Genomic DNA, 67,426 nt, shown 5'->3' with positions numbered 1-67,426 from the left:
TGGGGATAAGTGGGGCCTCATCCAGCTCTACCACTGGGTACATTCTTAGCCCAGAGATCTTGATAAGGTTAGAGACTACGAGCAACCTTTCATGGCTTGGTATACCAGTTGGCTACTCCTCCTTCACTATGTGGGGTCTTGAAAGCATGAAAGAAAGATGTCTGCTTGTAAACTGCCTGAACTTTCAATGTGTTCTTGAAACTTAGCAAAGGATATATTTACTGGTTTTGTTCAATTATATGCTTACCTATATAAGTTATCACCTTGGGCACTTTTGTCAAAGCAACAGAAAGATGACTGGCAGCAATCAATACACAAATCTTTGACTGGCCCGAGATTATAGATTTAGCGGGCAAAAACCAGTTATGAATGTGTTGGCCTGTCAAAACTAGAGTACCCAATAACAGCAATATACATATTTTTCTAAAGGACACATGGGACATTCTTGAGGATAGATCATTCTAGGCAGTAAAATAAATCCCAATTACTTTTAAAAATTAAACCTGTTGTTTTGAAATGACTATATATTCACATGCAACTAAAAAAAAAAAACAATACAGAGAGGTCCCCTGTTTCCTCATGAATGTTGGCTCAGTACTAATATCTTGAAAAGCTGTAGGGCAATATTATAGCTACAATGCTATCCTTGATGTGGTGGTGGCAGAACGGTCCACCCCAGGAGGCTCCTTGTGTTGTTCATTCCTTATTCCCATTCTCACCCCTTCCATCATACCCTAGACTTTGGGCAACTAGAAATCTGTTCTCCATTCCTGTCATTTTCTCATTTTGAGACTGTTTTAAGTGGAATAATAAAGGATGTGACATTTTAGAACTTTTTTTAGGCAGGATCTCAAGTACCCAAGGTGGCCTTGAACTTACTATGTAGCCATGCATGATCTTTCATTTCTCATTTTCCAATTGCTAGGATTACCACACCCAGTTTATGCAGGGCTAGAGAGTAAACCCAGGGATTTGTGCATGCTAGGTAAGTACTCTACCAACTGGGTGATGTCCCCAGCCCCAAGGTTGGCTTTTATAACAAAAATTGACATAATGCTATGACATTCTTCCAGGTGTTATTGATGTCAATGGTTCCTTCCTTTTCAAGGCTGAGTAATATTCCACAGCATGGGTATATTACAAGATGTTTAAACACTTACCAGTTGAAAGACAGACATGTTCCAGTTTGAGGTTATGATGAACAAAGCTGCTGCAAACATCCACATACAGATTTTTGTGTGAACACCATTTCTCTGGGTTAAATAAACAGAATTACAATAGATGAACTGTATGTGTGAAGTTGGAACTTTTTCTAAGGCCTTGGCTGGGCTTGCAAATTACTTCCCCCCACCAAATGACTCAGCTTTATAGGGTGCTCACCAGAAAACAAAGACCCAGAGAATCTGAATCTTTCCTCTGCAACTCAGATCTATTGTGGAGCTCCTGGAACAAAGTTCTCATTATGTTTAATATGTTTCAACTCCAGAATTTCTTTCAGTTCTTATCTAGAATATCTACTCCTTAAGCTATTGTTTTTAATCATCTTTTAGCTTTTTATATATTTCTTCTGTGTGTATATGGTATATGCATGTATGTGGGCGTGTGGAGTCAAAGGTTGACTTGGCTGTCATCCTCAATCCTTCTCCACCTTGTTTTTGAGAGAGGGTCTTTCACTGAGCCTGGGGCTCACCGATTTGTCTAGACTGGCCATGAGCTCCAGGGAGCTGCTGCCCTAGACCTCTTGTGCCTCCCGGTTCTCATGCTTACACAGTGCCGTGCTGTGTAATATTTGAGCACATTTATAACAGCTGGCTTTGTCTCGATGTCTGGGCTTCCTCAGGACAGTTTTTTTCAGAGGTTTTTTTTTTTTTTTTTTTTTTTTTTTTTTTTTTTGCCAGTTTTCTTTCTTTCTTTCTTTTTTTTAGATTTATTTATTTATTATGTATACAGAAGAGGGCGCCAGATCTCATTACAGATGGTTGTGAGCCACCATGTGGTTGCTGGGAATTGAACTCAGGACCTCTGGAAGAGCAGTCGGTGCTCTTAACCTCTGAGCCATCTCTCCAGCCCCCTTTTCAGAGGTTTTGTTTTGGACATGTGCCAGATTTTGTTCCTTCTTGCACGGAACCTCACCTCTGCCCCAGAATTGTAGCTAATATATCCTGGTGAATCTGGAAGCAAACTCCCTGTCTCCCCAGTGTGGGCTGCTGTGGGTTTTTGTTGTTTGTTAGTGACTTTCTTGACCTAATTCTGTAGAGCTGTGTGTAGAGACTGGAACCTTGGTGTATCAGCTGGTAAGTGTCTTGAATGGGAAACTCCCTGGCTTCCCCAGGCTCTCTCTGTGCGGCATGGCGGCGACGGCACACCTTCGTTCTTGGGCAGGAAGTTTGCCCCTCTCCATTGTCCCCAACCTCCTGCTTGCACACACCTGCAAAGTCAGCTAGAGGTGGGGTGATTGCTTAGGACCTCCCCGTCTTTCCTGCCCAGTCCTGGGCTTGTGTGGAGTGCTGGGCAGCCTCCCCAGATCCCAGGCCTGTGTTGGAGCACATCAGAGTCCCCTATGGTCAGCTAGTTTCCATCTTTTCTCTTTCAAGATCTTTGGTCTGATCTCTGTTGACTCCAACTTTGGGTAGCTGTTGTGCTTTCGAATTTTACTGCCCCGGGACTACAGTACAAAGCGGAAGAGCAGTGATGATAATGCACATTTTTTCCTTGCTTTCAACCGTCCTGGCACCCAAGAGTGTAAACAGAAATGCATCACAGTGCCACAGTCACTGGACTAGCTCAGGCCTGCAGCAATGCCAGGCTTACAGTAAAGGAAAGAGGCTTGAGTCCCAGGTATACCATCTCGAGGCTCGCACAGCTTACAGACTGCAGTCATTCCCGCAGGCACCTTCCTGACCACTCCTGAGGGAGGAGAGAATGCCAAGAGGACACTGCAGACTGGGCTGCACCCCTTTGTCCTAGTAAAGCAGGAGGTAGGAACTTAGCCTCATCCAGCAGCGCTTTAAGTCGGAGGGATCCTTGGGGCTCCATTGTTGATAACTTTAAATTGGAGATCCACTCCACTAGCCTAAATAAGCACTTCCAGCTGCAGATGTCTCTGAAAATGTGAATGCCGTAGGAAGAAGGAAAACAAAGTCACAGGCCATGGAGTGTGCAAGTGTCACATGTTGCTGTGATGTCAGCAACCCCCACCCCACCTCAACATGTGCCCATAGACCGGCATGTCCACCCAGCCTTGGTGATCAGGGGAGCTCACTCCACAGACACCCACGAAGAGATAAAGACGTGTACCCTTTGGGGATGCGCCTGGGCTTTGGGCCTAGGTGGCCTGAATTCACTGACTGCTCCTCAGCTGGGGACCTCTTAACCTCTGCCTAACACAACACCTCACAGGCTATAAAACAGAGACAGGAGGATGGCCTAGCTACTTGGCGTATGGTAAGCACGATGTGCTGTTACACTCTTGAAATCCTAACCTCCTAAGCCTCGGCTGGTTCAGACCCGCTTCCCAAAGCCTAAGAGTCTGTCTAGACTAGACACCCCTTCTACAGGTCCACACAGCGGCCAGCCAACTCAGCACTCTGGTGGTTCAGGGTCAACTTGACTGGGTCTTGGAGTGCCTAGAAATTTGACCAAATACTCTGGGTACTTCAGGGTGAGATTTGAGTCAGTAGGCTAAGTAAAATAGCTACCCTTCCTCAGTGTAGGTGGGTCTTATCCACTCAGTTGAAGGCATGGGTAAGACAAAAGGGCTGAATAAGAGGGCATCCTCTTGAAAGACTGCCTTTGGGCAGCCAGTTGCCAGTGGTGAGGAAGCCCAGGACAGGTGGCAGGATTGTGGGGGGGGGGGGGGGGTTGGGGGGGGTGGGAGGGGGGGGGTGTTCAGCCCTGGGGAGTCTGACCTGCCCCTGGGTGCTGAGAGCAGCTCTCCCCTCCAAACTCCATCCAAACTGCAGATGCATGAGCAATTTGTCATTATTTTGAGCCTTAAATCATGGGTTGGTTTGTTACACAGTAGTTGGTACCTGAACACAGCAAATGTGTCATGGTAGAAGTCACCTAGCTAGGACATTCTGAGGGTTCTGCCACCACCAGAAACATCTTTGCCTGTTTCCTCTGTCCTAATCTCTAAGAGCGAAGTTCCAGGACACGGCTATCTGGGGCAGGGTGCTCAGTCCAGTGCATGCTGGGAGAATACTACAGAAGGCTTAGGGTTTCTCAGCCTGGGGAAGAGGAAGAGGCTGTTGAGATGGGAGCTGGGAGTCACTCTGGGAAAAATGTCCTTGCTATCCAGAGAGCCCTGCTATCCTTTTGATAGGTGTCCCATGGGCCTGTGTGCTCCTTGCCATGGCATCATCAGTGGGTACTGGAGCTTTTATTATTATTATTATTAAGAAAAATTTTTCATTCATTTTACACATTAGTCAAAGAGCTCCCTCTTCCCTCCTCCCGCCCTCCTAGCCTGCCCCTTCCAACCCTTTTCACTTCTTGGTCACCATGGATAAGAAATTTTGCTTCACCATGGGCTTCCTCCCATGATGCACTGCCTCAATATGAGCCCAAGAGCATTGAGGCTAAAAAAAAAAATCACAAAGTGAAATCTCCAAAACCACGAGCCAAAGCGAGCATTTCCTTTCCTTAAATTTTTATTTATTTTGTTTTATGTGTGTGGGTGTCTTGATTCTATGTATGCCTGTGTACCATGTGTGTGCCTGGTGCCTGTGGGGGCCAGAAGAAGGCACTGAGCCTCTGGAACTGGAGTTACAGATATTTGTGAGCCATTGTGTGGGTGCTGGGAATTGAAACTAGCCAGTGCTTAACCACTGAGCTATCTGTCCAGCCCCCGCATATTTCCATATATATATAGAAATATAGAACACACACATATACATACATACATACATACACACACACACACACACACACACATATATGATATTTTGTTACAGTAACAGAAATCTAAGGCAATCCTCTGACTGGAACAGGGTTTCCTAAATACTTGTACAGCTGGCTCTTCACATGAAACAAACTTCAGATACCATGTAACACTTAGGTGTATTATGAGTCTGGGGTCACTCAGAGGTTCATCAGTCTGACAATTAATAAATTTTTAACAAATAAGAGTCTTTATTAAATACTGACCAAGACTATGTATACTGGCCAGGTTCATACCTGAGACTCATGCTCAGAATATGGCGCCAAATGACATTAGTCAGGGGCTTATAAAGGCAAAACTCAACAAGGCCACGCATTCCTGACTTTGTGTGATCAGAGACAAGCACACATCCTGACGTACTTCCTACCTATGTATGATCAAGCACACATCGTGCCTTTGGGGCAACCAAACTTGTTTACAGATGGGAAAAAACTGGCTTGTTATCTTACATGAACAACGGCCCCCAGCGTCCCAGGAAGTTACCTGTTCTGGGGCTAGCGGAGCTGACAGGTCAGGGGCGTTTTTGTTTTATGATCTCTGAAGCACAGGCATTTAAACTTAAAACGTAATGGTAGCCACCACAGGTGCTGTGCAATCGTGAGCAAGTGACTTAACCTTTTTGCACCCCGCTTTTCTTTCTCATTTGCAAAGAGGGGTCAATAAAGAGCCTTCATACAGAGTGGCTGTGAAGGAAAGATGACCGTTTGTAAGGATCCTGAAGTAGCTCCCAGCTTGCACACTAGTTTAAGCATGATTTGTATTGTGATTAAACCCCCCTTTTTTTTCTCTGGCTTTTCTCTCTAAAAATGGGGCTGTCACTTTTGTTTTCTCTTTGGCACTCAACACTAAATTCAATTAGCTGATTTATTCAGTAATTCATTTCTGTGTTTACTTTTATTTCTCACTCTGTGTGTCACACTGTAAAAAAAGATCCCACTTGAACACCTGTCCTCACTGGCTAGAGAGTGTGTGAGGGACACATGGCACAGTCTTGTCCTTGGACTTAGAGCATTCAGCATTCAGGATGGGGACCCGACACAGCCCTGACCCCCTTCAGTGCCACTGATTGCTCACTGGTAGGGAGCAGTGCCAGTAGATGTTGTCCATTTAGGGACATGGCAGCTGTAGAGACCCCTCCTGATCAGCATCATGTTCCTAGGCAAATCAGTGATGGCTTCCATCAGAGAAACAGCCCCGCCAGTCATCCCGGACGCGCTGACAGGCCATTCCAGCTCTGGAGCGGCCTGAGGTGAGGAGGGGGGGGGCACACTGCCCTAGGCTGTCACAGGGCCTCCGACATGGCTCAACTCCTCCCTCTGCTCACCCCAGCTCTCCCAGCCCTGGCCATGGGTATGGAACCCCAGGTTACTCCTTATCAATATCTTGTACTCTAAACTCCACCTGTGAGTGGCCTCCTGGGAAGCTCAGCCCTGAGCTTGATGATGATCTGTTGGAGGATCCAGGAGCCCCTTCCCACTGCTCCTCAATGACTCCTGCTGTGGAGGGGAGTGTCCCTTTCACTAGGAGTTGCAGATGACCTTCTGTCCAGGGCTGGTACTGCCTCAGTTTCTCTCTCTTTGGGGAGCCCTGTGACAGAAGAGACAGGCCTGGCCAGATGTGAGCTGGTTGTTTTGTCAACTTGATACAAATCTTGACATACCCGGGAAGAGAGAATCTTTTTTGTTTTTGTTTTTCAGGACAGGCTTTCTCTGTGTAGCCCTGGCTGTCCTGGAACTTGCTCTGTAGACCAGGCTGGCCTCAAACTGAGAGATCCACCTGCCTCTGCCTCCCCAGTGCTGGGATTAAAGGCGTGCGCCACCATGGCCTAGAAGAGAGAATCTCTAGGAGTTGCCTCAATCAGATTGTTCTGTGAGAAGTCTGTGGGGCATTTTCATGATTAACGATTGATGTGGAAGGGCCCCGTGTGGACAGTGTCACTCCTGAGCCAGTGGTCTTGGGCTGAGCAAGCCATGGAGAGCAAGAAAGCACACCCCTCCATGTTCTCTGCTCTATTTCCTGCCTCCAGGTTCTTGTTCTCCCTCAGTTCCAGCCTTGACTTCCCTCAGTGATGGACTGTGATGTGGAGGTGTAAGCTGAAATAAATCCCTTTGTCCCCATGTTGCTTTGTCACAGCGATAGAAATCCCGACTGTGACACTCTGTGAGGACTACACTGTGGATATGGCTTCTCTCAGTGAGGACTGGGGAGGACAGGGTGGGGGCACATCACACTTCTTCAGTATTTCTGCCCCATGTCCTCGTAGAGAAAGGAAGTCATGCTTAGAGACCTGGTCCAGGAAGACAGTCATTTTCACTGAGTGACTGGGACAGCAGGTATGGGTCCCATTTTAGAAGTACAGATTTGGAGAGAACAGCTAAAGCCAAGGCCCAGAGCCAGAGCTATCTGAGGCTAGGGGTCAGTCTAGGATCAGTATTCAATCAAGAGGTTAGCATCAGATCCTGGGTTGGGTGGGAACTATCGTCTGGCTTCAGAGTTGCTGTGGAGAGTTGGTCCAGGGGCAGTGTTAATATGGATTCAGTTTGGTGCTAGCCAGGTGTTGGTTAAAGGACAAGGGTTAGGATTTGGTTTAATGTCAGGGTTATGATCCAGCCCAGGCTTGAATCACAACTCAATCTAGAATCATTGTCCCAAGCTGGGCATTTATTGTAGTTTCACTCTGGGAATCCTCAAAACTTGCCTTAGCCCTGGATGGAGCTGGATCCTAGCGTTTGAGTTAGCTTGCTGTTCTGTGGAAGGGTTGGGCAACTCTAACCCAGGCTAGGCTTGGCCGGCAGCCTGTTTTAATAACGTTTCTCATGACGCATGTTTGATTGTGCAGCATCTATGCTGACTTCAGTGCTGTAGATTCAAAGTTGAGCAATTACCGCAGAGGCCTCCTGGTTTGCGAAGCCTAAATAACTTATGCTGGGCCTTCACGTTGGCTTCCCAACCCTGCGCTAAAGGCTTGGGGAGGGAGGGGATTTGAGTGTGTAGAAGATCAGATCCCTCACCTGTCTCACTGTTGAAAGCTTTCATGAAAGCAGATAGTCCTTAAGGGCTGGAGTGACTTAAGTAGACAGCCCGAGTCTCATGAAAAGCCTTAGTGCTACCAGTCAGGGCTAGAACATTTCGTGAGGCCGGTTTGGTCCCATTGAAGTCCTATCTCAATCAGCTGGGAAGCACCAGGGGAAAGGGGTGTATGGGAAACAGCTACCTGGCAGGCTGTCCTCGTCCCCCAGACACACGGTCCCGGGAAGTTCAGTTGCAGAGCTGTGCACGCCCCCCACAGGGCTGCCACGGGCCTTCAGCAGGGCTAGGCTGCTTGCTCTGTTCACTCCTGCTCCCTTGACCTCTACCAGTGTTGATCCCAGGTGACTTGTCGGTCAACAGACTGTGGCTCAGGCTGGCCCGAACTCACTATGTAGTCCAGGCTGGCCCGAACTCATGGCAGTCCTCCTGCTTCAAGCCTCTTGGCACATCTACTCATCTGGCCTCTACGTCTCATCTCACATTTTGTAGAATTGTCAGAGAAGTACTTGTATGGAGTGAAACATCTAGCAAACATTTGCTTGACTCCCAACATAAATGGTTCTCATCTGTGTTAAAAAAGATTTATTTTATTTCAATTGCCTGTGTTTGGGAGGAGGGTGTGTGTGCACCTAAGTACAGGTGCCCACAGAGGCCAGAAGTGTGGGCCCCTGCAGTTGGAGTGACAGGAGGTTCTGACATGGGGCTGGGAACCAAACTCAGGCCCTCTCGGAGAGCAGAAAGTGCTCTTAACTGCCGAGCCGTGTCTCCAACTCCCTCATCTTCATTTGTGTCCAAGAGGCACCACATTGCAAATGTGCCTGTTGTGTTGTTCAAAGTCCTTAAACTGCAGCTTAGTTTTAGTTTCTTGGGCTGTCCATACATTTCAGTGCTAAATTCCATATCCTGTGTCATATTCTTCATGGCCCGGTGGTGACTACCCTGTCCTTATCCCAGGCATCAGTGTCCTGCTTTGACTCAAGTGTAGGATCTGCACAGTGCCAGCCATCCTGGTTCCAAGAAAGAGTGGCTGACTGACCCAGGGTGGTTCTGTGGACTCCAGGATGGCCAGAGCCGGAGCACATCCATGCTGCCGAGTTTAGGGGAGGACTCCTCTGTCTTCTTCAGCTGCCTCCAGACAGCTTTAGCCCCTCAAATCCAGAATCAGTGTCTCCACTGAGCGGCAAACCTGTTGCTTAAAATCCAGTGCTTTTTTAAGAACATGAGTTTGGGGTAACAATCGGGGTACTGACATGGATCTCAGTCCTGCTTCTGCTTTGCTTTCTGGCTTCAGGAAGGCTCCTCTGTAATGGTGGTGCTTTGGCCTCTAGAATGTCCCCTTGGGCCCAAGCGTGGCCAGGACATTTGAAGAATCGAGAGAAAAGCAAGGAACAGCGAGCTGCCTGGGCTGAGCAGTCAGATCTAACTCGGCCGGGGCTCTCGGGAGGCTGGGCCACACCATTCCTCCAGCAGAAAGGTGACGAGAGCTGGAGAATCCCTCAGCTCTGACATTACCTCTTGTCCTGAAGAGAAGGATTACCGAGTGCAGCACATCAGTGCCCTGGGAAGGACCTTGCCTAAACTCATGAAGGGGGCCAAAGACAGAAGCAGGGCTAACCCGGACTCCTGGCTCTTATGTGGGAGAAACAAGCAGATGGACAGAGTCCTCCCCAAGTCACTCGAGGCCCCTCACTTGGCTGTGGCCACGTGGATGATCACAAAGCCCTTGATGTCCGGGAACTGTGAGCTGACGAGGTCTACCTGCAGCTGCCTTGGGCCACTCTTGGAGGGGGTGATGTTGAATTGGATCAAGGCCCTCTCCTGAGGCTGCAAGGTGGGCACCCTGGAGGCAAGAGTGTGTGTGGGGGGGGAAAGGCAGACAGTCAGTCCTCTCTCCTTGAGTCTAGCCTGCCTGGCTCTGCCCCAGATCCTCGGGATCACTCACATTTCTCCCTTCGGCCATGTTCTTCCCTCTCTGGTGCTGGCCCTGAGCAAGCCTTGCACTTCTCTCCTTGGCTTTTGGCTCTAGCATTCCTTCTACCTTGCTGCTTTTTCCTTTCCTAACACACCAGGAGCCCAGAACCAGAGTCTCCCCTTAAGGAGACCTTCCCTTTGCATCAGAGACCTGTGCCTGGGAACCCTGTCTTCCTTCTCTATGCCAGAAAAATGCCTCACATTATCATTATCATTTAGGGACCACTCCAAATGCCAGTGGCACCAAAACTTCTCCTTAACCCCCCCACCTTCTCTCAAGGGCTGTCTCTGGTCCCCTAGAATGTGGGGATTCATCCCTCATACTCTTCTCATGGTAACAGCCATCTTTGTGTTCCTAATAACGTCCATGTGGCTCAGAGCACAGATTAGTGTGACCAAGGACTGTATTGAGTAGAGAGTAAATGAATGAATAAATGAAAGAGTGGGTAAGTGAGAGAGCAAAGTAAACAGTGGGTGGCTAATGAATGAACCAGTCAAAACTGAGCTGAGTGAATGAATAACTGATGAGCGAAAATATGAATGGAAGAGTGGATAATGAATGAATAAAAGACAGCAAATGGGGCTGGAGAGTTGGCTCAGAGGCTGAGAGCACTGGCTGCTTTCTAGAAGACCACATGGTGGCTCATAACCAAGTGTAACTCCAGATCCATGGGCTCCCAGTGCCTACTTCAGGACTCAGTGGGGACCAGGCTCACACGGCACACAGGCATGCATGTAGCACAACAATCATACGTAAATAAAAAAATTCAAGACAGAAAGTGAGTGTTAAGCAAGTGGGTAAATGAATGAAAATAAGAGTAATATGTGTGAATGATCGATCTGCTAGGCAAGTGATGTAATGGTTAAATGAATAAAGGCTGATGCTGTGTGCAGTAGGTGTGTCCCCGAAACCCAGAGTCTCTCCTGCTACCTCCTCAGTACCTGTTCTTGGCCCAGCCCTGTCCTTGTCAATCGACAGTCCATCACTTACTCAATACTGAGCTGTCCTTGGAGAAGGCCACTGCCCTCTACCATCAGCTTACAGTCCTTCACGCTCTCCGAGAGGGGGTTGATCACCAACACTTCCACAGCAACGGCCACTCCTACCACTGCTGGGCCCAGCACCTGGAGAGGCAGCATCCGTGAGTCACCCAGCATCCTCTGCATTCCCACTTCCCTGAAGCCCATGGTTCAGGCTGGGCCAGAGAATGTGGCTTTACTCGTAGCCACCTCTGTCTCCACACACCCTGTGAGAACGCCACAGTCTTCTCCACCCTTGAGAGGTGAAGCTGGAGCCCGAGGCTCAGACCCCAGTGTTGGAAAGCCTCCACCAGCCCTGTCAGAAACAGGGTGGCATGTGGACAGGAGTCACCTTGATGGTGATGAAGTCCTCCAGAGTAATGTCCTTCTCCACCAGGAGCTTCTCTCCTTTACTGACAAGGCACATGGCAGCCAACAGAATCTTCTTGTCCTCCGTCAGATCTTCTTTGTACTGAGAGTAAGATATTGTGACTGGGATCTTCTTCTCTGGAAGGCAGAGCACACAGGAAACTGAACCCAAGGCTCAGAGAGGGTGTTTTCTTACCCAAAGTCCCACAGCAAGAATCCACATACAACTGGGTTCAAATCTAGGCCAGGGGGTATCAGGACACCAGGCTGTCGCTCCAAGAGTGCCCAGACAGCTGCATGAACTCTTCATAATTATTCAAGATGGAAATGTCTGATACACCATCTGTCCGTCCCACCTGGAATTTATATTGACTGTTTATATTGGGTGCTCTTTAGATATCAGGTCCAGAGAAGAAAACGATGGCCGTCAACTTTCAAACTCATGGGGGCAACTTCCTTGTAATGTTTCCAAACACTGCTTGGCCATGAAGGGTTGGCGTTAGTCAGCTGTGGCCAGGCTTCACTCATATTCTCTGCCAGTACTCTCAGACTTGAATTCCCATGGTCCAGACACACTTCTGTGTGTGTCTCCCTCTCCCCAGCCACACACACCTTGCCTAGGCATTCTCTTCTTGCGGAGCTCACTACAAGCCATAGCTAACTCTTGGCTCTATTTGGATTTTTTTGACCTCTATTTATCTTACGTGTGTGTGTGTGTGTGTGTGTGTGTGTGTGTGTGTGTGTGTGTGTGTGTGTGTGTGTGTACATGTGCACATATGCAGTGAGTCCTCTTTTGCTTGCCCCGGGCTCTGCAATAATCTATTGTCCTGCCACTTATTTTCCTTTTATTTCTGACCCCCAAAGCATTTGGGTTTTTACTTAGGGAAGATCCTTAAACGTCCCCGTTAGCTCAGAGTTTTACATACAGCCTGCTGCTCCTATGTGCCAGGAGGTTGATCTCCGTGTTAGATGCTGTAAGGCACATTCTATTGGTAAATTGTCGCCTGTTGTTTAGAGTCACTGAGAAGCTGGCTTCAGAAGTGTGGTTGTCCCCTTCCCCATTTCACACACAAACATGTTGGTCTCAAAGTGTCTTCCAAGGTCTGGGGATGGGCTGCTCTACTTCAGTCTGTGACAGGGATGGGGAGGGAACAGCAAAATACCCCAAGAGTGAAACACTGTGTCCTTGAGAAGAGCTGGGAGGCAAACCATTTCCAACAGACATTACCACTGTTTATCACACAATCTGAAGGAGCCTGAAGTGGGAAAGAGACGCCACAAGTTCAGCCAGGGGACACTCAGTCATGGAGAGAAAGCTCAATCGGGAACTCACTTGTCAGCCTCAACCTCCCCGGTTAGTTTCTGTCGGATCTTGTGAGCACCAGCATTGGCCATGGTCTCTTCAGCTTTGTTCTTTCACTTGGACACCTCACCAGAGGGGACACTACTGTCCTGACTCTCTTGATTGGGAATTCCAGCTGGCTGCCTTAAAGGGGCTTTCCCAGTTGATTTCTGGTGAATGTTTCAAACTCTTTTTTTTATTTTAAAGTTTCATTTCATATGTGAGGGGGTTTGGCCTGCGCCACTTGCATGTGTGATGCTGGTGGAGGACAGATGGCATCAGATCCCCTGGGACTGGAGCTGCAGATCATTGTGAGCCACCAGCGGGGCGCTGGAAGTCAAACCCGGGTCCTCTGGAAGAGCAGCCAATGCTCTTAACGGCTGCGTCGTCTCTCCAGCTCCTTTGCTGGGGTTTTTTTGAGTGTTCAATTTGAATCTCTCTCTCTCTCTCTCTCTCTCTCTCTCTCTCTCTCTCTCTCTCTCTCTCTCTCTCTCTCTCGATTACTTAGTAAATTCACTCATTAGAACAGAAAATATGTTATAGTAGATCATTCCCTGAACCACACAAAACAGATTCTTCCTTGTTTGCTGGGCTCCCTTACTTTACTGGGTTATTACTAGAAGAATCCTTGCTACAAAAATAATAATTTTGGAAACAAACTTTTATTAAAGAACTAGGGTGTACTGGGAACCTGGAAGCATTTTCATGGATGAACTAATAAAATCCTTTTAGTTCATGCATAGATATTATAACTATTATCCCCAACTTACAGTAATATAAAAAATAATGAAGATGTGGATAATATATGTTCATTAGATAATTAGGCCAAATACTTTATATTTATCATTTACTTCTTTCCTGGTCATAGACCATGATTCTTCAAGAGTGGTCCTGGGACCAGCATCATCAGAATCAACTGGAAACTCATTAGAATGCCAAGTTCCATCTTGGAGAACCAATGAATGCTGCCAGTGATGCACTTGGGCAGAATGTTGGTCCCAGTTCAGACCCTGGGAAATCTGGCCCCTCATGAAGTACAGATCCCCAGTCATGAACTCCATTCCCAGTTAAGAAACGCTGAGTCTCTTTCCCTCAAGTAGTGATTCTCCACAGCACCTCAGCCAGCCGGAAGTAATAAGCAGTGACTGAATATCCACCCAGCACAGCAGATACCCTTTCTTCTCAAGCTCATATGGAACATTCACCAAGACAGATTATATTCTAAATTCATAAATAACATCTTAATAAGTGTAAAAAATAGAAATAATGCAGCGTGTGCCCTCAGACAACAGGGGATCTAATAGAAAACAATAACAAAGAGAACTGGAAAATCCACAATGCTGGGAATTAGGGGATATGCTACTTTAAATAAAAAAGATGAGCTTTGCTACTTAAGTCAGGCTGGCCTTAAACTCATGCTCTATCTGCGTAAGCCTCCCGACCACTAGATTAGATATTTGTTCCACTGTGCCTAGCTCAATACACTTCTGAAAGAATATGAGCCGAAGAAGAAATGACAAGATAAAAATTTAAATATTTTAAACAAAATGAAAATAAAAATACTTTGTGAGGAATGTCAAAAATGGTGATTAGAAGGAAATTTTTAGTGTGTGTGTGTGTGTATGGCAGATTGAAAATTATTAATCTAGGTATCCACAGGAAAATGGAAAAATTAAAGCCAACATATACCAGAAGAAGAGGAATATAAGAGCTGGGCCTGGTGGCATGGGTCTACAATCATCGCTACTTGGGAGACTGAAGTAGGAGGACCACAATTCAAAGCCTGCTGAGCCTACAGGGTGAGTCAAGGCTAGCCTGGGCAAACTGGTGAGACCCTGTCTCAAAATAAAATGAAAATGTGGAGGGGGGCAAGGGTGTTACTCAGGGTGAAGAGACTTCAAAGCATAGAGCTCCACACTCAATGTGCAGTGGAGCAGCAACCAACCACCAGACAAAGGAAAGAAGAAAGGAATCATACACAAAGAGAGCACAACACAAAAGAAAGAGAAAGAGAATGACACTAATTAGGGGAAATCAATGAAAATTAAAGCCAAAAAAAAAAAAAATCAGTATTGAAAAGCAACCAAACCTAAAGCTGGTCTTTGAAAAAAAATACCTTGATTTTGTTAAAAAAAAAATAAGTTCAGTAAAAGGATACCTATGAAGAGCTTATAAAGTGAGCTATGATATACTAGGAAGAGTGCACAGCGTGGCGACATTTAATTAGAACTGTGCTTTTCACAAGGCAAACAGGCAGGGAGCGTTTAGAAGGGAGACCTGTCAACAGTTTGTAGGTAGGTGGTGAGATGAGAGGCGATTTTTCTCATTTGCTTTTGAGTTCTTTAATGAATATGTATTATTTTGAACATGAAAAAAAAAAAAAACGCTAAAAGCCAGGAGATGTTAATTTATTCCATTACAAAGTGTTATTTTGTGATTTGGATTTTGTGACAAGAAATGACAAAAAGAGCTAGAAAGCGTGTGGTACCTCCTCCGTGGTTTTTAGCCTGTGTAAGCCCACGAGGTGTATTTACAAGGGACTGGCCAGAGGGGTGACAGCGATCAAACCCTGTTCAGCTGTATCCTTAGAACCAGACAGGGTGAGAGAAGTGAGACAGACAGATGATACGCACAGACGTACACAACGCACCCGTGTGTTTAGAGAATCAGGAAAGATACGTAAGGACAGAGACAGAAATGGGAGACATACATACGGAGAGAATGGCGACACACAGCCAGGCAGACAGAAAGAGGGACGACATGTATGAAGAGTGAGGGAGAGACAGAACAAGGAGAGATGAAGTGGGAAAGGACGGAGGAGCAAACAAACCGAACCCATCTGGGAAATCACGCGAAACGCGTGATGTGTTCAGGGCTCATGGAAAGCATCCCTGACTGACGGAAAGAAAAGCAACAGGCCAGTTAAAAACCATTCAAACCTTTTCTAAAGGCCTAGGGCCACGCCATTTCACAGTGAAATGCCAAGTGTGGCTTTTAGGCTAATGCCCCACCAAGGGAGCATCGCCGGCATGGCGTGAGGCATCTCCTGTACAGCCTGGAGACCAAAGGCTGAGGCGCTGGTGCTGGCAGTGTTCCGGGCGTGGAACCCTAGCCCCTCTCTACCCTGGGTCGGGAGTCCCTCCAAGCCTGGCTGCCCGGGTTCGGGTCCTGCTGCCACATGTGCCAGGTGTGAATTTGAACTCTGGGTGTGGGTCCACTTCTCTGAAGGATGGAGCCATTGCTGGTATCTAGGATGGGTGTGGGCTTTGGAAGAGTGACACAGAGCACGTCCTGTATGCTGTGACATGCTCCCAGCATGTGCTTATTTGGTCTTGTAAATAATCACTTCGGCTGTGATGACTAGGTGACAGGTCACCTCACCCCTAAAGCCAGTTTGCCACCGGATGACTGTGGGCTTGTGTCGCCATTACAGTAAAGTGAACCACACGGTCATGATTTCCTCCTCTGACCTTCAATTTTCTTATCTGTAAAGTGGGGGCGAGAGACAGGCACTGACATCAAAGCTTTGGGCTATCCTTCCTGGAGATGAACACCAATCTGGGAATCTCCCTCACTGCTGCCCATCCCCCAGTCAACTTGGAAAAGGAGGTGTATTGGCCAGGTCCCATTAGGCCACCCTGATCTTACCTTCTTGTGGCCCCAGCTTCACTGTGTGGGATTCACGCAGGATCTCTGCCACTGGCTTGCGGGTATAGAGGATGGTAGCACCACTTAGATTGACTTGGACCCGCTGGGCCCTGGAGGTGAGGCTGGTCAAGCACAGAGCTAGCTTCAGGTCCTGGCCAAGCACCGGTGGCTCCAACATTTTGAACTTGCCAGTGATGCTGGGTTTGGTGGCCGGTTCTAGGAGGTCATCACGCCAGACACCGCGCACACCGGCCCTGCGGATCCGCCTCCTCCTCCCCCAGGCTTCGATGCTGAGCAGTTTCTTCACAGCTTTGTTGTACACCTGCCTCTCCTTCCGGGACCCTGCAGGGTATCTTTACATCAGACACAGGCAGCACACTCTCCCTCAACCCAGGTCCAGACTCGGTTGCTCTGGGCAAGCCCACCACTTGTCGCCACTATATATTCCCATGGCTCTTGAGGGCTCACACTGGAAGCCCAAGATCATAGGGAGCTCTTTGCCAAATGCCCATGTCCGCTTCTCTGTTTAAATATACTTTACAACAGTTGCTGAAACATCAGGTCAGGAAATTTCACATAAAAATGCAGGTTTTCAGCATCTCTGACAACTGGGTGAAAAGAAACTCATTATCGCCATCATGAAATGGGATGCTGATTTCTTCTCGGGCCAAAAGCCATCCCAAGACTCCACATTCTGAATTCCAGAAAGTCTCTGCAGATGGCAGATCAGCTCTCCCCACCCACTGCCTACCCCGATGCAACAAGGGGGCAGAAGGGTGGAGATTTCTGGCAGAGATGGGAACTAAGGCAATGCTGGTGCCCGTGAGGTACGGATGCTCGAGAGAGTTGAGGTGAGGTGTGGGGTGTAAACGTGGAGTACCCTACCCGCAGTCTCACCAGTGTTAGGGTGCCTCAGATTGTCTGGGCAATACCTGGAGGGCACGCTGTGGTGGGCACACCAGCCCCGGCAGAGACGACTCACCCTCCTATGACTGCTAGCATCCCTGTTCTGGTTTGTACTCAGAGAGCAGCAGGGACAAACTCTGATTCCAGTTTGAACCAGATCTTAATCACTCGGTAGCATGTCTTAACAAACATAAGTGACTGGCCGTATGGGTCAGATTACCACCCCATCCAGGGACCTGCTGCCCTATGGGAAAAGGAGATCGTCAGAGTACAGTGTTGGAGGTGGCGATGAGGAAAACACCCATCTTGTTTTTGTACCCCAACAAATGCAAGTTCTTCCATAACCAGGGACTAGGGCTGTGGCAGAGGACTGGAAGGTGACAGACTCCAGTGACAGCTACTGTCGTTTTGTGCTGTGCCTAGTCCCTGTTTCCGACCTGTGCCATTGCTACCACCTGCTCCTGTCTCCACGATCACTCGGTACAACTGTTAACCCACGTGCATGCCTGTGCAATCCTTGGCATATGGCAAGCGTTGGAGGAAACAGCACTATTCTTGCTGTATATGAGAAAGCTAGCCCAGAAGAGGTGTGCAGTGGGCAGAGAAGGCAGGTGCCAGCAGCATAGACCGCGCCCAACTGCAGCTACTGCGGCCATCCTCACATTTGGAGGGGATCCTGCTCCAGATTTTCCGTGGGCCTTCTGCAGCCCACAGACCATCATGGGGAGGCTGATAAAGTCTGCTCCATGGCGCTCACCTTCTGGATACTTGTAGAGGCCTGTGATGTCCACACGAGAGTCACTGCCCACTGCCTTGGTACTGATGCACCTGCCGATCTTCTTCGTGTCTGAGTACACGCGCTCCCGCCTCTTGTCCTCATGCCACAGCCAGGTGATGTAGTCTGCGTTGACCTCAGCAAAGACGAAGGGGCCATCGTGGGCTAGGTGCACATCACCCTCACGGATGGCGGTGACTGAGGCAGGGCCGCACTGGAACGTGCCTGGGCAGGAGGAGGAATAGGATGAGCAGCATGCTGCCAGGGGGGTCCGGGCCCACCCAACAATCCCTACCTTCGCTCTCTTCTTGGGGCGTGGCGTCCAAAACCTGCCAGCCATCATAGGAGGGGCCCAGGTCCTGTCGCGCAAACCAGCTTTCATTCCAGACATGGAAATTCCTGCCAGAGACATGCGGGCAAGGTGGCTGTGTGCATACAGAGGCCCAGAGAAGGGAAGTCCCTACTGCAGACCAGTCAGTGCTGCGGCTGCTCCCCATGACCCACTCATTCACATGATTTTTGTGTGCATGACTGCGTGTACACATGTCAACAACCTGCTTTCAAGATGCCAGAAATACAGCTGTAGGGAAGACCAAAGAGCTTGCCCCCACCCAGCTCACCCTGCCTGGCTAATGTAAGTAGATGTGCGTGTTCATGTGTGCATAAGTGTATGTTTACGTGTGTGCATCTTGCATGTTTAAATGTGTGTGTGCTTCTATGCTTGTGTGTCTGCAAGCTTGCATATTTGTGTGTGTTTGTGCCCTTGTGTGCATGAGGGCTTTTATGTTTGTGTGTGCTGTGTGTCCCTGCACCTGCATGCATGCAAGTTTGTGGGTTTTTCTGACCTTGTGTGTATGAGTGCTTGTATGTTGGTGTATATTTGTATGTCTGTGTGTTTGCATATTTTTGTGTTTTTCATGTGTTTATACATCTTCCTACTTGCATGTTGGTGTATGTTTTGTCTCTGTGTGCTTACGTGTACATATGTATGTACATATGTATATGTGTCTGTGTGTATTTATGTGCGTGTGTGTCTCTGTGTACAAGTGTGTGTAAGTATGTGCATATGTGTGTATATCCTTGTGTACACACATGTGTGTTTTTATTTTAATGAAGATGACAGGAAGACAGGGACCCTCAAACACTGTCATAAATACTGTGCAGAAAACGAGGGGCTTGTGCCAGAGAACGGCTGCTGGAGACCTACTCTAGGTAAATGACCTCTAAGATGAGGCCTATCTTCAAAGGAATCAGCCAGAGAAAGGCTGAAGCGAACAGCATTCTGGGTAGGAGGAATAGTGTAGACAAAGGGCAGGGGACAGGAAATTGTGCTCAAGGACTAGGAGATGTGCAAGTATCTTGGGAGTGAGTAACAGGAGGGTGGGTAGGGCGTGGGCTGTGCAGACATTGTGTAGGCCCTGGTGAGGAGGTCTTGACTATTCTCAGCTTCCTGAGCTCACAGTGAGAGTATGAGATTGGAACAATGGTGTTACTTGCACAAGGCTGCATGGCAGACAAGCAGCCGAGGGAAACCAGATCCTGCTTTACTGGGCTGGTGTTAAGGCGGCAGTGGAATCCTCTGGGGAGGCCACTCTCACTGAAAAATGCATCGGTAAACATCTGGGGGCCAGAGGGAGGTGACGACATCAGGAAGAGAGGTTTGTATGAGGAGAGGAGAGAAGAACTGGACTGGGCCGCTCCTGACCCCGATGCTCAGTGGCCCAGGACCTACCACATGCTGTCTTCTGTCAGGTCCTCCAGGGTCCGTCCAAAAGAGTCTACATATTTGTCCACACTCAGGTTGCCATCAGTGTCATGGGCTGAGTTGAAGTTGGACACCACCCTGGTTGCGATCCCCAGGCACCTGAGGACTGTGGAGTAGCGCGTCAGGGGGAGGTGCCCAGTTCCACGCACGCTGCTCCGCCTCTCTTGCCTCAGTCCCTGGTCTCTCCACTGTGGCTCTCCTGTCTCAGAACCACCAAGTCCTCTGGAGTCTCTCAGAGGGCTTTGCTGGAGATGCTGCTGTCACCCTCACGTGGGTAGGCAGGTTCTGGATCTACACAGCAATGCCATGTACCTACCTTTCTGAGGGGATCCGAGGACCACAGGGCTGACCCATGACAACCAATGAGGTCGAGGCAGAGGGAGGATTTAGGCTAAATAAAATACCAAATGCCAAAGAGACAGACTGTTTGTTTTCTCTGTTCTTTAACCTGATTGCTCTCTCCTCTTCATTAACGAAAACCGATGGAGGTACATGCAAATCTATGCAAACACATGCACACCAAGGGCTGTATGTGCTGCTGGGAGGCTTTTCTTCCCCTACCTGTGCACATGACTCCAGCAAAGACCCAGCACTGGCCGTACTTGACTGGTTTGTATCTGCCCTTGAACCACTTCTGCAGGATGGCCACACTGCCACGCCAGTTCAGTGGGCTGGTGCCGCCGCCATATTTGCCCTGCCACTGGCCTTGTACCACACCCCGGTCATTGTTGCTGTTCACCTGGGCAGAGAGGGTGTGAGTCAGTCACTGGGCCGCCATCTCCACCTTCCTTGTCAAATCATCTGCCCTTGGAGTCCCAAGTCAGTGGGGTCGCCAACGGGTTTAAGTTCCCTGAAAGTTAGGGCACTCTGCTTTCTTAAAATACCAGTGTGTGTGTGTGTGTGTGTGTGTGTGTGTGTGTGTGTGTGTGTGTGTGTGTCTGTCTGTCTGTCTGTCTGTCTGTCTGTCTGTCTGTCTAGAATGTACAACACATGATTAGCCTGCAAGAGGCCTGGGATTTGATCTCAAACACCTCCCCGAACACAAAACTAAATAAAGCCCATTTTTACACTAAAAACTTTCAGTTATCTTCAATTTGGATAGTCTGTTGTCAAAAGCCACCTATGATTTGGGAGTATTTCCTGCTTCAAATATCTGTATATTGGTTAATTTTGGGGCTGCCAGTGGTACTGTGATCACAGCAGCAGTCTGGTGCCTGTTGGACGCTGCTCTGTGTCAAGCACGGTCCTAAGGATTTTACGTCAAGAGAGTTAACTTGTTTTAAGTCCAGTGTAAGGTCTTTTATCTTCCTGTATCTGCTGTGTCCCTTTTCCCCAGAGAAGAAAAGTGAAATTCCAAGGGATTAGGGGACCTGCCTAACTGGGTTAGCAAAGGGGTGATCCCTGAGTTCAGGACTTGCTGTGACTTGCAGCCTGGGATCCTTCATTGGTGTTGACTCTGACCTCCATCATCACTCTGAGGTCTTGGGGGACCAAGGGCACCTGAGAAATACAGCTTTACTTTTAGAATCCCATGACCTTGACAACCACATGGGGTCGAGGCTGCTATTAATGATAGACTCTCCCAGAGTACCAGGAAAGCTGCTGTGAGATTGTGTCTCCTAGAAATGTCAGGGAAGCTATACCCATGATACGATGAGACCAGGAGAAACGGTCTACCCCAGGGGGGAGCTCCCTAATTTGTTATACCGTACCAAGTGCTCAAACCTAAAATCATATATACACAAGTAACGTTAAACAGACTAAGAAGATTGTATTTATATATTTAAATAGTATATATTTTAGCATCACACACACACACACACACACACACACACACACACACACACACACACACCAATAACAATGGAATAAAAAGTGGCCATGCTTTTGAGAGGGAAAAGGGGGAGTGGTACATGGAGAGACTGGAGGGCAGAAAGGGATATAATTATATTTTAATTAAAGAAATAAAAATAATAATAAAAACAGTAGGCTCTCTTCTGGCCTTTTGTGGCATGTGGCCTCCAGCTTATGATCAGTTAAAGTAAATACTCCTTCCCTGGAGAAGTGGGGCCTGGGCCCGTACACCTTTGCCTGAAATGTCCTGGGACTGCTTTGACCACAGAAGTGAGATCACTGGCCAGTCCCAGTTTCCAGTCCCCACCAGCCTGGAGGCCTGAGTGAGGGTTGGGAAGTCCAGCAGGCATGGCATAGGCAGGAAACAAGGAGCCCCCAACTACCAGAGCTAAAGGCTTGAGATAGATGACTCTAGCCAACCACCTTGGGGGTGGAGCCACAACCATCCAGGAACCCCCAGCAGAAGCATCCAGGAGCTGGGGTAAGCCAGTCCCATGGTGTCCTGCCAAATTCTTGACCTACAGAATTGACTGTAACACAGGGTGTGTTAGCATAGTCTTTGGGTGTGGCTGGTTATGCAGCAGTATGAAAAGCAAGAGGTGACTTGGTAAAATTCTTAGAGTTCGGTGCCGGGACTAGTTTGGGGTGTCCTTGAAGGAAGGGCATGTAAAGATGGTAGTGGCCTCCTTACCATAGCACTGATGATTCTGGTAACATAGACTGGGTCATGGCGGCGGGACACATCCGTGGCTGGGTCCTCCTGGTGACTAGGACTTCGGTCCAGGATGGAGAGGCAGATGTTCAGGATGTCCTCTTCAAACTGCTCCCAGAAAAGCTGCACTCAGAGGCCAGGGCCTTATCTATATTCTAGGCCCTCCCGCAGCCCCACCTGATCTGTGGCTTGTGTTTGTATCAGTTTGCACCAACTCCCCCTGGGGACATTAAAAATCCTTCTTCAAAGGGTCATCTTGGAACCAGAAGCTCAACCTTCCCAAGATTCCCCATGGTGGTCCTTGAGCCACATACCTACTTTACTGACACACTCCTTTGCTCTACGTGTGTCATGGACATTTGGACCAGCTGATAGCATTTAACAACTAGGATTTTTCATTCAAATTATCTCTGAGAATATGGAAGGTTTAACAGTGCTGGGCTCCCGTGGTAGGAAGAGGTGGTTGCTAAGGGTGGTAACTCTTTAGATGGACCCTCAACTTCCAGTGTATTATCACTGACCAGTCCCTGAGCCTTTAGTGCTTTTGACCCCCAGCCTGTCCTTACCTGGGCAGCCTCATGTGGCATCTGGAGCCTACTCAGGCAGAGTCCTTTAGCAGACTCTATGCTCCCTTGATTTCTACTCTCAGTTGCTTGGGCTGCTCCCCATCCTGCCCACCCCCCTCCTGCCCACCCCTCTCTTGCCCATTTAGGTCTTGCCCAGCTCTGCGGACCCGAACCTACTATCTATTGTCCCATATGTGGTTCCTTTCACCTTCTCCTGAGCTGCTTTTGCTCCATTCCATACACGCCCCTCCCCCCATTTTCTTCACCCACTGGGACTGGTCTTGTAGCTACAGTCAGCCCTATGTCTATAGGTTCTGTATCCTTGTGTCTGAATTGGATAGATATACGTTTTTTTTCCCTTGTCATTCCTTGAACATTGCAGTGTGACTATTTAGCATTTCCACTGTTTTGGCATTAGAAGCGACTTCGAGAGAAACCAAACACACACAGGCATCCAGGCCCCACACAAATCTGTCTCTTAGAGAAGGGACTTGGGCATCTGTGGGTTTTAGGGTCTGCAGTGGGGACTGGAACCAGTTTTCTTCAGACATGGATGGGCTCTCAAAGCAGACTCTCAGACCAACAGTGTCAGCATGACTTGGGAACATGCTTAAAATGCAGATTCCTAGGCCTGGCCCTACAGCCGCTTAAGTCAGACTCTCAGAGGGAGGAACTTGGCCACCTGTGATTTTAGGAGATCCCCTGTGACTCTGATACATGCTCTTGTTTGAGAACCACTGATTGAAGCTACTTATATTTCCACACAGAACTGACTTTTAACTCTAAACGGTATCCAAAGCTCCCCCTTTTCAAGGGTCCAGGATAGGCCTTAGCATGGGGAGGGAGACTTGTGATGGGTGGTATTTGAGTGAATGAGTAAATGAATGAATAAATGAATGATTTTGTCTGCCTTAAGTCAGCCCAGCTTGCCCTTCCTAGGAAGAGGTAGGTAGACAGAAGTCTCCCAGGCTGCCTTTACCACCCCAGCCCTGGGCCACCCGCTCTGGTTGTGCCCCTGAAGACCTGCCCGTAGTCCCAGCCCTGGTCCACCCCCTCTGGTTGTGCCCCTGAAGACCTGCCCGTAGTCCCAGCCCTGGTCCACCCCCTCTGGTTGTGCCCCTGAAGATCTGCCCGTAGTCCCAGCCCTGGTCCACCCTCTCTGGTTGTGCCCCTGAAGACCTGCCCGTAGTCCCAGCCCTGGGCCACCCCCTCTGGTTGTGCCCCTGAAGACCTGCCCGTAGTCCCAGCCCTGGGCCACCCCCTCTGGTTGTGCCCCTGAAGACCTGCCCATAGCCCCAGCCCTGGGCCACCCGCTCTGGTTGTGCCCCTGAAGACCTGCCCGTTGTCCCAGCCCTGGGCCACCCCCTCTGGCTGTGCCCCTGAAGACCTGCCCATCATCCCAGCCCTGGTCCACCCGCTCTGGTTGTGCCCCTGAAGACCTGCCCGTAGCCCCAGCCCTGGTTCACCCGCTCTGGTTGTGCCTCTGAAGACCTGCCTGTAGTCCCAGCCCTGGTCCACCCCCTCTGGTTGTGCCCCTGAAGACCTGCCCGTAGTTCCAGCCCTGGGCTCGGATGTGCTTCTCCACGCCTCGGAAGATGATGCCACTGTCGTTAAGCACGTACTCTTGCCTCTCTTCCTCTGAGTCCAGAAACACATCGTCCTCTGAAAAGCAGTCAGCAGGCCACAGAGGCTGGGGCTTTGTCCCTACTGACCTGGGGAGGGCTTAGCCACATGAGAGAGCCTGAGGGCTGACATGGTCAGGACAGGGAAAGCGGCTTACTGGCTCCATGCCCCTCTCCGCTAAGATATCCTTTCTAGGTGTTTTTTTTCCTTCCAAGCAGGGCCTAACCCTTTCAATCTTGATCCATCTGATGTTCCACCTTGATGCCAACAGCACCTTATATTTTCTAAACATTAATAAGGTCCTGATCCTAGCTACCCCTGCCGAGACCTTGTCATAGGACTATGTTGCTGCACTAGCCAGGTGAATTCCCACCTCATCTGCAAGAGTTAGGCACCATTATTAGTCCCACCTTGCAGGTGTGGAAACGGCCTCCTTCAGGGACACAGCTTAGAGCAGCCTGACCCGCCCCACATGCATGGATGCTTTAGAGCAGCCTGACCCGCCCTACATGCATGGATGCTCTCTGCATCTTAGAACAGCCTGACCCGCCCCACATGCATGGATGCTCTCTGCATCTTAGAGCAGCCTGACCCGCCCCACATGCATGGATGCTCTCCGCATCTTAGAGCAGCCTGACCCGCCCCACATGCATGGATGCTCTAGAGCAGCCTGATCCGCCCCACATGCATGGATGCTCTCTGCATCTTAGAGCAGCCTGACCCACCCCACATGCATGGATGCCCTCTGCATCTTAGAGCAGCCTGACCCGCCCCACATGCATGGATGCTCTCTTACCCACTCTTGAGCTTCTCCTACTTTTCTCAGCCCCCATTTGACCTCCTGGCTTCTCATATCAGAAGCCTCTATCTTCCTGCCCCCTCACACAGGTTCTATCGTCATGCCTGATATTGTGGGACCTACATCTATCTGGTCCTGGCTCTTGTCTTCCTATCCCTTATCTTGCTTCCAAGGCTCCCCCCTGGCTCCCCTCCCCCCCCCCCCCCCCCCCCCGCAGATAGACCTGCCTCTGAGGACATGGACGGACATACCACTTCAACTTTCTTTTACTATTATCTGGAGGTCTGTGAATAGCTAAGAAAGTGCCAAGAAAATTGATTTTTAGAGTTAAAAATAAATTTCAGCAAGTAGGCTAATTCAGATCTTCCAGGGGACCCTCGGTCTCAGTTATGGAAGCTCCTACCTGGGCACCAGGGATTGAACAGGAGAATAAAGTGGCCCAGCCTGCGGTCACTGTGTTTCCGGCGGGAGGAGGCCCTGGCACTCAGCAGGTATCGGCCAATGACTGCATTGGAAGGGCTCGCAAGGCTGACGGTGACGGTGTTCTCTGTCTGTTCCCCTTGTGCAGCTGTCCAGAGGTCACCTATCTCTAGCTCTGCTGTCTGGAATATGGCTTTGGTGTGGAGAGCCTCAGATGCATGGGGCCCTGGCAGGGAGGAGAAGGGATCAAGAGACTCTGCTCTTAAATATGTTGCTTTAGAGAAGCAGAAATGCTATAGGCCCAGAAGCCCAGAGTTTATCCTCCAAATGCTGGAAGGCTGTAAAGAGAAGGACTGGGCAAGCTCAGGGAGCCCAGGGGGAGAGTGGACACCTCTCAGCAGCCTTGGCTCTCCACTATCCCTTGGGCAAAGGAGAAAGTGACAGCTAGCCTCTTCTCTGGCTGGAAAAAGAAAGGATTTTGGCTCCCAAAGTGCGTGAGTATTTTCCATGACCGTCAAGAGCCCTTAACATACATGGATTCCTTTACATACAGAGGGCTCCAGAAAGGTTACCTCCACAGCTGGCTGCTGTGTACTGGTGGCATTTTCCACCTTTCCCTTGGAAATGATCAGAAGCCCACTTCCCAGGGACCCGCTTCCCTCCAAAGTCTGGGCTACTAACTGAAGAATCTCAAATTACTGTTCATAAAATCAGTAGTCTGGGAACCAGCAGGGGTTCTGGCAAAGGCCAGTTACCTGTCTCCACAGTGAAGATGAGGGCCTCCTCGCTGTCCAGGACTCCACTCAGCTCCAGGGTGAGATTGAATAACTGGCCCCTTCGAACCACCAGCTCAGGGCAAGGGTAATCTTGGGTGTGGTGGGCTGTACCATTTTCTGAATGTTGCCAGTCCACCTTGGTGATTCTGACCCCTAAACAGGGAGAGGAGAGAAGTGAGGTCAAGCTTTTGAGGCAACTTCATCTGTCTCCGACTGTCCTCCATCTGCTTCATCCTGGCAGTACTGGTCCGTCTATTTACGACATACCATTGGTTCTCTTAAATTCTGTAAAGTCCTTAGGCCTTGAATCCTAGCTGAGGTAGGTGGATCTCTGTGATTTTTGAGCCAGCCTGGTCTACACAGCAAGCTCCAGGCCAACCAGAGCTATATAGTGAGACCCTGTCTCAAAACAACAAAAACCCCAAGCCCCAAACAAACAAAACAAGCAAAAAACTCACACAAACAAAATGCAAAAGTCTGAAAGTTGAAACTATAATGCAATTTCTTGTTCAGGTTCACCTGAGAACATGGGCATACCACCTTAACTTTCTTTTGCTGTTGTCTGGAGGTCTGTGAATAGCTAAGAAAGTGTCAAGAAAATTGATTTTAGAGTTAAAAATAAATTCAGCAAGTAGGCTAATTCATATCTACAGAATAGACCAATGCCGAAGATTGGTGACATATTCTTTCCATCAGCTTGCTGTCTGGGTGCCGAGATAGATTGGTGGACAAGAGAGACATGGTGCTGTCTTCAGTGATTGTGGTAAAGCTCAGTGCTCATGGGCGGGGCCTCTGAGTCAACTGCAGTGACCAGAGCTTGACTTGACCATCTATTGGACGAACTACTTCCTCCTTGAACTATCTATATTTTACTTTCCTTCTCAGTAGAATGGGGATAATGATGCCATTGGAGAGGTTCTCGGGACAACTTCTTGTCATTTAGATCACTCAAAACATGAGAAATAAATATTCATCGTTATGTTCCAAATAAGCAGGTGCATCACTTGAGTGGTTGAGTCCACATGTGGCTAATTACTGTTTAGACACGTGCTGTCAGGAACATAAGAGCTCAAAGGACAAGGACAGAGGGGCCTAATGAAGTCTAAAGAGTGACAAACAAGATGTCCTTTCGAAGGTGGCATTGAGGCTAAGTCTTCAATTGGTGGGGCCTCTCTTGGGGAGAGAAGAATGATGGATCTGACCTCGATCTCAGAATCCTCATCCTTTGTCTATTTGAGGTCGGTTTGTTTAGCGATTGCGTGTTGTACTGAGTACTGGGGACCGAACAGTCTATGGCACTTCTGACGTTTAGGGAGAAGCTGCTGTGAGGGTAGATTGTTACCAGCAACAGACCACCAAAACTTGGAGGGAGACAAGGAATGGGCTGTGGTACTTGTATATCCATGGGCACTGTTGTACAGGTACATTCCTTCTTGTATTCCCCCCCCTCTGCTTCCTGTCCACCACAGGGGGAACAGTCCTCTTCTGCCACACATTCTTGTCACCAAGATGTTGTGCTCAGGCATGTGTAGGTCCAAACTGAATCCTCTGAAACACGAACTAAAAATAAACCCTCCCTCCTTTATGTCAGGTATTTAGTGACATTGCTTGAATAGAGTTTGGTCTCCACCACATCCCACAGGAGTAAGTCTGCATGGCATGTTACATGTCTCCTGACCAGAATGCCATGTGTTCTGATAAAGTTGTGACAAGCATTCATATACTTAACTATATTGAACTAAAATCGATTTCTTATTTACTTTTTATAGTACAATTGGAATATAATAATTGTGAAATCGTAACTGGAGCCACTAATATACATCAAATTAGTTCCAAGAAATTTAATGACAAGAAAGCTGATGCATTAGCAATCTGCTGCTGTTTAATCAGTTTGCTAACCTCAGAGTTTAGCTGAGGGAAACCAGAATTGCTGTGTCATCCTGGGTGCCAGCTAGGTTTTCGTCAGCTTCACACAAACTATAGTTATCTGGGGAAATAGAACCTCAAAGAATTGCCTTCATCAGCTTGGTCTATGGTGCATTTTCTTGATAGTTAACTGATACAGCAGGGCCCATTCCACTATGGGGAGTACCATCATTAGGCAAATGGGTCTGGGCTGTATAAGAAAGGTAGCTAAGCCAGCCTGGGGAAGCAAGTCAGTAAGCAGCATTCCCCTGAGATCTCTTCCTCAGTTCCTGCCTTCAGGGTCCTGCCTTGAGCTCTTGCTCTGGTTTCCCTTGATGATGGACTATGACCTGGAAGTGTTAGCTAAATAAACCGTTTCTTTCTTAAGTTGGTTTTGGTCAGTGTTTTATCACAGCAACAGGGAGCAAATTAAGACACGTTGTTTTCTGTGAGTCAGGAGCTTGCTCAGTGCTCATCTGGCCACTGCACCTCTGGAGAGCCTCCTGGGCTCAATCGCACACCAGCTGGGCTCTATTTGCCTGAAAGCCTGTTTGGGGCTGGAGGACCCACTTCCAATGCACTTAACACACTTAGTTGGAGAAGTCGATCTAAGTCAGAACTTTAGTTCTTTTCCACATGGGACTCTCCTTGTGCCTAAGTGTCCTATGACTGGGGACACCTGGTTTGCCTCTGGGCAAGTGATCCAAGAGACTGAGGATGAAGCTGTAAACCTTTTGTGTTGTGACCTAAGAAGTCTCACTCTGCTATCACTACCACATTCCATTAGTTACGGCAGTTACAAAGGTCTGCATAGATTCAAGGACAGGAAACATTCCACCTCTTGAAGAAAACATATCACTCATAGTTTTTCAAAGAATATAGAAGGTAAGAAATGTAACGCTATGATGTGAAATTGAACTAATATTGTTATGGGTTAGATATAAAATGTCCCCAGCTAGTGGTGCTCTTTTGGAAGGTCCTGGAAGCTTTAAGAGATGGGTTTTAGGTAGAGGACAGAGGTCACTCACTGAGTGGGATGTGAGTCCTTGGGAGAGTCTTATTCTTCTTGTGACTGTTTCCTGTCTTCATGAGATAAAAAGCTCCTCCACCACATGCTCAGGCACCATGATTTTCTGCCCACGGTCTAAAGGACCATGGCCTAAAACTGCTAAAACTGCCTTTTGAACTGAATCTTTCTTCCTTCAAGTTACTCTCAGGCCTTTTGTCATAGCAACAAGAAATGTACTGATATAAATATCTTTAAAGAGTTATTTCCAGCCGGGCGGTGGTGGCGCACGCCTTTAATCCCAGCACTCGGGAGGCAGAGGCAGGCGGATCTTTGTGAGTTCGAGGCCAGCCTGGGCTACCAAGTGAGTTCCAGGAAAGGCGCAAAGCTACACAGAGAAACCCTGTCTCGAAAAAACCAAAAAAAAAAAAAAAAAAAAAAAAAAAAGAGTTATTTCCTGCCTAAGGGTACCTGGGATCCTGCTTCTATTTTGTTTGGTGTATACAGCAGGCATACACTAATTGTGGGCAGAGACACTGAATAGGTTTTATTTAGTAAGATTTCCTATGAAACAAGTAGTTTTCTAAGTACTTTTTAATTTTATTTTAATATTTTATTATTATTATTTATGTGTATTTGTACTTTGCTATGGGTGTTAGGTCTCCTGAAACTGGAGTTACAGACAGGTGTGAGCTTCCATGTGGGTGTGGGGAATTGAACCTGGGTCCTCTGGAAGAGCAGTCAGTGCTCTTAACCATTGAGCCATCTCTCCAGTCCCCCTAAGTATTTTATAAATGCTATGTTCTTTAATCTTCATTAACCATTTGAGGGATGTTTGTCTCAACTTTACAAATGGAAACAGGAAGAGTCACAGAACTTTGTAAACAGTGGAGCTTAGATTCTGGCACTTGAGTCTGTACGTGCATAGAGCCCCTATACTCTGTTACCTTTGCTTTTGATCCCATAAGCATCACAGACCCAGAAGTTCAAGACTCTAAAATACAAGAGGAGCCTGTATCCTGGACATTGTAACAGCGGTTTGGCAAGGGTCATGATCTGAAGAAGACAGATGTGGTGATTTGAGTGAGGAGTATTCCCTAGAGTCTCAGGCATTTAAACACTTAGTTGCCAGTTGGTGGCACTGCTTAGGGAGCATTAGGTAGTACAGTCTTGCTGGAATAGTATGTCACTGGGGACAGGCTTTGAGATTAAAAGCCTTGTTCCACTTTGAGATCAATCTCTCTGCTTCATGCTTGTATTTGAAGATGTGAGCTCTCAGCTTCCTGTTCTGGCTGTCATACCTACTGCTGGCTGCCACACACTTCTCTGACATGATGGACTTCTCTCCCTCTGGAACCGTAAGTCAAATAAACTCTTTCATCTATAAGTTGCTTTTAGTAATGTTTTTTTTTTTGTTTGTTTTAATCCACAGCCACAGAAAAGTAACTAATACAGAATAACTAATGCAGAAGTTGGTACCGGAGAGTGGGTTGCTGCTGAGAAGAACCTGAGTATGCTGTTATTTGGGAGAATGTGGAAGTCTTTGGAACTTTAGATTTGAAAAGCCACTGAATGTGGTAAGCAGAGCTTTAGCTGTTTGGATAGGAGTCCTGAAGATAGAAGTACTGAGAGTAATGTGGACTGTAGAGGTTTAGCTCAAGAGGTCTCAGAAGAAAGTGAAGATTTTAATAGTAACTGGGCTAGAGGCCATTCATGTGATATTTTTGGCAAAGAATCCAGCTGCCTTCTGTCTGTGTCCTGAGAACTTGCCTGAAGCTAAATTAGAAAGCAAAGGACTAATTTCACTGGTAGAAAAAATTCAAGACTACTTGATGTTGGAACTGTGGTATGATAATTATTGATAATCCTTCTGCAAGTCTACAATGAACAAGAGCAAGTGGGTCAAAATGAAATACAAAATGCACAGTTTAGAGAGAAGAGCACTAGGATGCTTAATGTCACAGTCAAGGCATGTGCTAGAAGAGGCTGTGATTGTTAAGGAGAACAGCACTGTTGAGGAGAGATCTGCTTTGCACTGGAGTAAGGAAAGGGTGCCCTCAGGGAAAGACCCCACCCAGCTAAGTTTCCAACTAGTGAAGGAGCACAAGCAGTTCTCTTTTCCCAGAAAGGAGCTGGACAAAAAATGTTGGTGCTGATATGATTCAAGGGTCTATCCCATACTGGAGCCAGACTTGGCGGTGTTGTCCACATGGTGCTGGCTTTATGGGTATAGAGGATGGGGGAGTAAAGAGGTTGTGGATTATTCCTCTGTAGTTTCAGAGAGCTGCTGAGGCCAGATAGTGTGTGGCAGGGGAGTCCCTGCATGAGAGGGAAAGAGGTCTTCATAGGCCGTTGCATGAAGCTGTGAAAGTGAAGCCTGAATTGCATTGGAGATCAAAGATGTTGGAGATGTCAGAGCCATGATATATCTGTCTGTAAGAGCTACATACAGGAAGTGGAACCAGCTCAGGAGAGAGATGTGTGTTGCAGGCAGAAAAGCTGGAAGGATGGAGCCATCTAAGTCCTTTGATGATGGCCACAAAGCTACAGGACTTCGTGTTTCCCTAACTGGGTTCTGGTCTGGCTTTGGTCCAGTATTTCTTTACTATGTCCCCATTCTTTCCTATTGGAATGATAATGTATATTCTATGCTATTATATGTTGGGAGTATGTAATTTGCTTTTTTATTTTACAGGTGGTTACAATTAAAAGATTGCCTGAGTTTCAGAAGAGATTTGGACCTTTAAACAGTGTCGAGACTGTGAACAAACATGGGGACTTTTAAAGTTAAATCATAAACATTTTGCATTACGATATAGCCACAAACCTGCGTTGACCAAGGAGTAGAGTGTAGTAGTTTGAATGAGAAATGTCCTCGACAGACTCGGGTATTTGAACACATGGTTCCTAGTTGGTGGAACTGTTGAGGAGGCTTAGAAGGTGTGGCCTTGATTTACAGAAGAATGTCACTGGGGATGGGCTTTAATGTTAGAAGCTTCACACCACTTTTAGTTTTCTCTCTTCTTTGTGCTTGGGTGTGAGAATATGAGCTCCTGGATTCCTGCTCTGGGTGTCGTGCCTCCTGCTTGGTGCCATGCTTCCTCACTGTGATGTTCTCTTATCCCTCTGGACCAGTAAGTCAAATAAGCTCTCCTTTGTATAAATTGCTTTTGGTCCTAGTATTTTGTCACAGCAGCAGAGCAGTAACCAATACAGTAGATGAAAATGCCTACCTTTTTAATGATTATAGTATATTTAATTATTTTTTTAGCCCAAAGACAATTTTAATAGAATTTGAAAGAAAAATAACAGGGCAGGCAAGCTGTAAGTCTCAGCAGTGCTGGGAGGACAGAGATGGAGAAGAGGAAGAGGGAAGCCACGCCTCTTCAGTTAGGGTCCTAGAAAGCAGACACATTTGGCAACGGACACTGAAAGCCACTATAAAAAGGGGCAGGGTTCTGCGGAGAAACAATGAGAAGGTCCAAAGGAGACTCCAGTCCCCCAAATTCCAAATATCTAGAATACCCCAAATATTCAGAAATGGGCTCAGCCTGGACTATAGGAGGATTTCTGGTGGTTAGATAAAAGCCTGCATTCCTCAGAACTTGTGAAGCTGGTTCCCGAATACCAGAAGGAGTCATTTCCCTTATCACTGGCAGAGGGGACAAATGGCTACCTGTGGTGCCTACTCAGATACCAAAGTGCATGCTGGCCTCTAGGCTCACAAGCACTTGTTACATATTTCTAAGTTACATTAGGGTCCTTTTCAACTCCCCTACCCTAAACTCCCTCCAGTTCATGGACTTCCCTCCCCGCAGCTACTCATTCTCCTTATAACCCTGCTATTTCTCAATATCTGACCACACCCCTCTCTCTTTGTCCCTCCCTTTTCTCCCTCATTCTACTCTCTCCTGTCTATCTGTGATAAGGATGCAGATGCCTCAGAAGGTGACAGGAGCTGGTGGGATCTATGATAAAGGAATAGGAAACCAGCACAGATTCCCATGACCGAAGGCTTAAGCCCCCTCATCAAGTCCCACCCCCTTTATAACCACCCTGAGCCATGTCAGGACCGAGATAATTACCTCCCAATAACCTTGTTGCCTATTCCTGTGGTATGAGTCAGAACCACGATTATCACTAAGCTTGAATCTCAGAAACCATCTCTCTCATAGCTCCCCAGACCAGGGTCAAGTCTCCTCAGCTGCCCTACCACTTACCTTTCTTCCTTCTTTACCTCTCCTTTTTTCCCTCTCTTTCTGACGGTGTTTAATGCTATCCAGGATTCCCTCAAATTCACTATGTAGGCAAGGATGATCTTGAATTCTTTTTTAAAATTATAGATTTTTTTGAGATTATAATATATACATCATTTTCTCCAATTTCCTCCCTCCACATCCATATACCCCTTGCACTTTCAAATTCATGGCCTCTTTGTCTTTAGTTATTTACACACACACACACACACACACACACACACACACACACACACACACACACACACACCTAAATACATAAATATATAACCTGCTCAGTCTACATAACATTATTTGTAAGTAAGCTTTGAACTCTGTCCTAAGTACCAGCAAAGGCACCTGTCACTAAACCTAGCTCCCTCAGCTGAATTCCTTTAAAAAATATATTATTATGCATATTTATGTGCATGCACAATGTGTGTGGGGGCATACATGTGCATGTATAATGTGTGTGGGGGCACATGGATGCACAGCACACACGTAGGGGTCAGAGGACAATTTTTTGGAGTTGGTTCTCTCCTTGCACCTTCACATGGCTTCTGGGAATTGAACTTAGGTCTCCAGGCTTGCACTGATAGCGCCTTTACTGCCTCTACCCACTGAGCCATCTCACTGGTCTGCCGAATTCCTGCAGCTCTTGAAGAGGTAGCTTACCCACCTAGACATGCCAGCGAGCTCCTCTTGATAAGCTAATTTATTTATTTATTTATTTATTTATTTATTTATTTATTTATTTATTTATTTATTTATTTATTTATTTATTTATGTTTTTCGAGACAGGGTTTCTCTGTGTAGCTTTGCGCCTTTCCTGGAACTCACTCTGTAGTTTTGGTGCCTGTCCCGGATCTTGCTCTGTAGACCAGGCTGGCCTCGAACTCACAGAGCTCCGCCTGGCTCTGCCTCCCGAGTGCTGGGATTAAAGGCGTGCGCCACCACCGCCCGGCAAATATCTTTATTCTTTCAACGTCTCCCCACTTCCCTTCCAACACTGCTCTTCCTGTTCTACCCTGGTAGTTTTGCAGGAAGATTAACCTAGAAATCGTGACCTGCCATCTCATGTCCCAGCTTTATACCTCTTCACAGTCCAGGAGGTCATGGTCCCCATCTCTCTGTGATTTGGCCCCTGGAGATGCCTCTAAGTCATTCAGACCCATCGGCATCACACCCTCCTGACTTGCTATCTATGAAATGGCAGTCAGGACTTGGAGCAGGGAGGCGGGGGGAAAAAGCCACCATTCTGGTGATTACTTCCTATTGTATCCTAACGTGTCTCTCCCTAGTTAAGGGAACAGTGAGACAAAAAGCATGGAAGAAGGAATCTTACGCATGAAGCAGTGTGAAGGAGGAAGTAGATACATTCACAGGTCACAGTCTGTCGAGATAACTCAGTGACACTTCCCCTTCATCCCAGCTCAGATACTGCTCTCTGACATGAAAGCATCTGTCCACAACCCATGTTCAAGGATGCTTTACACTTGTTTGCTTATATGTCTATCTCCTCTGTGCTAAGAGCTCTGTGAAGTTCAGCTCTGGCTCTTAGACTCCCTGGGCCCCTGGGAGTCTGGGTTAGGGCTTGGGACCTAACAGATGCTCAGTGAATTTTAGATAAGTGGTGAACCCCTCTCTCTGCCCCTTGGATGGGGTATGACAAGGAATCTAATGCTTGCCAGCAATCTGGGCCCTCCGTTGGTGGACCAGACCCCACCCACATCATGCTTACCCTATTCTCCCCACTCACACAGTCCTGTGCTCAGCCCTGTCTCTCCCCCAACTTCTTACTTTTGCAATAGTCATGAAGCAAGCCGCAATGTATCTATGTGGCCTCTGAGAAGAGCGGCAGACCTGCTGCTAACTCCTGGGGGGACCTGGGCGAGCTGTTCCCCCTCTTCTGGGCCTCAGTGGTTCCATCTGTGAAATGACCCAGAAGGACCTTACGGTTTGGGGAGTCTCTGGCTTGCTACGGAAACAAGTACCTCTGGTCCCCAAGCGCTCCTCTTGATCTTCTAATCAGTGTGCAGATGTGGAGGTGGTTCCACAGCTCCTTGCCAGGTGTCAGGGAGGGGTTGGGGGCAGGCAATACCTGATCTGGAACTTCTCTGGTTGACAGGTCCTCAGGCCTGAGGACAATGTGGAGAGCATATTACCAGTCCCTAGGCCTTCTCCCTTGGGGATTTGCAGGGTGAGCATTCAATCCCGGGCCCAGAGCCCACAAAGCCTCTGAGTCAAAGGCTGTGCCCACCAGTCAGAGAGGAAGAAGGGCACAATATGAGCACCGCAAGCCCCATAGACACCCCTCTCCCCCAAGGCTTTTCCCATTTCCTTCCCTTTTTTTCTTTCACCATCACCTGTCAGCTTTTCTTTGCATCTTGGTCAGGCACTGTGAACAAAGGCTCAGAGGTACACAACTGAATTCCAGTATAGCTTGCGTTCCTTGAGGGCTGTGTGAACTGAAGCCAGTGAATGGACCTTTCTGAAACTCAGTCTCCTGGTAGGAGCAGTTTGTTGATAATTCTTGCTAGCGAGTATTAGAGGATTAAATGAAATAATCCAGAGTATTCAGAACATGACCTGACACATACTAGGAACTCAGCAAATATGTTGTTCATCATGTTACCACCATCAGTATTTACACAATACCTGCCGGCTGCCACTCCAGTGTTCTGCCAATTAATGCCATTCTGACTCATGTGCTTGCTGCTGCCTCTGTGGCCCTGTGAAAATTGTTGGGGCCTCTCTGAGGCTCAGTTGCCCTTCCCTGGGAAGGGGTGGTTATAACACCTTCCTCCTATGGTTTTGAGAAGCACTGAGTAAAGTAGGCAAAGACCAACTGTACCAGTTAGACCAGGAGATTTCGAGAGTGGAAAGGGACGCCATTAACAAACACGGCAGAACAACAGGCTCCAACCAGGGGGGATGATGTCCCTGTGAATAGGGCACTTAGCTCCAGATCCAGTTAGGGGCTCTGTAGATGGGGGTTTTGAAAATGTCACCTCCTTTCCAAAACCACTTCCCCTCTCTTTGGCCATCCATGCCACTCCACTGCTCATATACATTGGTTTTCATTTCACTCTTTCTTTTTCAGCCCTGCCTGAAGTTACTGCCCTGCCAGCCTTGGAACAATTTTTAGCTCATCTTATTCAATCCATCCTGTTGCTATGGAGACACGGAGGCTCACAGTGCACAAGGGACTTCTCCTATTGCATGAGAGTCAACATGTCATTTCTCCCGCTCCAGGGACAAGAGTTTTAGAAACAGCCTGTTGCACTTCAGGTTACTCTCAATTTGGCCCCACCCCCACTCCTGTGCCCGCCGACCTCATGCCCTCCTCCTCTCCTAGCTTAGGTATTTACCAGCCATCCCTAAAGACCTGCATAACAGGAAGCCCTGTGTACAGAAGGTTGTGTCCCATTCACTTGCTCCCTGCCATGATCTTCACACCTACCCTAGATTTTCACACCTTTTCTTCTTCCACACCACAGTGACACCACAGAGCTAAGTGACAATTCTCTGTCCCAGCCTGGCGCGGTACCTAGTGAGACTGAGCACAAAAACCCTAGCTGAAGCCGGCCACATCTTCCAGACTCAGGCCTCAGTATAATTGTTTTTTAATGGGCCCCATTATGACTCTGCCCTTAGCATGCATCATGAACACCTGAGCTCCACAGCTAAATGATTAATCGGGGAGTTGCCTAAGGCCTTCTTGGGGCAACTGCTTCATCTCCCTTTTCTTCCTTGTCCTCTTGGGAGCCAGGGTCCCCCACACAAGTAGATAGTGGCCCATCAGCTTCAACCAATGATGACTAAGAGCCAGTCCTCATGGAGTATTTCACCATCTCTTAGGAGTTCTGAACTGAAAGGTTATTGTAATGCATTGATGGCTGAAGGGTCTCATTGCGTTTGCTAATACTCACCAACTGTTAGTAATAACTGAAGGCTCTGGCTGAAGAGAATTCTGGGACCATATCCAGGCTCTGTAGGAAAGAGCTCTGGGACCAACTAGAGATATCTGTCTGAATAGGACAGTAGGGAGGCCCTGGTGCCTCATTTATCTGTGCTCTGAGGAGGGAACACCCCAAAGAAGCTAGGAGGACCCAGAAAGCATAGGTAATTGAATTCAATATAACATTCAGTTTATACACTGGGCAGATTAGCTCTGATTCCAACATTTCATTTTACTTGTGAGTATGTCTATGATGTGAGCCTGGATGTTAGCTTTTATGTGCATGAATTCAGGCACATGCACTGAAGGTCAAAGCGCATCTTCACATGTCAATCCTCCCCTTCTGCATTGTTGGGGACAGGGTCTCTTTGTTGTCTGCTGCTGTATACACCAGGCTGGCTGGCCCATGAGCTCCTGGGGATTCTCCCGCCCTCATCTCCATCGATTACAGATGTGTGCCACTGTGCCTGGCTTTACATGCCTTCTGGGGATTTGAACTCAGACTCGTGTGCTTGCACAGCAAGCCTTAAATCACTAAGCCATCTTCCCAGCTCCTGACCCCAATATTTTACAGATGGAGACAAGTGGTCACCCATCAAAATAGTTACAGATCTGATACTGGAGCCCCATCGTTGACTTAGTCCTTCCTCAACAATAAAGTTTGGTCTTGCTAAATCAGTGCAGAGGGAAAGAGTGTGAAGGTCATGAAAAATATCTAACCCAGAGGGAAACAAAGTCAGCTCTCTCTACATCAGCACTGACAGGGAAGCAACGTCAACTTAGGAAATAGCACCTATCAAGGAGCCGGACAGCCTTGGCTGTCCACTAATGTGATCCACTACCATGAAGAATATGAAGAAATTAAAATATGACAAGGAAAAGTCACCTGCGTTGGAAAGACTAAAACAAAGGAAGAGTTAGTTGATTGACACATTTTCCCATGATGTTGAAGAGGGGAAAGTAGGAGGTGTAAAACCGGGAACATCCCTTAGAGACCTCTGACTGCGGGTTCCTGCTTCTGCTGGCTGGTTCCCACTGGATCCCGGCACCTGACAGGGTTTGCTGTTCCTATTCCCTGTGTGGGAGCTCTGCTGTGGGGACACATTTCCTGAGTCCATTGTCTTTTAGGCCCATGTGAGCTATTGTGTGGCAGCGTGAAGTACCCTGGATCCCTTCCCAGCAGGCCTGTGAAGTTGTGTGTATTATAACTCCCATGGTTCAGATGAGGCACCAATGGCAGCTCTCCCTGCCCAAGGTCATACTATTCTTTTCACCTCACAGGGAATTGCTCTTGCCCTCAAGTACATGGGTTCAAATTAGGAGAGAATGTGGCTTATGAGGTTCCCCAAGAGGCTTCGTCCTATGTCTCATCTGGGCCATGGTCCCCAATGATGTCCAGGAATGTCTCTGAATCTGCATGGTGTGTGTGTGTGTGTGTGTGTGTGTGTGTGTAGATGGGAGTCCTTCCCTCTCGATTCAGTTCCTGCCTCCTTCATCAAAGCACATGGAGCAGGTCTGACCCTAGCTGAGCCTTGGCCATGATTCACAGGGTGGTTTTGGGACTAGCTCTTCCATCTCCTGATGACTATGAGAGAGTGTCCTGTGGACTAACCAAATCTAAAATCCTAACAAGCAAAGATCAAAGTTTCATCCCAAATAACACCCCTCCCACCCCACACGTGTGAAAGCGCCTCTCGGGGACACCCATCGCCTGGGGTCCCCAGTTACTGCCCACTTACCTGCCATGCAACAGCCAGATGGACCTCCGTGTCTCCGTGCAGCAGTGTGTAGATCGTCAGGATTGTGTGCCAGAATCTCCAGTCAGATCCACATTAATGAAGAGCATCACAGGGCACTCCTAGGCAGCAAAGTCAGAGCTCAGGAGAGGCGTGGCTTCCTCACCCCAGCAATGACATCCATGAGACACATAATCACCCAGTAATTGCTTTGGTTTGCACCTAGAAGGTGTCCGGCGTGGGAGTGGCTCCAGCGAAGATGCCTTTGAAACATGGAGGTGAGGGCTGCGCTACAGGAGGAACAGGCCCAGGAAGGTCACAAGACTAAGGAGAAGCGAACCGGGAGAATGAGAGGAGCTAATGGTTACTATGGTCAGCCATTCTTACCATGTACAGCCCTCAGAAGTACCTGGGAGCTCAGAGGCACTTGAAGGCACATGATAGTAAAGCTTCAGTGTCAGGACCAGAGTCCAGGAGTCATGGTGCCCAGTCCAGGCTGTCTCTTCTCGTCCAGACAAGATGAGAAGAGTCTTGGGACCACAGCTGCCCTCTAGGTCCTCAGGCATGGGCCTGTGATTTTACAGGGACAGCACTCAGCACTCTGTACCCTTGCCAACACCTGCACACACCCCCAGTACAGGCCTTGCTTCTGCTGAGGAGCCCTGAGCTCTGGAGGAACCTTGAAACCACACAGCCTGGCCTGAAGCTCAGGTTCTCTCCATCCTTGAGTCTTAGCAAAGGGCGTACACATTTCCCTTGTTACTAGGAATCCTAAGGGAGTTATTAAGATAACCAGTAGGCAGAGACACATGCTCTGGAAGCTGGACTCAACTGTTCTTCCCTCACCAGAGACTGTGCGCTCTCCCCACCACTGGGAATCGGGGAGTTGCAGCATTCCTCTAGTGAATCTATCTCCTTCAATGTGTGCAAATAGTCCTACCTCTATGGGAGGTCTGAGCTTTGAGGGAGAAGACAGTGTTGCGGACATCTGGTATACCTACTTGGGAAGAGTCTTGCCTGGCTTTGGACATCTTGCAGGGCTTCCCTAACACAGCTCACCAGCTGGGAGGAAAGGGCAGTGACCTGGATTCTTGGGAGGATGTAACTAAGAAGAGAAAAGCTTATTATTTGATTCAAAGCCAAGGCTGATCTGCTAATTCTCTGAGCTGGCTCCAGCCTGAGCCTTGCATGTCTGTGGCTTTGGGCAAGCTTCCTCCCCTCCCAGAACCTTAGGGGATCTCTAGCTATAAACAGAATGGATAGTATCAGTTTTAGGGCCACTCCAGCTCAAAGATTCTGAACACCAGAACCCTGCCATTCTAGCCCTCTAGAATTTTATGTGCAATTAAATAGAGGTCGGGAAGTTTCTCTTTGTAGGGGAAATGCTTTGATGGATGATTGGAGCTCTGAGAGCCCCGGTGTGGGCTGAGCCAAGGCAGAAGGGGTGGAATCTGTGCGAGATGCTCAAGGAGAGGTAAGTGGCAGTGGTGTGCCCATGCTATGTGACATGACTATGCCAGGGATCACTGGAACACTCAGGAAAGTGTATAAAATGCCAAAAGCATTTTTTATTTTTATTTTTTATTTTTTAGAAAGTGACAAAGAGCTTGAGCTCTGCTGGTGCAATGCAAACACATTTAATGGGCCATTTTCAGGCCCACGTTGCCTTATAATTAACTGACTCCTGGCGCTAGCCCAGGGAAGCTCCTCTGCTAATGCCCTGCAGCCTGCTGCCTGGGCAGTATCCGAGCACTAATGGAGCTGCTTTTCAGCCTGGCAGGGTCAGGCTCCTCCCCACTAATGACAGTCTACCTCAAGTCCCTTTTATGTTTCATCCTGGGTTTGCCTAGACAAGGTCTCCCAGGAGATGAGGCATTTAAGATGACTAACCCACTCAGAAGGGATCCACACTCAGACTTAGGGGACAAGCAGCACAGTTTGGTTGAGTGCTCGCCTATTATTTTGAAGATAAATGGCTGTGAAATCCTCAGGAAATTACCTTTTCTGGACCTTGGTGCCCTCATCTGTCAAACAAGGGTCCAAGCTATATTTTACAATCCCAACATTTTCTGATTCTAAACAATCAGGCTAGAGATGAGAAACGGAAGCCAAAGACTAGGATCAGCTCAGAGTACCCCAGTGCAAACACCTGGAACAGACCCAGCATACAGCAGGTGCGTGCCTTGCTGAGACCCAGGGCCTGTGGAGTAACCAGACACTTAAAGAGCAGTTTAATCATTCTGGTTACTATGAAGAAACACCTACTCATATAGAAAACTCAAGCAATGTGGAAATAGAAGAAACATGTGTGTGTGTGTATATATATATATATATATATATATATATATATATATATATATCACCACAAACATATAAACCAGTTTATAGAAATGTAATTGCACAAAGAAGCTATTTGTAAGATGGCTTTTTTAGTTAATCACATACTGGGCTCTTCATTGTGAAAGCACAGACTGGAGACAGGCATCATCAATGTCAGCGTCTGCTTGTGTCCATTTATGTGATTTAGTTAGCCCCTCCCTACTTGTGGGAATTTAGGTTGTTTCTGTTGTTCTTAAAAATGATAAGTGGCATTGGTTTCCATACGGAAAGGTTGTGAGGCATGAGCCACGACAAAACTCAGTATCAGAGCTTTATTGGGGGTGGTGGTGGTGCAGAACAAAAGTACCAGACCTGGGGAAGAAGCACATGGGGGGGGAGAGAGAGAGAGAGAGAGAGAGAGAGAGAGAGAGAGAGAGAGAGAGAGAGAGAGAGAGAGAGAGAGAGAGATAGCAGGGGCAGGGAAGAACAGAGAGGAGGAAGGAGGAGTCAGTGTCTGGCTTTTTTTTAAGGATTCCCATACACATGTGCAGGTGGGCTTACAGAGCACATAATCACCAGCGCACTGATGACGTAAGACTTAAGACCCCTTGCTTAGCTGCTGAACTGCACATGTGTGGCCATGCAGTTGGAGTGGAAGCAGAATCCTAACAGTTTCCAGTTTCCTGTCCTTATGAAGAAATGTAGTATTTTCCCGTGTGGTTTTGTGTATTTTTATTTATGTATGTGTGTGCTTATGCCACATGGATGCAGGTGCTTTTGGAGGACAGTAGAAGGCCTCAGATCCCTTTGAGCTGGAGTTACAGGCAGTTGTGAGCTGCCCAAAAATGGGCTCTGGGAATTGAACTCAGGTCCTCTGGAAGAGCAGCAAGCTCTCTTAACTGCTGAACTAGCTCTCCAGAGGTTTCATTAGTGGAATAACTTCTAGGAAGTAAAATTACTGAAGTGAACCTATTCTTCAAGTAGCAATTTCACCTACAGGATTTTGTCTGACAGATACATACTTTTGTTCAGACACTTGTATACAAGGTATTTAATATAACCTTAATTATGATGGAAAGAGAAAATACCTTTGTCTTGCAACAGATGTACTCATGCAAGAAAATGTGATGCAGCCATTCAGTAATGGGAGGCTAGTGGACAATGCTGATATGAAGTAGTATCCTAGATACATTGCAAAATTAAAAACAGAAAGTTAGGTGTTAAGTGAAGGGAGGAAATAAAGGCCAGAAGTAGGTAGAAATAAATGATTTTTGAACTCTTAGAAATATTTTACTGTGTGTGTATATCATCTTTTCAAAAAAGATTATTTAAAAGAATAAGACACCACGGTGTGCTTGGCTTTCTCTGTCTTTCTGTCCACTTATTTTCAAGGCACCATTTCTCATATAGCACTCCTGTCCTGAATGCTCCATGGCATGTCATCATCTACCGAGTCTACCTCAAAGCCTTGATCTTGGTCTTCAATACCTTTTATAGCACAATTCTAATGTTTACTAAGTTTTTGTTTTTGTTTGTTTTTGAGACAGGGTTTTTCTGTGTTGTTTTGAAACCTGTCCTGGAACTTGCTCTGTAGACCAGGCTGGCCTTGAACTCACAGAGATCCACCTGCCTTTGCCTCCCAAGTGCTGGGATTAAAGGCGTGCGTCACCACAGCCTGGCTATTTACAAGTTTTTTATTTCTCTGTGTGAGTAGTCTCTGTGTGAGCAGTCACAGCACCATGGCATGAAGATGTTGTATGTGCTATTCCCAAAAGCAATAATATTTAATCTTAAGTGCTGTAGTGGAGCTGGGAATGGTGGCTTATGTCTATAATCCCAGCACCCAGGAGGCTGGGAAACAAGAAGATTGCTGAGTTCAAAGCCAGCTTGGGGGCCACAGTATAAGACCCAATCTTAAAAAAAGGGATGAAACACTATATACTACCAACTGAGTTTAGAGGCAGGATACCACAGCCAACAGTGTGGAATCAGAAGCTGAGTTTAGCTAGTACCTGGCAGAGACCATGTGTTTAGAGATGCTTGTGTCATGTGATTTGCTTGAGATCAGACTACTTAGATTTCAGCTCCACCTCCCTGTTGGTAAATGACTTGAACTCTCGGTGCCTCAGTTCCCTCATGTGCAAGATGGAGGATGAAAATATCTGTCACACAGGGTTGCCCTGAGGGTTAAGTTCCTGTGACATCAAATGCTTAGAGGCGTGCACAGCATAGAATCAGCATTCTCTCCCGGCTATTCGGTTTTGGGCTTTGCTGTGCTGGGATCTGAGCCCAGGGACCTCCCAGGCCAGCTGTGCCACGCTGTGGAGCCTACAGAGCCTCAGCACGACTGCTCTTGCTTTCTCCTTCTCACTTCCCGCGTCCAGCTTTTCTACATGAATTTGTTCGTTCTTTAATGTCTGAGGAAGAGAGAGAGCAAAGAAACTTTCTGCACATGGGCTCTGCTCTTTTAACAGCGTATCTCGGGCTGGTCCTTCTGCCCAGTGTTCATCTTTGTTTTTGTGCAAAATCTCTGGTCCAGCTGAGCTCCTCACCTGGAAGCCTGACCTGGCTGCAATGACTTCCAGGGCTCTCAGTTCTTTGATGCTCCCTTCACCGGTTTGTCTGTCTGTCTGTCCGTCCACAAACCTCTTATTGCTTCATGGGTTGTTTTGTTCCACTTGAATTCCATTGAGGACTTTATATTCTGTAGTCCTCCCATTTGCTTCCAGTATCAAACTCTACATTCTACAGACAGCAGGTTGTGCAAAATCCTCATTGAGGAGAGTTGAGAGGAACAAAGACTTCTTAATGGGCAATGGAAGATGAGAGAGGGAGGGGCTTCTCCAGGGAGCCTGTGCGGGCCCTCCCCTTGGATCAGTGATGGGTGTGGTGGTATTTTGTTTGTGCTTTAACAAATAAATCTCGCCTGAAGATGAGAGAAGCAGAGCAGCCAGCCACTAGAGAGACTTACCTCCACCGAATCCTCAGACTCCTGTCTCCACCTCACCTTATCATTTCCTCTCTCCACCCAGCCATATCACTTCCTGTTTCCTCCTCTCAAGTGCTGGGATTAAAGGTGTGTGCCACCACTGCCTGGCCTCTAGTGGCTAGCTCTGCACTCTGATCTTCAGGCAAGACTTATGTGTTAAAACACAAACAAAATATCACCATAGATGGGGCCTTCACATGCTTAAGCAAAGCAATCACCTTAGAGAAACTAAGAATTTTCTTGAATTTATTTACTTCTAAGTTTACTGTTGTTTTGATTATTATAGACTGGACTCTGTAGTATTTCCAGGGCCCATGTTATCTATCCAGGCCTGTCTCAGGGGGTCAGAGGCTGAGCTGTGACTCTGTTAGTGTGTGGTCCTTGAGCCGGCACTCTGTATCTCTAGGCAGCTGGGTAGCAATGCAGGCCATGTCGTAGACCCCCTGCTCTAGCTCGGATCTTGTCCTCTAAAGGCCCATGTACTGAAGGCCTAGAATCCAGCCCTTCCCCACTATGGGGAAGTGTGGAGAGGTGGGGCCTAGAGGTTTTCAGATGAGGGGATGATGGGACCCAGCCCCTCTTCTTTCCTTTCTTGTCCTCACCAGTCCGAGTCATGAGGTGAGTGGTTTGTTCAGCCATGTGCTCCTGCTGTGATGTGGAGCCTATAGCAATGAAGCAACTGGTCATAGATGGGAAAACCCCCACCATGAGCCAGAATGTCCCTTCCTTTTTAGAAAGTTCATTGTCTTAAGTGTTTGTTATAGTAACAGAACACTGTTTAATATAACTGCTAAGCCAGAATCTCCATTTGAGCAAGTTATAGGGTGATTAATACACATATTACATTTAGGGAAGCTCTAGTCCTCAGAGAAAGATCCAAATTCCTAAGACTCTATGAAATTCTGTAGCAATTAAAGTGTTTGGTTTTTGCCTTTAATTTTTTTTTCCCTCATGGGTGAAGTTTTCTAGTGGCTATATGAAATACAATATTGCAAAAAAAAAATACTGAATGGAGACGTCTCTTATGGGAATCTAGCTGCTCTCAATTGAGCCTTTCATTTAAAGAGCTATGTAAAAAAGCCAAAATGTCCGCCCTAATACCATAAAAAAAACCAAAACAAAGCAAACAAGCTGCTGAGTCATCTTGATAGCCCCTCAATACGTTTTCAGAGCTGCTGGCTAGAACCTGGTTCCCTTGTGGGACTCCAGCGTCACCCCTTTAAGGAAAATGACACATTGACCCAACTCACAAGGGAGAGGAAGTAAGGCTAAATATTAGATCACCCCCAGAAAAATCCAAGGCATTATTCCCTGAAGGGGCACCCAATGCCCCCATGGTACCAGGAACCCCGTTTCCAAACTCGGCCATAGGCCTGTTGCTGCCCACGAGAAGACTCCAAAGTCTGAGCAGCCAGCTGCTAAGTACTCCAGCCAGGAGTCACCTGAATGTCTTGGGGATTCATCCTCACAAGACAGTGAGTCAGAGGGACACATCTGGACTGGTCTGGTAGCAGGCCATCCTCTCTCTGGATCTTTGCTAATCTAGCTATAAAATGTAGATGAGACTGATCTCTCCAGCCCTGGATGAAGTCACTGGATAACTAATAAAAGACTATGAAGCCTTAACTCATTTCTTCATTGCCTTGTCCTCAGAGCCATGACCCTGTTGGGTGATTGAGACAGCCAGAGTTCAGACCCTGGGGAGGGAGGTGCTCATCCAGCAGGAAGCCAAGGCACCCTTTTAGCGTCCTCAGAGGATCTTGTGTGTGGGTTGGTAGTCATGAATAGGTTAGGAAAAGAAAGGTGGCTTTGCCCCATCCCCAGTGTCTAGGAATTGCTGGATTGCCCATCTCTCCATTGATCAAACATCGTTATGAACCTCAAGCTACCATAGTAGCTACAAAAACCTCATGCTTTTGGATGCTTAGGAGACTTCCATGATCTTTCTTCAATTCATCCATTTTCCATTTATTCATTCTTGTCCAAATCCATTTAACAAAGACTTTCCTGTGCCCTTGAAAGGGTCAATCATTGGAACATAAAATGCCTGTTTTTAATGTCATCTTTTCTACTAATGTCCAAATGTCATCTGATTCTAAATCTTCTTCTTACTTCATGTTGGTTCATACATTCCATGATGGAAACAGTGTTTTTGAAGTATTTTTAGCTGAAGCTCCTATTAACAGGGTTACCTATAGAGGCCAAAGATTTCGGTAACTTGGGGATAGGGAAGAGAGGACCAATCACAATGGGCTGTCGTCTAGAATGGACTGTTTGATTAGGTGTTTTGGTTTTATGTTTTTGCTTGGTGTGGTTTTTTCCTAAGCTGATGTCTTTAAAAGTAGGCTCTGCCAAGAGAAGGTTTAGTAAATTCTACACTTCCATCAACTACAAGAGATATGCCTAGTAGACTTGATGATGAATGTAACTGTAAGCAACAGTCAGAGGTCTTTGGACATACCATTTAATGAATGTCCTTTCCACCAACCCTAGATGAGAAGTCCATCTCCGATTATGGTAGGGAGGGAAAAGGAGGGCTGGAGGAGAAACAGACACGATATTTGCCTGACTCATTTCTCTGGGCCAAATTCCCAGAGAGGAGAAAATAGCAGTAGCTAAAAGTTTCAGAGAAAAGCCAAAATTAAGAGGGTTTTTGTTGCTGGGCGGTGGTGGTGCAGTCTTTAATCCCAACACTCAGGAGGCAGAGCCAGGCAGATCTCTGTGAGTTCGAGGCCAGTCTAGTCTATGGAGTGAGATCCAGGACAGGTACCAAAACTACACAAAGAAACCCTGTCTTGAAAAACCAAGAGGCTTTTGTTTAGTAACTATAGCAGGAACAATGGAGTAGTAGTGCCTTCTTTGGGGTTGGTGTGGGGATAGAGGTTGACCAGGGAAAGGCTGGAGGAAATTGCTGTGATTATTTAGCAAATATACTTAGGATGTGTATATGTTTGGGCTGGTGGGATGGCTCAGCAGGTAAAGGTGCAGGCTGTTGAGCCTGACACTTGATTTTGATTCCCAGATCCACATGGTGGAAGGAGAGAACCAATTCCTGTAAATTGTCTTCTGGTCTCCACACATGCACTATGGCATATGCATGCACCCCTGCCCCCCCACACAAAAAGAAATGAGTGTACAAAAAGAATTCATATTTTACTTAATGTGAACTTTATAGCCAACAATGATGTCTTCAATTTATCTTGAAATCCATCCCCAAAATAAGGTGGTTGGATGGCTCGGTGGGCAGATGATGAAATAAGTATAGGATGATGTTAATGGTAGGACCTTAGGTGGTGGGCATACAATATTCCCTATTCTTCTAACTTTACTCTTTGAAAAGTTTTATAATAAAATGAAAAAAGGGATTTGGTTCCATGGAGTGTCATGTTGAGTTTCCTAATCATTTTGTAAAATTAAAAAAAATAGTGTGTGTTTGTGTGTGTGTGCGCGCGCGTGCGTGCGTGCGTGCGTGCACAACATCCAGTATCCTGTTCTATCACTTTCTATCTTGTTGCCTTGAGATAGGCTCTTTCTCACTGAACTTGATGCCACCATTTAGGCCAGGCATGTTGGCCAGTGAGCTCCCAGGATCTGCCTTTCTTTGCCTCCTTCCCATGCTGGGGTTACAAGCATTCATGGCCATGTCCTCCTATTTTTATGTGACTGCTGGGGATCCACACTCAGCTCCCCACGCTCAAAGAGTAAGCACTCTTACCCAATGAACCATCTCCCCAGCCTCTGCCCAGCCCTTTTGAATGCTCTTGCTGGATGAATGTTATGAATTTCTAGTTTTAGACTCATTACCCAATGTTAGAACACTGAAACTCAGGTCCCAGCTTCTCTTGTGTGTAGGACCACTGGGCTTTGACTTGTACTTGTGAAACCAGGTCCAGGCAATCAGGATTCCGCAAGCAGGATTCCATGCAGAAGCCCACAATTAGAGGATATTTGACACCAGTATTGCTGGCATTGACTGAACAGGGACAGACTAGTAGCAGCTATTAGTTTTTTCTTTTTCAGGCCAGTTCTGAGGTTCTGAACATCATTTGGTGTGTTTGAGCTGCTGCTGATTCTGTGGATCTGTGGGTCCTCTTCATCCTCTTGAGATAAGTCTTGTACGCATCTAGGCTGATCTCAACTCAAGATCCTTCTTGCTGGGCCTCCTAGGGGCTGAGATTCCAGATATGTACCAGCCCAACTGGGCCTCCTCATCCTCTCCATAGACAACTCATCCAGATAGGACTGGTACAAGCCTCATGTCCACAGCAGGTAAGAGTTCAGAACTTCCCACATATCAAGGAAGGGGAAGCAGAGACATACACCAATGTCTGCTGACTAGGAACGTTTTGGCTTTGCAACAGAAACCATGCAGACTGAGAACTTCTCAACTGAAGGGCCATGGGAGGGGCCACAGCCTCCAGGCCTAGGAACTAACATGGCTTGAAGGCAAGGTGGAACTAGGCATTTATCAAATGTCACCAGAGAAGGATCAGAGCAGATACATATCTCTGTAAACAGATCACATGAGCATTAACTCAATCGTGTGATCTCTCCAGATACAATCCTGGAGACTAGCAAATCTGATAGCCTGAGCATCCATGTTCCTTGGTCTGAGTCATCTTGCTAAGACCTTGAAGTGTCAAAGGAGCAATTGACACAGGTTGAAAATTCTTTCCTGGGACTCAACAGGACCAGGGCTTAAAAATATTAGATTAGTGGTTTAAAGTTAGGTTCTTCACCCTTTTGAGGAATTACGCTATAATTTACCATGTGCTGGCCACCAGAGGCTGCTGGGATCTGCTTCTCCTGGAATGCTGGGCATCTTAGTTGTTTCTACATGTCAGCCCTTAAAGGTGCAAAGCTACTAACAGAAGTAGTAAGAAACACATTCTTTTCACTAGTGATTACTAATTAATTATTCTTTATTCTTAATCATGCTATAACAAGAGTGAATTAGCGTTCTAGTCCAAGAATTCTTTTTAAATGCCTTTATTTCCTTAATCTATAGATAGGGCTGCTATGGCACGCACACACACACAATTGAACCTTGTAGAGTATGGGTTGTCCAGTGTGTGTGTGTATGTGTGTGTGTAAGAAGAGAGGGGGAAGATGGGAGCATGTACCACGTTGCATGTGTGGAGGTCAGGGGACAACTTTGGGAGTCAGTCTCTCCTTTCTCCTTGTTTCTGAGGTAGGATTGTATCATTACCTCGACCTCCCTGTCACCAGGTGAAGAACCATTTTTCATACACGCCAAATCATTTCCTAGACTTCCCTCTGCTTTCCAGCTAAAAACATTTGCTGTTTTTACCTTCCTCTAGGCTCGCCTATCTTTGTGCAGGTACACCCTTTATGGAAGAATTTTTAAAATTTTTAACCAATACACAATCATTGTTCATGAAGTCCGTTCTGGGGTACAGTGTGATATTTTGATACATACACACAATGTATAACTATCGAATCAGGTAAAAAAGTACACCCCTTACCTCAAATAGTTACCATTTCTTTGTATCGGGAACACACAAAGTCCCTCTTCTGGATACACCGCAACAGACATTAAGTTCTCTTTAGTCACAGTCCCCATACACACTGTGCTATTGGTAGAACACTAGAACTGCCCTGTCATTTGGTGACACTTCAAAACATGGCCGCAGATACATCCACTGCAGTTTCTGATGCCCACGCCTCTTTACTTATCTGTCTGACAAAGCTCTCAGGGACAGATTTTTGTGTCTGGGCAAGCAGCACTCCTGCCTGGCTGTCTGAAGTCTGAGGCTAAGCCTTTTTTCCTGGATGAAGTCAGAGCTGAAAAATCTCTCACACCTAAATATTTCTTTTCTTCATTTCCATTTCCCTTAAGAGCTTGTAATTTTCTCTAAGGACAAAAAATAATGAGAGTCTGATTGTAAGAATATTTTCACAACCAATTCAATTTGGGATGCAATAATAACAGGATAAAAAAGCACTTATGACTTTAGGACTCAGAGGAAGAACATCATTCTCCCAGCAGAATTAAGTTACTTTTATTCTGTTTCCTAGGAAACCTTTGATTAAAAAAAATTCTTCTCCCAATTCTGAGCTGTTTATGTATCTCTTAGAAATGGTCAATTTCTACTGTGTTGGCATAGCTATTATTTCTTTGTCTGTTTTTCTTTCTTATAAGGTTCCTTTAAGGCTAGGGATTGTATATTACTCGCTTTTATCTCCCTCCACCTATTACCATCTTGACAAAAGCTTGGTCTTAATAAAACCTTTTATAAAAGGATGAGTGAAGAATGGCATGTTTCCAAACATAGAAACTGCAGGGCTGTGTCTAATCTCCCACTATTCTGTAATGCCTTACATCTGTGTGTGTGTGTGTGTGTGTGTGTGTGTGTGTGTGTGTGTGTGTGTGTGTGTGTGTGTGTGTGTGGTGTATGGAGGTGGGGCGGGGAGGAGGAGAAGAAAAATTATCAACAAAATCTCTCAAATCTCTCTTTTAACGCTGGACATTAAACTCCAGCCTCTCACATGCTAGGCAAATATTCTTCCACTGGACTGTGTCCCTAGCCCTCATTTAACTCCATAATTTCAAGACACAATCTCACCGGATTGCCCTAGTTGGCCTAGAAGTTGTAACCCTCTTGCTCTAGCCTCCCTAGTAATTGGGATTACAGGCATATATCACCAGGTCTGGTTTCAATAAAGTACCTTAAGAAAAAAATAGCCAAAGGGTATGATGTTTATTTTTAGTGGTGAGATGTGTTTCTTGGAGGCAGCAAATAGGTGGATTCTGTTTTCTAATCCACTCTGCTAGTCTGTGTCTTTTTGTTTGCTTGTTTTTGTTTTTTTGATATGCGATTTCTCTCTGCAGCCCTGGCTGTCCTGGAATTCACTCTGCTAATCCAAACGAGGCTAGCCTCGAACTTACAGAGACCTACCTGCTTCTGCCTCCTGAGCATTGAGATTAAAGGTGTGTGCCACTATGCTCAGATAGTCTGTGTCTTTTTATTGGGGGAATTGAGACCATTAATATTCAGAGTTACTACTGAAAGATGTGCATTGATTGCTGTACTTAGGAAAGAGCCACATGAGGCGTTCCAGCTTCTAGTGACAGAATTTTCCTACATATTAGCCAAGGTGATGGATATATGAACTGGAATGTGATACAACCCATCTTTATGAGTAAAATTAGAATTTTACTGTTAAGCTTGAAGAATTGTATCATTGTTAATATGCTGGCTTACCTGCTGAACTTGGGTTAGAAAGAAACCCTGTCTCAGTCAATGATGTGGGGAGGGATTGAGGAGTACCCAATGTCAACCTCTGACCTCCACATGCATGTACACATACGCTCGTGTACCTGTACACACGTATACCAACACATATGCAAACATGTATACCATATCCACACATACAAACATGATACCAAACATGAAAAATAAATAAGCATAAAAATAATCAATAACAGTGATTAAAATGGCAAACTTTATGCTTTATAACAATAAAAGGGATGGAAAATTGGAGAAGATAGAAATGGTCTCCACCTTTATTGGTAATCAAATTTTATCAAATTGAAAACTTAATAACTGAATTCTAGTGGCTGAGGAGATGGATTAGTGGATCTGTAAGCATGAAGGCCTGAGTTTGAATCCCTAGAGTCCACATACAAACATCACTTCAGGGTGAGATGGTGGAAAAGGCATTTGAAGTCAATGGAAGTTTCTGACTGCAATGGAATAGGGCCAGATATCAACAGCCACAGAAACTACAGAAAGGATACAAATGCATGTAGATTAAACAACACACTAGTTAATAATACATGAGTCACTGATGAAGTCAAGGATGAGAAAAGGAAGTTCCTAGAATTGAGTGAAAATGAAAACATAACATACTAAAATCTGTGGGACACAATGAAGACAGTCCTAAGAGGAACATTTATAGTATTAAATACCTATATGAAAATATTTGAGAGATCTCAAGTAAACAACTAAATAAAGTAATGATACACCTTAAGGCCTCAAGAAAGGAAGAAGAAACCAAATCTCCAAATAGTAGATGGGAAGAAACCATCAAAATTAGGGCAGAAATTAACAAAATAGAAATAAAAAATACAAAGAATTAATAAAATTAAGATCACCTTATTTGAGAAGATAAACAAAACCAACCAACCTCTTAGCCAAATTAACTAAAAGAAGGAGAAAGAAGATACAAATAAGTAAAACTGGAGTTGAAAAGGGAGGCATCACAACAGACACCAATGAAATAGAAAAGCAAAGAAAACTTCCAAGTTTTTTAAGAAGCTAGTGTTGTTCTGATATCAAAATCAGGCAAAGATATCCCGCACACACAAAAGTAAATTATAGAATGATCTCCTTGATGAACATAGATAGAAAAATCATTAATAAATTACTAGGAAGCTGAATTCAACATAGTATCCTCATGACCAAGTTGGGTTTACTCCAGCAATGCAGGGATGGTTTGACATACATAAATAAATAAACATAATCACATTAAATGAAGTAAAAAGCAGAAATCACAGGATCATCTCAGTAGATGTGGGAAAAGCTTTTGAAAAAAAATTCAGTATCCATGATCAAAGTCACGGATAGACTAGGATACCTCAATAAAATGAAGGCTATATATGGCAAGCCTGTGCTCAACACTATACTAAGTAAAGAAAAGCCTCAAAGCATTCTAATCTGTGACTTGGAACAATGCAAAGATGTCCATTCTCTGCGCTCCTATTTGGTACAGTGTTTGAAGCCTTAGGCCAAACCACAAGAGAAGCAACTGGGAAAAGAAGAATCCAGTGTCCCCTTTTACACATGGCATGATTCTATACGTAAGAGACCCTAAAGGATCCACAAACAAACAACCTCTTAGAGCTGACAAATGTCTTCAGCAAAGTGGCAGGATACAAAGTTAACATACAAAATGAGTGCTCCTCTTATATACCAGTGACAAATATGTTAATAAAGAAATCAGAGAAATAACCCCATTCAACACAGCCACACACAAACAATTAAATATCTGGAAATAAACATAACCAAGGAAATAAAAGATCTCTACAATGAAAATTTTAAGACACTGAAGAAAGAAATTGAGGAAGACATTAGAAGATGGAAATACTCTGCTCATGCATTGGAAGAATTAATTTAATGAAAACAGCCTCCCTACCAAAAGCAATCTACAGATTCAATCCAATCTCAACAAAAGTTGCAAAGCCGTTCTTCACAGACATAGAAAAAACAATCCAAAAATTTATGGAGGCACTACAGACTGAGGATAGCCAGAACAATCCAAAAGGGAAAGATACTGCAGAAGTGTTACCAGCCTATGGCTGAAGTTGTATTACTGACTTTTGTGTCTTCATTTTCTAGCCTGCCACTTTGCTGAAAGTGCTCGTCAGTTCTAAGGGTTTTCCGGTGGAGTCTTTCCAGTCTCCTGTGTGTAATTATGTGATCTACAAAGGAGGTCACTTTGATTTCTTTCTTTCTCCGTATATATCTTTTTTTTGCCTCTCTCCTGAACTTAGTAGAAATGTTTTGAGATTTCCCCCCCTTTTAATATAATATTGGCTGTGGGTTTGCCACATATAACCTTTATTATATTGAGGTATATTTTTTCTAGTCTGAGTTTTTTCAGACTTTATTATGAAGGAACATTGGATTTTGTCAAAAGCCTCTTTTGTGCCTCTGAAAATGACCATGTGGTTTCTGTCTTTGAATTCATTTATGTAATTTATAGTATTGATTTATATACGTGGAACCATCATTGTGATTCTGGAAATGAAGCCAACTTGATTATGGTGAATGATCTTTTGGAGAAATTTTTGAATTGTGTGTGTGTGTGTGTCTACATTAATCAAGGAAATTGGTATGCAATTTTTCTTTTTCATTGTGTCTTTATATGGTCTTGGTATCAAGGTAATACTGGAATTGCAAAATGAGTTTTGATGGTTTCTTCATTTTCTATTTTATAAAACATTTTGAGAAACATTGGTGTTAGTTTCTCTTTGAAGGTCTGGTAAAACTCTTCAGGGAACCACCTGGACCTGGACTGTTTTTCAGTTTGGAAATATACTTTAATACTTGTTAGAGATCTGTTTAAATGGTTTATCTCATTTTGGTTTAATTTTTGGTAGGTTATAAGCTGAGTCTAGCTGTTTGATGGCCTAAATGCCTCCTGTACCTGGATTAGCAGCTCTTTTCCTAACTGGGAAATTTTCCTTTATGAATCTTTTAGTAGGTTCCTGTGTGTATCATCTGTAGACTTTGCATGTGTCAAGTGTCTGTCACACATATCTAGGGATTCCCTGGTAACTCCTATGCTTTTGTTTTTGCCCTTCTCTGGTTGTCCCAATCCCTCCACCCTGTCTGTACTCCCAGGTATTTTGTCCTCTCTTGGACCCATTCTGCTGTCCAATCCCTCCACCCTGTCTGTACTCTCAGGTATTTTGTCCTCTCTTTGACCCATTCTGTTGGTAGATCTTTCCACAGAGATATTTTCTTTGACTTGTTGTGTTTTTTCATTTCTAGATTTCAGATCAGTTTGTCTTTGGAATTTCTATCTTTTTGTCAAATTCTTCTTTTATACCTCACATCTCTTTCTTTATTTTACTTATTTTTTTTTATTTCATGTTTTCTCAGTAATGAGATTAATTCTTTGATTTCTTTGAATGCACTTATAGTCATTCTTTTGAGTTTTCTGTCTGGAATTTTGTATAACTCACTCTTGTTAGATGCTATTACTGTAGGATTAGTAATTTTTGGAGGAGTTATGTCTTGACTCTTTGTGTTTCTTTGTTAATGTCTTGGGATTTATGCATCTGGTGTTACTGCTTTTCTTTACAAATCAGCTATATTCTTTCAACTGAAGTATTTGCAATGTTCACATCAGATTCTCTTTTTTGTTTTCTCATTTTTATTAGTTCTTTGAGAATATCACACAATGCATTTTCTCACACACCCCTACTCCTCTTGGACTCATCCCCCTTCTCCACCCAATTTAGTGTCCTTTTTCATCTGTTAACCTATCAAGTTAACCTATCACTGTTCATGCTGCCCATATACCATTGGATGTATGGATTTCACTGGAGGGTGGTCTACCCACCAAGGGCTGTACCCCTAAAGAAAACCGACTCTCCCTCTTCCAGCAGCTGTTCATGGCGTATAGGTCCTTAACTGGGGGTGGAGCTTTGAGGCCACGTTTCCTCTCCATGCAGAAACTTTGTCTGGCCTGATCCTGCACAGAAATTGTGCGTGCTATCTTACAGTTGTGAATATAATACATACTATTAACCTTCTGTATTCAGAAAACAGTGTTTCCTTGTAATCGTCCACCACCTATGGCTTTTACAGTCCTTTTGGCTACTCCTATTCTGCCATAATTCCTGAGCCTTGGACAAAGGGGATATAATATAGATGTTCTGTGTTGTTTTACCTTGTCACAGTGGCTCCCATTTAAACTACTAGCAGCCTGGCTGCTAAGGTCGTAGCCTGGAGGGAGTTCTGTCCCCCCAGACAATGGCTCTGTTGCTGCCACTAAAGGTAGTCCTAATAAAACTCGAGATTCAAGGCTAGGGTGAAAACCTGTAAGCTCAGAGAGTTAGAATAGCAACTAGCTAACTTTCTCTCTTTGCTGGCGTCCCGGAAGTTACTCCCTTCCACAATGCCCCAACTAAAAAACCCTCTCTGTTACTTCCTGTCAACCAGTTGCTAACCCTGCCTCTTTGAACCCAGGTTAATTTTATTTAATTAATGCAAATGCAACACATCTTTACATAATTAACAAATGCAGCATGAACAAATATAACATGTTTTTGTCTGGTTAAACAAATATTCCACAACAGTTCTGTTTAGGCCGGAGCACTCTACAGTCTCTTATTCTGTGTACCTTGGTCAGTTGTGGGTCTCTGTGTTAATTAACACTTACTACATGAAGAAGCTTCTCTGATGAAGGATGACTGATGCAGTAATTTATGGGTATAATGATAAGTCATTAAGAGTTGGTTTAATACTGTGTCAATTTAGCAGAGTAATTATATTTAGTTCTCCCTTAGGGCCTATGACCTGTCTAGCCACAGGTTATTGGCCATAATAACCCTGCCAGGTAAGGGTTTCAACTTGTGGAGCAGGCCTTGGGTGCAATGAGAAAATGATTGGTGACTCCCATAACTTGCATGCCACTATTGCACCAGGGGACATGTCCTGTCAGGCCGGTCAATGTTGTAGCTCACAGGGATCATACCTACGTAAGATTTGCGATTCCCTTTCTCTTCTGGTAGTGTGCCTAGCACCTTACAGGACTATGAAAGCTAGCCAGTAGGATGAAACTTCCAGGTGAGTATCAACTTGATTTCTCCATGTTAAACAAATCTAGTATATGGTGTCCTCAGCAATAGGGCCTCACTGTCAAGCTCTGGAGGTTTGACCGAAAGCATTGGCAATATCCTGAAAGTTTGGGGGTCCATGGGGTCTCACTTGCAAATGAAGCCAAAGGAGACAACCCATTCCTGGAGCTGATCTTTTTATTTGTTATCCTGTGGTGTCTTGTAGAGACACTGTTGTCCTGTTATTGGGTAATGTCCTTTAAATTCTTTATATATGTACCTGATTTCTAAAATGTGTTTAGTGTTAGTTATACCCCCCAATATTCCCTCATCTTCCCCCTCCCCATTCCATTCCTGTACTATTATATCCCTTTAAACCTCTACAGCACTTGGTTCTATCTCCCATCACTTGGGATCCCCAACATGCCCCCTTACTAACTTTCTTGACCTCTGTGGGTATTTCAACTGAAACATGTATCTGAAGATTTAAAGCTAACATCCACAAATGGGAGAAAACATAACCTTTTTCTTTCTGGGTCTTGGTTACCTCACTCAGAATGATTGTTTTCAGATGTACCCATTTATCTGTGAATTTCATAATTTCATTCTCCTAACAGCTGAATGATATTCCATTGTGTAAATGTACCACATTTTCATTATCCATTCATTAGTTGATGGCCATATAGACTGTTTTTATTTCTTGGTTATTGTGAACAGACATCAGTGAACATGGAATAGGCAAGTATCTCTATAGTAGGATACAGAGTCTTTTGGGTATATGCTCAAGAGAGGTATAGCTGGATCATGTGATAAATCTGTTTCTAGCTATTTGAGGAACCTCCACACTGATTTCCATGTGAGTGCACCAGTTCACATTCCCACCAGCAGTGAACAAATGCTTTTCTATCTATCTATCTATCTATCTATCTATCTATCTATCTATCTATCTATCTATCTATCTATCTATCTATTTTTTGTCATCTGTCTATCTATCTATCTATCTATCTATCTATCTATCTATCTATCTATCTATCTATCTATCTATCCATCTATCTATCTGTCTATTTTTTGTATCTTAGCCATTATGATTTGGATAAGATAAAATCTGAAAATAGTTTTAATTTGCTTTTACGCAATGGCTAAGGATGTTACTTTAAAAATGGAACTTTAAAATATGTTTAAATTTTTTCAACATTTTTAAACATTTAAAAAAGTGTTTCTCAGTCATTTGTATATTGTCATTTCGAGAACCCTGTTTTATTCTACCAATACCACCCCCTTTTTTGAGACAAGGTGTCTCTATACAACCCGACCTGTTCTAGAACTCACTATGTAGAACTCTCAGAGATCCACCTGTCTCTGCCTCCTGAGTGCTGGGATTAAAGGTGTGCGTCACCACACCCATTCCTCCTCCATCCTCCTTTTTTGTTTTTGTTTTTGTTTTTTGAGACAGGGTTTCTCTGTAGCTTTGGAGCCTGTCCTGGACTAGCTCTGTAGACCAGGCTGGCCTTGAACTCACAGAGATCCACCTGCCTCAGCCTCCCAAGTGCTGGGATTAAAGGTGTGCGCCACCACCGCCGGCCCATCCTCCATTTTTAAATTAAGTTTATTTACCTAATGTTTATGTTTTTGAGTTTTTTATATGTTTGAGATTCTAGCCCTCTGTTCAATGTATATAGCTGATAAGGATTTTTTTCCCATGTAGGCTGCCTCTTGACTCAAATGATGGTGTCCTTTGCTATACGGGTGATTTTTAGTTTGATGAGCTCCCATTTATTGCTTGTTGGTCTTAATGCTTGTGTTGTTGGAGTCCTACTCAAACTTCCTTCCTGTGCCAATGAGCTCAAGCACAGCCTCTGCTTTCTCATCTGTCAGATTCAGGGTACCAGATCTTATGCTGATATCTGATCCATTTCATGTCAAATTTTGTTTCAGAGTAATACTGACTTCTTAAAAAAGAATTTGTGCTGGGTGATGGTGGTGGTGCACATCTTTAATCCTAGTACTTGGGAGGCAGAGGCAGGTGGATCTTTGTGAGTTCAAGTCCAGATTGGACAAGTTCCAGGATATCCAGAGCTGCAGAGAGAAACCCTATCTTGAAAAAAAAAAGAAAGAAAGAAAAGAAAAAGAAAAAAGAACTTGGAAAAATTCCTTCATTTTCTATTTTGTAACCTAATTTGAAAAGTATTGCCATCAATTCTTCTGGTAGAAATCTGTGCTGAATTCATCTTCCCTGGGCTTTTTTAGTTGGGAGATTTCTAATTACCATTTCTTTCTCATTGGGTATTGTGATTCTTTAAAAAAATGTTTTTGTCATACTGATTTAGCTTTTGTAGGGCAATATATCTAGAAATCCATATATTTCTTTTAGATTTTCCAGTTTGGTAGAATATTGATTGTAAAGTATATCCTTATGATTCTCTGAATTTCCTTAGTGTCTATTGTAATCTCTCCCTTTCATCCCTAATTTTATTAATTTGGACCGTGTAGCAAACTTTCTTTTGGGCCACCAACCAGCTCCCAATTCATGACATGGAGACTTGTTATTAGTTATAAATGCTTGGCCTTATTTTAGCTCTTATTTTAATCTGTTTCTCTTTATCTACATTTTGCCTCAAGGCTTTTTACCTTTCTTCTTCCCTTCCTCCCTTCCTTCCTCCCCTCCCCTCCCCCTTCCCTTCCTCTCCCCTTCCCCTCTCTCCCCCTTCCTTCTCTCTCTCTCTCTCTCTCTCTCTCTCTCTCTCTCTCTCTCTCTCTCTCTTTCCATCCTACTTTCACCATTTCTCCTGTCTGTCTGGCGGCTGCCTGGCTTCTGGCCTCAGGTGTGTCCCTCTCTTTTTCCCTTGATCTCTTCTCCTTCTTTCTCGTTCTTCTTGAGCCTAGATTTCTCCTACTATTTATTCTCTCTGCCTGCCAGCCCTGCCTATCCTTTCTCTGCCTAGCTATTGGCCGTTCAGCTCTTTATTAGACCAATCAGGTGCCTTAGGCAGGCAAGATGAAACAAATGCAACACATCTTTACATAATTAACAAACGTAGCACAAACAAATGTAACACATCTTTGCATAGTTAAAGTAATATTCCACAACTGGATCCCCTCCCTCTTTTTAGGTTTATTGGGCTAAAGGCTTGTCAATGTTGTTAATCTTTTCGAAGAACCAACTGTTTGTTTCACTGATTTTTTTTTGTATTTTTTGATATTGTTTCTATTTCATTGACTTCAACACTTATTTTGATTATTTATTCCTGTCTACTTTTTTGGGGGTGCAGAATGTGGTATGCTCTTGTTTTTCCAAGGTGTTAAGGTGTTAATTCCTTTCTTTACCAAATTGTTAGTCAGTGGTGTATTATTTCGTTTCCATACATTATACATTAGTTTGTATACTTTATGTCATTTCTATTACTGTTGATATCTAGATTTATTCTATTGTGGTGAAATAGAAAGCATGATATGATTTCAATTTTCCTATATTTGTTGAGTCTTGCTTTATGTCCTAATATGTGTTCAGTTTTGGAGGAAGTTCCATAGGCTACTGAGAAGAACAGGTTTTCTAGTGTTTAAGTAGAGTGTTCTAGATATTAGGTCCATTTGATTTATGATGTTATTTAATCTCATGACTTCTCTATTTAGTTTTCCCCCTAGATTATCTGTCTGTTTGTGGAAGTGGGGTATTGGAATCACCCACTATCACGTGTTGTGGTCAATCTGTGATTTACTTGTTGTTACAGTCTCTTTTCTTCTTTCTTCAGAGGAAATGACATTGTTCAGGAGGGGATAATTTATAGCAGGATTGGAATTTCAATGTCCTCTATTTGTCTGGTATTTGGAGATACAACTTCTATCCTTGTCTTCTGTTTCTTTCCTGCAGTCTGATGTCTCCAGCAGTTTGGTCAAAGAGTGTAGAACAAGTTTCCCCTAGCAGTGTGATCGTATCCTGGCTCTCAAGCAGAGAGTTCCAGTCAGGCAGCTGGCAGGGCTGTGGGACTCTGGGTCACACGTGATGGCTGAAGGGTCCCTGGTGGGAATTTGGGTTGCATCTGGTGAGGGTGGGGGACAGGCTGAGAAAAGAATTCTATCCCTGGCAAACAGCCATGGGACTATGGTGACTAGAATGAATAGAGTCATGGAGGGAGAGCCCAGATGGGCTACCTGGGTCTCAACCACATGTAGCTACAGGGTTTCTGGTACCAAGCAGAGCTGGCATTATGATAGCCCCTAAGTAAGGGAGCAAGGCCAAGAGCTCAGGGTTATTTGTGGCAAGCAACCACCTGACTAGGGAAATGAGAATGGGGGAGGAGGGGAGGGAGAGCCCAGATAGACTATTTAGGTCTTAGACTCCTATGTTCTCTACAGAGTCCCTGATAGCAAGGCAAAGATTCTAATTTCTTGACTAGAAGAAATTCTTAATGGGCTTTTTTTTTTTCTACTCTTACAGAAGTACCCCTTTCTTGGAAACCAGACATGAGGGTGTGACTGAAACTGACAGGCACCTGGACACTTAGAATGGAAACCGGACTGACCAGATCATCCCTCCCTCCATCCAATAAAGCCTTATCAACTCAAGAGACAGTAATCTTCAATGGTGTCTCCCTCTTGAGACCTACTCTTGCTCTACAGGAGCTCTGCCTTCTTTCTTTCTTTCAGCTTCCCATAAAAAATACTTATTTATAGAGCTCAGCCTCCATACATTTCATTTTCTGACTTTTCAAGACAAGAACCTGAAGGTCATTGATTCAATGAGAGTTTCGTGTGGCCATGGCTATCCAAAGCTAACAAAAGCTCTGTTGCTCTCAAAGAGATCCCCAAATTTCATATATCAGTGTTCATTTTTATACCTTATCTCTTTCAAAATGTGTTTTGGGGTGTCATCCAAAAGTGGATCTGCATGCCTATTTTAAAGAGTGTGTAAACGTGAACATTTGGGGAGTGATTTTTGAACCATAACAAATTATAGGAACTACTGTTTTTATTTTTATTTATTTTTGTTTTTTTTTTCAAGACAGGGTTTCTCTGTGTAGTTTTGGTGTCTGTCTTGGATCTTGCTCTGTAGACCAGGCTGGCCTCAAACTCATAGAGATCCACCTGGCTTTGCCTCCTGAGTGCTGGGATTAAGGGCGTGCACTACTACTACTACTACCACCACCACCACCACCCAGTGATTTTTTTTTTCAGATTTCTTCCCAGTGGAATGGTTTGGGTCTGGTGAGCTTTCAAATGTTAATTCTGGAAACTGAGGCTGAGTTATAATACTTACACGATGATTTTTTAAAAATAAATACTTTAAGAGACAATACATACATAAATTACTGAAAGTAGAACATTTATTTTCATTTTAAAATAATATCCTTTTCAATTCACTTTATTTATTTGTTTGATTGTTTACTTCATGTGTGTGTGAGCGCAGGTATGTACATGCCATGGCTCAAATATGGAGGTTGAGGACAACTTTTGGGAGTTAGTTCTCTCCTACTTCATTGTAGGATCCAGGATTGAACTCAGATTGTTAGACCTGCTGAGCCACCACCCGCTCCCTGTGGCCCTGGAAATAGTTTATTTTTTAAAAACAACATTCACTGGAGAAATAAAGTTGTGTTGTTATAAAAAATTTTATAAAAGTTTATAAAACTTTTATAAAGATTTTCTCCCAAAACAGATTCTAGAAAGAAATTAAATTATACCTTACTTTTCTAATAGGGGTAATAAAAAAAATGAGGGCACAGAAATGCTTTTTGTTAATATCTCTAAATAGTGTGTATTAAAATTATTTTATTGCAACATTGCTATGGTTTTGTTTTTCAAGAATATGCAAGTGATAAACGTGAGATTTTTTTGTTAAGGCTGTAATATATAAAATGATGGATGTATATATGTATATATCCATATATATTTGTCAAAATTGTTTATGCTAACTTTCCTTTTCATAATGGGAAGCAAGGGAGATATAATCTCAACAAACAATGACATTTGGGGTCTATGTAAGCCAACTCTGTATGTAATAGGAAAAAAGGCTATGTTTTAAAATCTTACCAAAATAAAAGCTGGCTAAATTAGCATGTATAACATTTTCAAGATTTTATGTTTTTATTAAGATAATTACTTGGTTCCTCCTGATTTTTGTCAGGCTTTTGAAACTACTTAGAAAACTGTGTCTTGATGATTGCTGAGGCAGGGAGAACCAGTCTTCCCCAGGGATGAGTCCCTTAACTGGCTGTTCAATACCAAGTGACCAGCCCTAAAAACATATACATATGAGTAACACTAAGTGGTCTCAGCAGATTTATTTATATATTTATATGTATGTGTACATGTAGCAATGATAAAGAAAAAGAGTAAAATAAAAAAGGATGTGGACAGTTTCCAGGCATGGGTTTTTGACCAGGCTCATACCACTAAGCATGGGATTTCTTTTTTTGTGAAGCAGGCTTTAATCCACCTAAAGAGTCACCAGTCATGCCTGGAATGGCTGTGCCACTAATGCACAGCTGGGCAAATCTCCTCGTGTACTCTGTCACTGATGTGTTTTCTTCAGCAGCAGCCTGCATGGCACCTCCAGGGACTTGAAAGCTAGCCAGCAGGGAGAAAATGCCCAGTTGAAGTCCAGTTGGAAGTCCCATAAAGGACATTACTACTGACAGTTAGCTCAATAGGCATCATGTCAAACTGCCTTCTGAATACCTATGTTTACACCCTTAGATTGAGGCTGCTTTCAACCCTAATCACAGAAGCTGCTGTTTCAGTGAACGGTGGTGAATAGATAGACTCACAGCCACACGAAATACAGAGAGTAAAGGACAGATGAGGGCTTACAGCACTGTAAGAAGTCATTGATGCCACCCACTCTAAGGCTCAGATAATGCTGCAGAAGAGGAGAGAGAAAAAATGTAAGGGCCAGAACACAGAGAGAAACGCACTAAAATCTCATCTAGACATGACACAGCAAATACAAACACAAATTCATGGTAGCTAATACTACCTTCACGGGCTGCACAGGACAGGACCTCTGAACAGTCGGTAATGGATAAGGAAGAGTCTCATGGGACTCTACTCCTTCCTACTGAATTATAGGTCACTGCTGGACTCTGGGAGGGGAGAAGCCATTACCTTCAGCTGTAATAACCACTGTTGTACCCATTAGGATCCAATAGATAGTTCAAATCCCAGCACTGTATGACCCTGGTCAAACTCAGAGGGACACAAACAAGACAAATGAAACAAAACAACCCCAAACCAAACAAAATACATGGATGTGGGAAAGAGATTACAGGGAAGAGGAAGTAACAGGAGATGGAGGGTGATGATGTTAGGGCTCCCAGGGGCCCAACACTGATCTTGACAACTCCTAAACATAAACATGTACAACTATAAACTATAAACATTTCTATTAAATCTGCCTTAGTTGTATCCTAAAGGCTCTGATACACTGTGCTAGCATTTTTCACTTAATTTTAAGAATCTATTTCTTGATTTCTTAAATGACACAGTTCATTAAAAAGCCTATTATTAGCCGGGCGGTGGTGGTGCACGCCTTTAATCCCAGCACTCGGGAGCCAGAGTCAGGCGGATCTCTGTGAGTTTGAGGCCAGCCTGGGCTACCAAGTGAGTCCCAGGAAAGGCGCAAAGCTACACAGAGAAACCCTGTCTCAAAAAAAAAAAGAAAAAGAAAAAGAAAAAGAAAGCCTATTGTTTAATCTCCATACATTTTTTGTTTATTTCTGTTGTTTCTCTTGCTTTGGTTTCTGGTTTTATTCCACTCTGGAGTGAAAAGATTAAAAAAAATATTTTCTATGTTTTGTAATTGTTGAGATTTATATTGTGATTGACTTTAAAGAAAGACCCACAGGCTGCTGAGACAAATGTGTATTCCCTATCCATTGGGTGGAATATTCTGTAGACATCCTTTATATCCAATTTATCTATGCTATAGTTTAAGACTAAAATTTCTCTATTGATTTTTTTATTTGAAAGATTTCTACATAGATGACAATGGGGTACTAGAGTCCCCCACTATTTCTGTATAAGGACCTAACTAACCTTTCTATGCTTTTTAGTTATATGATCAAGAATCCCAATATTTGGGTGCCTATTCACAATTGTATCTTCTTGGTAAATTGTTCCCTTTGATTCTGTGACATGGTCTTCTTTACCTCATCTGACTAGTTTTTTGTTTGAAATTCACTTTATCAGATAAGAGAATACCTATGCCAGCTCATTTACAGCTCCCATTCTTTTCATAGACTGTGGTCCATTTTTTGACTCTCTCTTTTGGGATGTCTTTGACAGTAAGGTGTGTTTCTTGGATTTTAAATCCAGCTAGTTAGTCTGCATCCTTTAACGAGTGAATTGAAGCCATTTTCATTTAAGGTTATTATTGAGAGGATTGCTATTATTGAAGCTTTATTGGTTACTCTGATTAGATAGATTCCTGGTTTTTCCTGGTTTATTGTATGGAGAATGATGGATTCATTCTTGGCTCTTCTATGTTCATGCATTTCTCTCATAAAATATATTTTCACCTATGCTCTTGTGAATGGGGTTGTCTTATTCATTCCTTGGTATATAGTATTTTTAAAATTAAAAAAATATTTTTATTATTTTAAATTATATATAGAGGTGTGTGACTGTGTATAGATTTGTGCACATGAATGTAGGTGCCCGCAGAAGCTAGAGCCATTGAAATTTCTGGAGTTACATATGGCTATGAGACCCCTGAAATGGGTACCAGGAGCACAACTCTGGTCCTCTGAAAGAGCAGCAAGTGCTCTTGACTACTGAGCCATCTCTCTAACCCTGTATGTATAGTATTTTTAGAAATTTTATGCTGTGCTGGCTTGATAATGAACTTCCTTCACTTCTGCTTTATCTTAAAATGTTCTAATTTCTCCCTTAATTTTAAGAGATACTGCTGGATGGAAGAATTGTGTTGACATTTATGTTCAAGGCTTAAATATGTTGTTCCATGTTTTTCTGGTTTTTAGGGTTCCTGACAAAAGATCTTATATTATCCTGACATTTTTCCCTTTATATGTGAGTTTCTATTGCAGATCTTAACATTGTTTTCCTTCCACATTTAAATGTTTTACTAGTGTATATTAATTACAAATGATAATGGGTTTGTTGTGATTTTTTCATACATGTGTATGGTATTTCATCATCTTCATTCCCATTAACCTCTCTTGATTCTGTTAATTCTGAGTTCTTTCTTCCCAGGGAGTCCAACTTTTCCTTCCTTCCTTCCTTCCTTCCTTCCTTCCTTCCTTCCTTCCTTCCTTCCTTCCTTCCTTCCTCCCTCCCTCCCTCCCTCCCTCCCTCCCTCCCTCCCTCCCTCCCTTCCTTCCTTCCTTCTCATCAATCTATAAGGACAAATTAATTATTTAGAAGGCAATTTAATGATCATATCATGTTTATTTAACAAAAATCCACCATAGCTTTCCCACTAGGGCCTATGATCTCTTTGGCCATGGGCTTCTGACCAGGGTTCTAGTACCAGATGTGAATTCCCTCCTATGGAGCAGGCCTCAATCCCAGTCTTAATGCACTTGGTTATCCATATAACAGACTTACTGTTATTGTATTAATGAATATATCTTGCCTAACTGGTCTATAGTGTGGCAAGCAGGGTACATAGTCAAATTAAACTGTTGAATGCAGCTTTTCCTCAATAGGCTTCTTGATTTCTCTAAGTCCTGCAATCAGAACACATAGTGTCTTCAGCAATAGAGTCTTGTTATCTATTTATGGTGGGCAGCTGATCACAATGGTAATTGCATGTATTGTTTTGGAGGCCCCAGGAAGCCTATACCTGGCACTGGGATCGTAACTTAAGGATCTGTAGCTTCTAGGAGAAGATTTATCCACCTATACAAGGTACCTTCATGTAGACACATCAAAATTATGTTTAAATAGATTATCATAATTTAATGTCTTCTTTAATTTATTTCATCAATGTTTTTCTCCTTAATGGGTATGAGTTTTTCAAGTATGAGCTTATGATTAAAGTTCACTGATATCTATTACAGTGTCTCCCTGTTCATTTGTGATTTTACTAATTTAGGCCTTTTATCTCTTGCTTTTGGTTAGTTTGCCTAAGGGTTTGTCAATCTTTTCAAAGAATCAACTGTACCTCACTGATTCTTCTCATTGCTTTTTAAATTGATATTTCATTAGTTTCTCCCCAACCATAATTGCTTTTTTCTAATGCTTTTGAGTTTAGCTTGTTCTTGTTTTTCCAAGATTGTGATTTAGTAATTTATTTAAAATATCTCTGATTTTTTTTTTACATTTTAATTAAATTTATATATTTAGTGTATCTCTGTGTGTGCATGCATGTGTATAGTTGGTCCTCCCTTTCCACCACGTGGGACCTGGGGATAAAACTCGGGTCATCAGGCTTGGTAGCAAGCACTTTGGTCTCTGAGCCATCTCACTGTCTTTGTCTGAGTTATAA

At 44.9% G+C, this 67,426-nt stretch overlaps 1 protein-coding gene across 1 annotated transcript; it reads right to left on the bottom strand.

Annotated features, from left to right (window-relative positions):
- Positions 1-9,658: 9,658 nt before the first annotated feature.
- Tgm6 (transglutaminase 6) lies at positions 9,659-39,927 on the bottom strand. The gene is made up of 13 exons (XM_076568421.1): positions 39,771-39,927; positions 26,498-26,671; positions 25,726-25,968; positions 24,444-24,562; positions 22,314-22,442; positions 20,330-20,507; positions 19,736-19,874; positions 18,299-18,402; positions 17,986-18,228; positions 16,323-16,664; positions 11,316-11,470; positions 10,935-11,068; positions 9,659-9,812 (listed from the first exon to the last, which is right to left on the bottom strand). The coding sequence occupies exons 1-13, from the start codon at positions 39,925-39,927 to the stop codon at positions 9,659-9,661; spliced, it is 2,271 nt and encodes a 756-aa protein (XP_076424536.1).
- Between the last annotated feature and the right edge of the window lie 27,499 nt (positions 39,928-67,426).

The sequence above is a fragment of the Peromyscus maniculatus genome, chromosome 4 (genome assembly GCF_049852395.1).
Source record: "Peromyscus maniculatus bairdii isolate BWxNUB_F1_BW_parent chromosome 4, HU_Pman_BW_mat_3.1, whole genome shotgun sequence".
In the NCBI taxonomy this organism is placed as follows: domain Eukaryota; kingdom Metazoa; phylum Chordata; class Mammalia; order Rodentia; family Cricetidae; genus Peromyscus; species Peromyscus maniculatus.
Note: the sequence above shows the minus strand (reverse complement) of the source record. Positions and strands in the feature narration are given on the sequence as shown.

Bases quoted from the DNA above. Each gene is read 5' to 3' on its own strand.
- Tgm6 (XM_076568421.1), bottom strand. From the start codon at position 39,927: ATGCCTGAGGACCTAGAGGGCAGCTGTGGTCCCAAGACTCTTCTCATC. The intron at 20,508-22,313 runs GTAAGGAGGCCA...CTCTCTGCCCAG, and splicing joins CCAGAATCATCAGTGCTATG to GTGAACAGCAACAATGACCG. The intron at 16,665-17,985 runs GTGAGCGCCATG...GATACCCTGCAG, and splicing joins CCTCTACAAGTATCCAGAAG to GGTCCCGGAAGGAGAGGCAG.